This window comes from Coloeus monedula, assembly GCF_965178545.1.
Source record: "Coloeus monedula genome assembly, chromosome: 3".
Classification (NCBI taxonomy): domain Eukaryota; kingdom Metazoa; phylum Chordata; class Aves; order Passeriformes; family Corvidae; genus Coloeus; species Coloeus monedula.
Window position 1 is genome coordinate 89,833,504 of NC_138783.1, and position 72,089 is coordinate 89,905,592.

The window sequence follows — 72,089 nt, forward strand, 5'->3', positions numbered from 1 at the left end:
TGACCACAGGGCTCTCACGCCTTCTTTCCAAGGTCAGCCCAGCCAAGGCTTGCCACGAGCCCCGAGGGCAGCCTGAGGGAAAACTGCGCTGAAGTCAGCTCGCCCGCCCAGGGGATCAGAGCCTGAAGGGGAACTAAACCCAGGCGTGACGGTCAAAGGAAGTGGGCTGATGCCCGAGAAAACGGGCTTAGCCAAAGCTGCGGGGAGATGCCTCGAAGGAGGTCATACAAGAGGCCACCCTGTGCCAGCTGCTGCACGTCTCCGGGGCTCCGCGGGGCCGCCCGGCCCGCCGGCTCCCAGCTGCCATTCACCGGCCCGACCCTTCCCGCGAGCCGGGCCGGTCCGGGGGCGGTCCGAGGGCGGTCCGAGGGCGGTCCGGGGGCGGTCCGAGGGCGGTCCGGGGGCGGTCCGGGGGCGGTCCGGGGGCGGTCCGGGGGCGGTCCGGGGGCGGTCCGGGGGCGGTCCGAGGGCGGTCCGGGGGCGGTCCGGGGGCGGTCCGGGGGCGGTCCGGGGGCGGTCCGGGGGCGGTCCGGGGGCGGTCGGGGGCGGTCCGGGGGCGGTCCGGGGGCGGTCCGAGGGCGGTCCGGGGGCGGTCCGGGGGCGGTCCGGGGGCGGTCCGGGGGCGGTCCGAGGGCGGTCCGGGGGCGGTCCGGGGGCGGTCCGGGGCGGTGGCCGCGACTCCCGGGCGAGGCGGAGCGCGCTGCCCGCCCGCCCGGCTATGTGGAGCGGGCAGGGTCGGCTGGCGGGGAGCGGATGGAGGTGAGGAAGGGTGGTGGGTGTTGTGGGGACAGTGCCTCCTTCTGTCGCGGAGCTGGGCTGGGCTGGGCTGGCCTCGGCTCGGCTCGGCTCGGCTTGGCTTGGCTTGGCGTGGCTTCCAGTGCCGCCTGCGTGGCGGGAAGGAGAGGGGAGGGGGTTGGGCTGAGGCGGACAGGTGTGGGGCAGCTGCGCGTTTCCTTCCCCACGTGTCTCCTGTCGCGCTGTTCGCCTTCCTTGGCTGCGTGGGAAGCGGGGCTGGCGGGGTCCCCTGGGACGGCGCCGGTCGGGGTGCCCTGGCCAGGTAAGGCTGCGGTGCTGACAGCTTCCCCAAAACCAGCACCGAACCCCTGGGGTTGTCACTTTCAGCCGTGTTTTGCGGCCGTATATGTTTCTGCGGGGTACGTTGGCACAGTCTCCCTATCTCTGTGGCTGTTGGTTTCTCAGCTTTTGTGGCCCCAGATAGCTTCCTTGGAAGTAATTTTTTATTTTGCGTTTGTGTCTGCTTCCTGTTGTGTATCGGATTGTACGAGCCCAGGTAATGAGTACGATGTACAAATGAAAGTTGTAGGAGTGCTAACGCTGCCACATTTTTTAAAGTGCTTGTAACAGGAAGCGGGATAAGGCTTGGCGTAAATCTTCTTGACATGGTAAAACACTACAAAAGCTATTTCTGTATTTATTTATTGCATAACGATGATCAGACAAGGGCTCTTTTTTAACTGTTTGTATGGGAAGAGCAAGTTTTGCGTGAAAGAGATGCCTGTATCAAACCCAGGGAAGGAGCTGCTGCTCTGACAGTCCCAGACCTGTGCTGGTCACAGCCTTGGTGGTGCTTGGCAGCAGCCTGGGGAGCCACAGCTTGGTAGGAGTGAGCTATCCGCTAAAAGCTACCGAGCTGAATCAAGGCTCTGGTTTGCTTCCAGCAGTAGCTCTTAGGTTTGTGGAGTTTTCTTCAAGGACTCGAGCAAGCTGCTGGATGTGTTTTGTTTTTCTTCTTCAGAAATTCAGCAGCGTGCACTTATTTGACTTGGACCATTTGTATGTGCTTAGCTCCTCAAAAAACAGGCTAAAAAGTCTTGCAGAGAAGTTACTTTAGAATGCAGAATCCTTAATTCAGATATTTTTAATTCACATATTTTAAATTAATCCTTAAATGAGAAACACCTACTACTTCTTTTTGGTAGACAACATTACTGATTTCCTCTCTCCTCCTGAGATTAAGACATAATTTTTTTAATACTTTACATCATTATTTTTGATAAGTACAATTTTGTCTGCATGAGCCATTCAGGTTCTCTTAAATGCATCTTAACAGTATGTTGAAAATGATACTGGAAACTTAATAACTAATTTGGATTTAAATAAAAAATGTGCCACATTAAAATTCTTATTACTTCATATTGACAGGTATCAGGAGTTGAAATGACATAGAAAAGTATTCAAAGCATGGACTGTGAAATGAACTCCTACTTGATACTGAAAGAAGGTACTGTTTTCAATTTATTTGAATAGTGATAAGATCTGCTCTTTTCACTGTGGTTTGGATACACTCATCTCCAGTTTGATGTGGAAGAGAATGAACAGGTTGCACTTCACTCTTGTAGAGTGAACCACTGGTGGCTGATTATGTACTGCTACAGATACTGTTTTTGTTTCCTTCCTCCTGTTCTTTGGTGAAAGTGGGGGCAGTTACCTGAACTTGAAGAAAGTACACTTTCTTCAAATTCAGATTTAAGTGGTTAATACTGTCTCAAAGTTGAACTGGAATTTAGCTTGCAAAGACCTAACTGTTGCAGGCTTCTTTGTTAATACTTTTTGACTGCATTTTGATGTAGCTTCATCAGAATGTCCTGGATAATGGGCTTTTCTTCAAGATTCAACTTTTCTGTAGTTCTGCAGCTTGCAAGATTGTCTGGAAAGGAGACATAAGGGCTAAAGTTTGTGGTCATCATGTCAGTGTCAGAATACCCTTATTATAATGCTTATTATTATCTTTCCCTAAATTTAAGTATTCTTTGTTTCCTTTTAGTCATTGAACCTGTCTTACAAAGTTGCTTGACACATGTGTAACATTATGTCATTTTTGACAGAAACTTTTTTTCCCAAAGGTATTTACTAGAATTCTTGATCAGTCTCTACTGCAAATTTTGTTGCTCTTTTAAGTCATCTCTCTAATGTAGGCAGGGGGATGCTCTTGCTTTTACATTTAGGATGTCTGTAGAAAATTTAGGTTTGTATGTGTATGCTGCTGTCCAAATGATGTGTTTTGTAAAATCTTGTTTTCCTGTTCTCTGCTTTTTACAGGTAAACTGAAACTTCAAAAATGGTGACCTGCTCATTGGCAAGTTACAGTAAAAGCACACACAAGGCAACTAAATAAGGACTGTGGTGCGAGGGTTTCCTCAGATAAACTGTCCAAAAGAACTATCTTGGAGGCTGTTATATTAAATTATTGCACTATGTAACCCTCCCTAATGCAGCACTTCTGCATATGAAATGCTTCAAAAGAAGGAACTGGTGTGGCTTACTTGTGACTGAAGCGAATTACATTGGATATAAAAGTAAGTCACAGCTTACTTTTTCAGGGGATACTTCATCTTCTTCCTGCCATTTGTAGCTGGGTGGAATGCAAATATTAACTAGGACCTGTGCAATAAATGTTTTGCAATGGACTGCTACATGTGAAACGAGCTTGCTTTAGAGTGAGAGGCAGCAGCATGCAAAATAATCAAAAGCTGAGGAAAGGTAAGGCCACTAAATGCAGATCTTAGCCTACAATGAGCTGTCAGAGGGGGAAGGATTTAATTGTTGGCCAGCTGGTTGACAGTAGAAGGCTTGGGGAGATCTCTGATGACACCTTACCAAGAAAATGCTGGTCCTGAGAGGAGAGCAGGACTTGGTTAAAAGTTTAGAGTTTCATAGAAGCCACTTTTGGGCCATGAGGGCAGTGGGTGTGTGTTCAGTCATGTCTTTGTTGGAGAAAACTGAAAATAAGACCTGAGGTGTGAATTGAAACTACAATTCTTGGACACTTTCTCTGTGTCTGACCACAGCAGTTCATATTAGCTGTGATTTCCACAGACATTCGACTTTAGATGCCAATTTTAAGTGGCAGATCATACTGGAGTTACAGTATGCTTGTCCTTCTGCAAAGAACTTCAAGTTATTGCTCTTAAAAGCAATGCTGCCTCAGCTGTATAAGAACAGTTCAAAGAAGGAAACTTTATACTTCTCTGTGATTGTGTCTCTTGTAAGTATTTGGAAAGAAGAGTGTCTTAAGCTTGATTTTAAAATTATGCAGTATAGCTTAAATCACTATGCTAGCCTAATTTGTCTGTGCTTGAGGGTTGTGGGGTTTTTTTTTCGTTTAACTATGCTGGTAAAAGAATATTACACTTATGCAAGAGTTATTCCATTGGAATAGTTCTAGTTCCAGGAAAAGTTCTAGTAGACAGCTGAAAACTGAGCAGCTGTTTGTGAAGGCCAAGAGTCTGTAGCTGAAATCTACCAAAGTTGAAATTACCAAATCTGTTTTCCCCTCCCCACGATGACTAATGCTGCTTCTGATTTTTTTTTTTTTTTTTAAGGAGTAATGCAGGGTGCAGAGGGCAGTGCAGCTTGAACAATCTTACCACACCAATGGAAAAAACTTCTGGTTTGCAGCAAAATATGACATCTGTATTTTTGCTCATTGGTCATCTCATTGTACTGATACCTCTCTTCAGTGCTGGTAGGTTAAATACTTTGTTGAAATTGCCATTTTAAAAAAGAAAATCTGCAAGAGATGAGTTGTGTGTATTTAATAGGAAAGAGTTACTGAGAATAAGTAGTGGGTTTGGGATTTGCTTTTGCTTTAGCATATTGATGATAGCTGAATGCCTTTGCTGGGATTCAAATGGCACTAGGAATGTCATGGACAAATGGAGATAAGTTTTTTAAAATCTAGGCACATAAATTTAGGGCACTGAGACTTTGATTAGCCTCTCCCTGTTTCTTATGAAGAAAGCCCAAAGTGATTTGCTTCCTCGACATAAGGTTAGCTATAGAGTGCCTTCTTTATGAGACATTCTGTATGTCTGGTCCTGAAAGCAATAGGACTGAGTTTCCTTTACAGTTAAATTAGTAATATTTTTAATGATAGGTCTAGTATTTCAGTAAAGTTTAGAACTACATAAATTAATGATGCTTGTCTTGCTACTCTTGGCATAAGCAGTCTAATATTAATGTCTCTGGATTAGATTGAGCTATATGGAGACCTACTTGAAGTCTTTAAATGGGAAGGTAGTGATATTAGAAAGTTAACATACTCAATTTCAAAATAAATAAAGTCTTCAATAACCTATGCATTTGTACAGTCATTCAGCAAGATTTGTAAAATCAGTTCAACCAGATGTTTTGCAGTTTCATAAAAATTCAGTGTTGCACATAAAATCACAGAATAGTTTGGATTGGAAGGGTCCTTAAAGATCAGTCAGTCCAACCCCCCTGCCATAAGCAGGGACACCTTTCACTAGACCAGGTTGCTCAAAGGCCCATTCAACCCAGCCTTGAACACTTCCAGGAATGGGGCATCCTCACCTTCTCTGGGCAAATGTATGCAAAAGATTGAAAGTTTTATAATCTGCTTTATAGCCAAATGGCCAGCTCTGTGCTAAAGTGGTATTCTCCAATAAGTTTTTGTTTACAGTTTGGGCTCTTGATGACTTTTTGCAGTATCTCTCCTTTTTTCTCTGACTTTTTTTGGCTGATGTTGAAAGAAGTGCTAGCTAGGCTGCATGATTATGTCTTGTCAGCTTGTTACACAGGCAAAATTACAAAAGCTGTGTTTATATCGGCCTTTTTTGTGATGTTCCTAATAATGGGCCTTCTGGTTAAAGATGCAGATGTAGGGAGGAAATAATACATTATAGTCTTCTTAATCTGAATCCTATTTCTCTATGAATTTTTTTTTGTATTGTGACATATTGGTTTACAGACCCTTTGATGTATTGAGGTCTTGATCTCATTCCATGCTGTCCATGCTGTCTTGTGCTTCTGTTTTTGGCTCCACAGTCATAGTGGCAGAATACTGTCAGGAGCTCTGCACTGCTACTGTTTGCACTGTGCTTTACATAGATAGTATTTACTTTAAGAATCTGGCAATTCTGCGAAAGTACTAACATGGCTTAAGTAACAAGGACACGACAGGTAGGTTGGGAAGCTTGGAGTTGCCTGATGAATCCCATGGATCATCTTACACTCTGCTTTGCAATGAGGCTGTTTGACTTGCATGTGCTTGTTGCTGGATACCTTAACAGAAAGTTGTGGCTTAAGCTTGTAAAATATGTTTTTATGTTCTCAACCAGAAGATGGTAACAACTGAAAAATAATAGCCTTGTGATGTTTCAAATGATAAATTTTTACAGAAAGTTTTTCTAATTCTGTGTAACTTGGAATGGGTATTAATACTTCTAAAACAGAAAAGCATACAAATTAAAAGCACTTATCATTTAAAAATTTTTTCTTTTTTTGTTTTTTTTTAGCAAAAGGGTGTGTTATTTGTGATTACTTTGTGCTTGTTGGAGAGCCTACAGCTATTACTTGCCCAATAATTACATTGCCAGTGCTTCACTCTGATTACAATCTGACATGGTATAAAAATGGTAGTGCTACACCAGTGACCACAGAGAGGGATGCCAGGATCCACCAGCGAGAGGGCTTGCTTTGGTTTATTCCTGCAATGCTGGAAGATTCTGGGCTTTATGAATGCAATGTAAGGTAAGGAAGGAAACAACTGGATTGCAAGTGTGATAATTAATTTGTGGGACTTGAGTGTACAAAACTTCTTGTTTTAGGTAGAATGTTTAGATCAGTTAAAAGCACTGTTTTGACCATGCTTTTTGTTTCTGCATGATGCCTGTGTTTCTCTTCTATTCCACACATTTGGCACTGCAAAAGTGGTTCATACAGAAGACTATCTTAAAGCATGATGATACTAAAAATGGTCTGTGGGGGTGGTTGTTTGCTGTGTTTGTTTGGGATGAAGTGTAAGGTCACAGGAGAATGTCTTAACTTCTTTGGCTTTTCCTGTGTTCAAGTTGCTGTTTAATACTGACAGATCAGAAGAACACTTTGGTTTCTTTGTAGGACAAGGCTAAATGCAAGAAAGTTCTAAGAGGAGCAACTCTGCATTTTATCACCACACACAGACTTTCTGGAGAGCTTAGCTACTTTTTGGAAATCTTACTAGAAATCACAAGTTAAAAGGCAGAAAACATTTTTTATATTTTATTTTAAAATATTACCAAATGTTACTGGTCAAAAATGAGAATGCATTTAAAGAGCAAAGCAGTGTGCTAGACAGCTTTAGAGACAGTGAAAATAATGTGTCTCTAGTACTACTCAAATGATCTGAGTGCACAGAGAACTAAAAAGGAATAGATGATTTGAAAATAATCTATATCTAGCTTTTTTAGTACTTTAAGGCTCTTGCTAGATCAATAGCTAAGATTAGTGCACTGAACTTCAATACTTAGGTCATCAAATCTTTTTTTACAATGGTTGAAATTCACTGTGCGCTGAACAGGAAATTAATTTTGGGAAGATGTACACAAGATGTTCCTTTCCTCCTGGTGTTGCCACAACACGCTGAGAACAGCCAATCCAGGCTTTTCAGGTGGCCCTAAATTTGTTTTAGTAGTGTGTAGTTATGTATACTGGTGTGCATAGAGTGCACCAGTTATGCTGGAGGGGTTTGGGTTGTGAATGTAGTGACAATGATCATCAAAAACTTCCAATGTCACCCGCACACTCCTTCACTGGAGTTTACCACGAAACCAAAATTGGAAGTCAGAAGACATCCTTTCAAAGCTACCCAACTGCATAATTTTAATTTAGTCATTCCTGCTGTGGTTCTAGTTACTTGAGCTATGAGATGTGTTCCTGTGGGCACCTCACATCCCTGGCTTACATAATATCAGCAGAACAAAAAACTTGCTAGGGTTCAGTCATTTAACATCAGTCACTTAAGCCTTAACTGCAGCTCTGAGAAGTCCTGATAGTCTGGTGTGTCCAGAGCAAACTCCATTTCTGCTCACAACACAAACTCAGAGCTTATTTCCATCTCTTCATCTGGAAGCTGAGAGGCTGAAGATGATGTTTACAAGCTAAGGGAGTATAGCTGGGGTGTTATAGAGGCAAGGCTGGTGGAGATGCTGAAATACCTCTCCCTGACTTGCTGGAAATAAGGAACCTTACTGCTAATGACCTGACGTGTCTGCTGTTCTAATTACAGGAGCCTTAACCACTCTAACAAAAGAACCATAAATTTAACAGTTTTTAAGAACGATAACGGTTTGTGTTTTAATGGAAAAATGAAGTTTGAACAAAAAGTGACAAGCACTAATACTGGGAAGATTATATGTCCTGATCTAGAACTATTTAAAGATGGAGACAATAATCAGCCTGAAGTACATTGGTATAAGGTACTGAACATCTGTATTTCATATATACAAGATACAAAATGTGTTATTTAAAATGTCTTATGAAGTAACTGTGAAAAGCAGCTTTTGGAAATGAAGGTTTATTTTCTCTGCAGTTTGAGTAAGGCATGAGTGTGAGTAAGATTTGTGAAATTCTGGTTTATCCTTTGATTATCTACTTATTATGTAGATAATAAGTTTTAAAACTTGTATGTTTCTCTAAATAGAAGGCTTTGCATAATTATTTCAGTTTCTCAGAATGTTAGGCATGTCCTATCTGTTGACCATGCTGTGGTATTCCTATGCTGCTTGCTTTGGTTCTACGAAAATACTCTGTGCAAGCTTGGAAACACGTATTTTGTCTGTGTTAAGCTAAAATTCTGGAACTCCTAATTCTGATGCTGGTATTAAAAGAGCTACATGGGCCTATACATGTGAAATAACCTTGGTGCTGCACCTATACATCTTCTGAGGTGAAGAGATTCTCCACTGTTTGTAGGTCAAGGAAGAAAAGGAAGCTTTTTTCCCTGAATTTGCATTGCCACAGAAATGGTGAAACACCCAAACAGCATGAGGCACTGCTACAGCAGCTCTTTGATCACAAAGAAGTAGGGGTGCAGGCATGTATTCCCATAAACTCTGCTACATGTGTAATAACTTCTACTACACCTGACAGCCTGAGAGAAAACTGTCAAGCTATTGATGAAGGCAGTGAACTAAAGCACAGCATTTGAAAACTTAAAGGATTGGCTGCAGTGATTTTTTTAAAAAGTGCAAGTGGACCAAGATGTCACCAGACTTTGTTAGACTGTAGTGATGCTTGGAAAAGAATCCACATCGTGACTTTCAAAAAGTCAGTATTTGCAAAGTATTTTAACCATCAGTAGAGTTCAGTAACTGATTTATTTGTCATGTTTTTAGTTCCCTTAAGTCAAAGGTACTTTTGGTGTGTTTAGGAGTGTAAACCTGGATTTCTTGAAGACAAGCGACTTCTTTTGGCAGAGGGTGAAAATGCTGTCTTGATTCGTAATGTAACTGTGCAAGATAGAGGAAACTACACATGCCATATGTTATACACATATATGGGAAAACAATATAATGTTTCAAGAACCATAAGTCTAGAGGTTAAAGGTGAGTGCATGATGTTATTCTGTGTTTGGCTTTGCTGTAAATATTTGTATGCAGACATAAGATACTTGGCATGTTACTTTTCAGCTCTGTGAAATTAGAGTTGTAAATCTTCTTTAATTTATTCCTGAACATAAAATTGAAAGGCAATGAGTCATGTTGCTACCCTTGAGCATTGCTTTTGAGGATGGATGGTCATGGGGAAATGAGTAATTCAGGGTTGGTAATCAGAATTAGAAGAAAGCAATGGTTACTGGGGCGGAGGAATTGTTTTTGCCAAAACAAATAGTGCACCATAAAAGTAAATAAGCTTAAACATAGAAGCTTTTTTTTCTGAGACTAGCACAGCAAACTACCTGCTTGAAGCCCTGTTGGTGAGCTTGCTTCTCTCTTGATGGGAAAGGAGATGTGACAAGCTGTATAGGTAGTATAAAGTGAATAAATGTTCCTCTTGAAAGGATTGGCTTACTGTTGGCACTTGTTTGTGCTTTTCTGCTGTCTCACTCTGCCAGTAGTGTCATTTATTGCAGTCACCATTGTGATTATGTCTTTGTGGGCAATGTTGCTGGTTACCTGACTAGTAACATGATAATAGTCCTATCAGAATAGTTGTCTGGAGACAGCAGGTCCATCTTTTTAGGTTAAACCAAAATTCTGACTTTATATAGGTGATACAAGAACAGTGGGTTGTTGGCAGCCCATCTGTACATCATGCAGAATGATAAAATTCCAGCCCAGTTTAAGTATGGGTTTGTTTAAAATTTTACTTAAAAAAATATTCACCTTATCTAGGAGGTTATTGATACAGCCCTTTTTCTTTACCTTATTTATCTCTGAAAAAGTTAACTGCATTTTTTGGTTTTGTCTTTGTTTTCTGGTTTGGTGTTACTTTTATATCTACTGCCAATAGACATGAGGTTTTTTTTAAAGCATTTTTAAGGTTTTTTTTTTGTTAACTTGGGAGCTAAAATAGAATAGCTCGGAGAGAGTAGAGCATATATCTTATGAGATATTTCTGTTGTAAATTTGAAACTAGCAGTAAGTATGGCACTACAATAATACCAAACAATAAAACAAACCCATTGTAAAACCAAAACTATTGTCAGTTGAACTAAGTTGTGGATCTTTTCCTGCCTGAAGGTTTTATTTTTCTCTTTGTTTTGGTTAGAAAAACCACTGCAGATACAACCAGAGTTTATTTATCCAAGGAACAATACAATTGAAGTAGAACTTGGTAAGTAGTGACTATTTAAGAGATCATTAACTGAAACAAATAAGCTCCTGATCTTTGTGAAATAATATGTGAACATTTCCACGGACTTCAGCAAGACTGGGAGATAAGCATGTGGATTGAGGATATCTGGAAGACAGAGGGTAGATATTAGAACATGAGTCCCACAAGTGATTTGCAGGGAGAAGTAACTGTGCCTAAGATTGGAGTCTTTTGACCAGCAGTGTTGTGCGGGATGCATTTCTTTTATTGATTTATTTTCTGTTATTGCCATCTGTCCTTTTTACTGCTTCTCAGTGTTTGTGTCTTGACGTATCCTCAGTATCTGTGGAAATATGGTTTGTGTACATGTAGCATGTTAGGATAGTTAGCAATTGACCAGTCCAGTAGCTCTTTCTCTTCCTGTATGTTTCAGGTCTCCCTTTCTTCTCCACAACCTGGATTTTATTCCTTGTTTTAGGGTAATACAGATTTTGGATACTGATCTTTTGTGAAACAGTGAGCTGCTAGTTTATGCATATCCCAGTGATGCCTTTTCCTGGTCTTAAAATCAAGAATCAAACACGTTTAGAAGGGAAAAAGGGATTTTACCTTGGTATTTATTTTAGGACCCTTAGGTGCATTATGTCCAGGTCAAACGCACCCCAAAGCACACTGCAATGCCCACACCCACAACAGATCTGGTATAACATTATAGGTCTTATTAATTAGCATATCTATCAAAGATTCCCCAATGAGAGGCTCGAGTGAGCCCCCCTCCCCAAGGAGCCTTCCCCTGGATGGTTCTATCTTGGTTTACAGAATGTGTTCTGGAGAGGGCCTTGGGGTCTGGGGCACACTGATCCCTAACTACGAAGCTTCTAAAATGTTTAGTCTCTTACCTTGACAAGTAAGTCCAAGAATGTAGGCAAAAAGCACTAAGAATACAGAAGTTGTAAAAAAGTATAAAAGGGGTGTAAAAGAAAAGGCAAAAAATCATCATGGAATCACCAGGTACTGTTTATCTTGGAAATTTCTTAAATAAAAGATTCTGGGTATAAAGAATAAGTTCTTCACAGGGAGGATAGCTGGGCAGTGCAGCAGGCTGCCCAAAAAAGTTGTGCTGTCCGTCTTTAGAGGTTTTAGAATCTGGCTGAATAAATCTCTGAGCAGCCTGGTCTGACCTCAGAATCAGACCCTGCTTTGAGGGGGAAATTGAATTACAGACCCTTTCTTTCAACCTCAGTTATTCTGTAATTCTCTGAGCCAAGTATATGGTATTGTAGTCTTTTCCTAAGCAAAGTTATGTGTGTTTAAAGTGCACCACGTGTCAGACAGAGTTGTGTTCTACTGACAAAGTCCAGAAGAATGAGATTGGAGCTGTTTGAACTGTATTTTTTAAATCATTTTTTACCAAAGGGAACAGTTGCAAACAAAATACTTGATTTAAAAGAGCATTGACTGATTTTGGGGAAGTGTGATTGGCTATTTACTAGAATTTCCTAGTACAGGAAACTCTTTTGTAATCTTTTGAGGAATTAGATCATTAGAGAATCTCTGAGGAAAGGTTGCATTTGGACTCTGGCATGACATGGGCGGTCAGGCCAGAGCATTGTGGATTATTCTTATGTGCATCACAGTGATGGAATCTCACATAATACAGCTACTTCTGCTGCTAATTTTTCTGACATCAAGCTTGTAAATATTGTATATAACAGGTGTTGTTTTCTCATGTTAAAGCTTCATGTTTCTTTTCATATCATGTGAAACATTTTGGTCTGTCCCAAATTCTAACTTTGAATATATGGTATTAAACTGGACAGCACCGAAACACTGGTGGGTTTTGTGTGTATGTGTGTTTGGGGGTGTTTTGGGGTTTTAGTGGGTGTTTTGTTTTGTTCTTTTCTTTTTGGCCTCAATAGCTTATGAAAGGTAGCTTACTCTGAAGCTGGCAGGTTCTGGTGAGGATCAGTAGATTTTGACCAGAATTGTGAATGAGCTTTAATAGAAATTATGTTCTTCCAAAGTCCAGAAGGCTTTGCTTTGAACAGGGAGAATATTCAGGATCTGATACAAACAGTATTATTTTAAAGGCTTGCAGTCCTGTGGTCTTCAGATGGTTATTTAATTCTGTTGAAATAGTCTAGTATGGCTCAGCAGCCCCTTCTTTTCTGGTAATTACATCTTCTCTGTCTTCATTACAAACAATACATGCCTGAAAAACTTTCAGTTCTTTCACTATTAAGGAAATTTTTTCACCAGGTCTTGGATTAAAATAGGGAGACTTTCCATAATAATGTTTTACCCCATATAACCCTAATCTTTCTGTGAAATCTTCCCTTTTTCTTTGTAATTGTAACTGTGGAAGAAATGAAGCAGTGTTACAGTTGGGCTTCCCTGTAGTGTATCTCCCTCCCATTAAAGCATCATGTAAGTCTGATCCCCAGTTTTGACTGGTTATTAGTTATGACTTCCCATTCAATTCAGAAGAGTTCTTACTGATGCAGCCTCTACTCAGATGGAATCTGATCTGCAGGCTCTTAAATTTACTGAAGGCAGTGTTTAGGGTTTTTTTAAATCCTTGATAGTATTTGCTGAGCAATTTATTAGTCAAAGGGCTGCCTGTGACTCTCAGCCTAAATCATTAAGATTAGGATGTGTTATGGGACAACTTGTTTAGTCTCCTTATTGTGGAATTTGGTCCATATTTGTAAGGCTTGGACACAACATTAATTAAAAGTTGTATTGTTGGATGCCTTGGACCACCTAGGATGAGCAAACCTTGATTACCTTACAGACATTAGGGTAATAGCCACAGGTGAGACTAAAAGGAGACTCCAACCACAAAGTGGTTTTATTGTGACTGCTGAGATCTACAAATTATTCCATATTACGTGGGGGGACACTTTTTAAAGGAATTTGGTGAGATTTGTTTTTCTTTTTAAATTGGCATTGCCATTCAAACATTCAATATTCTCTGTCCAGTACCTTCGTTGGGGTACTGGGTGAAAAAAAAAAAATCCCCCTCTGGCTGTAGGGCAGAATCTCTAAGCAGCTGCATGAATGCTTGTGTGGAAACACCTGTACGATTTTTGAATGAGAAATGACAGGAGAAGTTGGTGTAGAAACTTAACATTCATGAATGTGTGAACATGGAGAGCATGGAACACTTGAGGGGTTTTGGGTTGGTTTTTTTTTTTAATAATTGTGCAATGCACTAAACCACATCTTTAAAAAAATTAATTGTTGTGGTGGAAGGATGTGAGGGAAGAGATCAGGAAGCATCTCTGATTTCTGTGTGAACTCTTGTTCAAGTAACTGCTTTGCATGTGAGCTAAGAGTTTATTCCATACTTTTGTTAGAGACCATCTCTTGGTGGAAGCATCTAGATGTGATGTGGTTCTAGGAAATGAAACACTGAGATCTTTACATAGGCCAGCTGAGAGAGCCCGCCTTCTATCAAATCGTAACTTCCATGGGTAAAATACAGAAGGAAAGGAATCCAAGAAAGCCGCTTACCTTCCTGTACATGGAGCTCTCTGAGGTACATTGGCACAATATACTTTGCAAATTGGCTTGCTTAATACTGAGGTATTCTGTAAGATCTGGACTATTGGTGGCAAAGGAGCTGAGTGGCAGGTGAGCTTGCTCGGGAAGTAGAGTGTGACAGTATTCAAAAACCATCCCAGTGGACGGTGTTGGCCAAAAGACTGATTTGAAGTAAAGATGTGTGGTCACTAAGAATGGGATTCAGCTCCCAGATGTAGTTATCTGCACACAGGAATGTGCGTATGATCTGGGGTCCTTAACTCAGGCCATGATCAACAGGGGCTCAATTCAGCTGCCTACACATAGAGTGCAGTTTTGGGTGGTCTGGATACTCTAGCAGTGCAGATTTTTTGAAGACCTGGAGTACTGTCTGACAACTCCATATGGATACCTTGGATGCTGGAGAGCATCTCTAATGTCACCACAGGTGTACATGCAACTGATTTGAGCCCTGGAGATCTTTCAGTGGAGTCTGGAGAGCCATTCAGTTAAGGTATCTGCTTTAATGTGTGTGGACTTCAGCAGAGATGAACTCTGTTGCTGTCTTAGACAGGTAGCTTACACATAGATGTGAACATTTAGACACCTACATTTTGGGTGGAGTTTATATCCAGATCATAGACACCCAAATTTGGATTACAAATGGATGAGTTTTAAGGACTTTGCTTTTTGTAAGGTAAGTAGGTTTCTTTTATATCCCTCTGTTTCCTAGCTGTTCCCTCATCACTTGATTCTGCTTGTCTTACAAGACCTTCAGTTGTTGTGTTTACATGTTTCTTTGTAGGCTCTCACGTAGTCATGGAATGTAACATATCAAGTGGCATAAATGGCTTGATTCCATTCTGGCAAGTTAATGATGAGGATGTTGATATCTTTGATAAAACCTACAGGGAACAGTTTTATGAGTAAGTATCCTTTACACTGAACTTGTAGTGCATTTGTAGGTGAAGTAATTTACAGTGAATTCCTTATAAAGTAGACTACTAGTCAAATGCCAGTAGTCATTGAAAGGCTAATTAGAAATCTGTATCAAACAGTGTATTCTTACTGCTTGGTTTTAAAAGAGCAACATTTTATTATAAATAATGTGTCTGATACAAATGAAATGAAGCAGTCATATAGACTTTTATAATGCTGTTGTGAAATATAATGTTGTAATACTTGCTTATGCATTTGTTCTTGTATGATTTTTTTTTTTTTTTTACTAATACATCAAGGCGTGCCCTCTATCATTAATATGGGAAGGATAGATTGTTCCAAAATAAAAAATCGCCCAACTTTTTTTATTTGTGATGGTGGTCCTTTTTTAAATACAGACACAGCTGCTAGTCCTCAAGAACACAAGGCAGAAGCTCTTGTTGCAGGACATTTAGGTTCCAGTGTTTGACGACCCTGAAGTAAAAAAGTGTTCAGGTGGAATTTCTGATGGGAAAGTCATTCAATTTGTTCTCATAGCCTCTTGTCCAGTCAGTGGGCACTACTGAAAGGAGCCTGGGTCCCTCTTCTCCACTCCTTCCTCCCATCAGGTATTTACAAACATTGATGAGATCCATCCCCTGCCCCTGAGCCTCCTCCAGGCTGAGCAGTTCCTTCTGTCTTGTATGACAGATACTTCAATTCCTTATCATTGTCACACCACTCTATACGACTTGCTCCAGCAAAACAATCCATCTCTTGTACTAGGGAGCCCAAAACTGGCCCCATTACTCCAGGTGTGACCTCACCAGTGCTGGACAGATGTGAAGGATCATTTCCCTTAACCTGCTGGCAATGTATTTCCTAATGCAGTCCAGGGTGCCTGGGATCTGGTTATTCCTCCTCATATGCAGGATTTGCATTTTGCTTTCTACTTCTTGAGGTGTTTTTTTATTTGTCCATCCTATCAAGGTTCCTCTGGATGGTAGCTGTTGTATCAGACATCCCTTTTTAAGTCACCTGCAAAACTGCTAATGGTGCCCTCTGTCCAGCTCAGGGAAAAAAACCAACAAACCCAACCCTAGAAAAACCTAAAACAACTAAGCCCAGTATGTTTTGAGTTCATGAAATTATTAGTTACAGGGGTATATTTACTGTGCTTCACTAGCTTCCTTGGTTTATAGAGGTAAAAAAATAAATGTTTCTGTATTTGTGGATAGATGAATCTGTCTCATGTTAAGCATAGATATTGAGATACGTACAGATGTTTCCCTTTTACCTTTTTTTAATGACAGAGAGGGGTTGCCTCATGGACTTGCTGTATCTGGAACAAAATTTAACATTTCAAAAGTGAAAGTAAAGGACTATGCTCACAAATTTTTCTGTCACTTCATATATGGTTCTCAACAATTTACAGCCTACATCAAATTGGAATACCCAGGTAAGAGATCTCCTCTTGATAAAATGGTGATCATTGACTTAACTCTCAGTTAGTTTGACAATGCCTTACTTAGAGTTAAAGCTGGGTGGTGTACTTTTATGCAAAATAGGCAATGCACCTCAGTACCTTTATCGAGAATTTTTTGTCACATTCTTAGCAAAATGAAAGAAAATAGTGCTTTTGATTTGCTTTGTCTTCTCTCATTCAGTATTTTAGGAGTGAAAGTGGATCTGAGCTCTAACTTCTTACATGACTATAATTTCTCTGTAAAGATTATCAGGGTCAGATTTAACCTCAGAAATTCTTTAATATGCATTGACTAAAAAATGCAGTTTGTGGAGGGTGTTTGTTTTAAGGACACTAAATGAGTGTCATTGAAGGGGTGGAGACCGTGGAAAGTTAGTTATCTGGGGAAAACAGCAGGTCAGGAGATCACCTCCCCACCTTTGGCTTCCTTTCTTTCTGACTGATGGAATTTTGTACAAGAATTCTCACTCTACTGCTGTGCTGGGTTATATATCAATATTTTATTTTGGTGTTTCAGCTGAAGAGTAGCCTCATTTATCACACTGTTGAGGTATTTTTTCTTTGAAAGAGAAAAGTAGGCTTGTCAGATAACAGTAATGGCAGAAAGCATACAATAAACAGTTTGTCCTGATCTTTTACTCCTTTATAAAAAAAAATATTTTAATGATTAAATGATTTTGAACAATTCTTGTCTTTCCCTGGTTCTAGTTTATTATACTTTGTTTATTTGTTTTCTTTCTTACTCTATGCTGCTGCAGCTCGAAACATTCAGGGATACTTAATTGGAGGAGGAGTTTCCTTGGTATTTTTAGTATTTTTTACTCTCTTTATCTACAAGATCTTCAAAATTGATATTGTGCTTTGGTATCGGGACTCCTGCCATCCTTTCCTGGGTAAAAAAGGTATGCTTGTGTAACAGTGCTGAGCATTGTTTTGAGCTTCCACCTTCACTTGCAAAACAGTGAGTTACTCTCATGGAGCATGATTGGTCTTCCTTGGGATTTTTGGAAGGATAATGTTTTTAGGATGTTTAGAATTAGTTCAGATGACAAAAGAATCTACAGGGGAAAAAATCAGCAACTTTCCTGGAACGCAGAACTATAATAGCTTTTCCTTAAGACCCACCCCAGTGGTTTGAATACTGTTCTGACAGCAGTTTTTCAGGTGACTTTTCATTACTATTCTTACAGAAAGCAGTAATACATTAGAATTGTTAAGGTTTTTTTTATTTTCCATAGATGAAACAGGAAAATACAACTTTATTTTGTTTCCTATTTAAAAGCACTTCTGATTATTTTACTTTCTGGAAATTTTGCTTTCCTGGCACTCAAAAAAATGGGGTGTTGTCTATGAGAGTATGCTGAAGTGTGAGTAATTTCCAAACATTTGAGAGGAGATACACGGTGAAAGAAACAGAAAGTATCTTCTAGAGGTATTGAAATTATCTTAGATTTCTTGGAAGTCTTTTAAATTTGGTCTTTCTGAAAAGTTTGATCCAAAATATCTAATACAATTTGGACCTTGAAGTTTAATACTTCGTTTGTTTTTGTTGTCATGTCCTAAGTGGTTGCTGTGGTTTGAAACTCCAGGTTGCAACACGACCTATGAGTTGTACGGCAGCTGGAATTTAAAGTATCAGTTCTACCACGGGGTCCACTGTTTTGCAAATAATTCAGCAATAACATTTTTTATTTAGCATTCAAAAAAGAATGTTACAACTTAATTTTGCGGGTCTCTTTTGCTTATTTGGATTCAGCATCCTGAATTCTAGAAGGCTTCGTCCTACAAGTATTTCAGGCTTAGTATAATTATACATGCTTAGCTGATATAGCAGGATTAGGACCTAAAACAATGGCTCAGGTAAGGGAAGACCCCCCCAGAGTTTAGAGATTTTGTTTGTTTGCTTTCTTGCTCTTGTGTCTTTGGAATTCATTTTTATGGAAGTTCTATTGCTCACTCTGTAGTTTCAGATGAGAAGCTCTATGATGCTTATGTTCTGTATCCAAAGAACAGAGAAAGCTGCTTGTATTCATCAGATATTTTTGCTCTGAAGATACTGCCAGAGGTCTTAGAAAGACAGTGTGGATATAACCTCTTCATACTTGGGAGAGATGATTTACCAGGAGAAGGTAAGTTAGCTGAAGACAAATTTGACTTGAGTTTTCTTGTTGACCTGCAAATGCAACTGAGAAACAAGCAGTCAGTCAGATGGGATTCTAAATATCTCTCACCGTCAAATGAACTGTGATTCTCTTAATCCCTTTGTTGAAGAATGAGAAATAAAGCACTGGATGTTCCCATGAAGTCTGCTTATCTCAGCCTTTGCCTTGTCATTAGTTAGCACTTCCAGGTTTTTTTCAGTGTCTGGCTAGCCTAGACATCTGGGCATGGAACGATGCTGGGGGGAAGAGGAGTCGAAATGGTGGTTGTGAATGATGACTAATGGCAGGAAATATAGAAAATTAGGTCTCATGAGCGGTATAAAAAAAGCCTGCTGCTTTAAGGGGCCATTCAACAGGATGACATCTCTACTAATTCATTTTTATTTTCTCTGAGAATTTCTGTAAAACTGACAGGATGCAATACAGGGTGTAATGAATGTTTAGATAGTGCAAGTGGAAAAAAAAAAATACAAAGTAAGACCAAGTTATCAGGAATGATCAGCTGTATCAAAGGCTACTTGTCCCTAATAGACATTCTTAGAAAGCCTTGCCTTTCTTGGAAGGCTGTAAAGTCCTTGTGGAGGTTTCCTCTGTGTACATATGTACGTCAAATTTAAATTGTAGTATCTGACACTGAAAATTGGAAAGTCTATCCCACCAGCTGCTTATGTGAGGTGAAATGATGGTGAATGGCTTTTGAATTCTTCTGGTCTTATGACCTGAAAAAGATAATACTGAGACTGAATAAATTTTCAGACTAGCCTGAAATAAAATTTTGTATTTAAAAAACAATTCATGAATAAATAAACTTACATGAGGTAGTCATGGCTCACTTTTTTTTTTTTTTGTTTTAACATTTGAAGGATTTTGGTAGTGGTTTGAGAAGGAAGGATTCCCCGGGAAGTAGAATCTAAAGTGCTTTAGCTGCTGCTTGCAGCTTGAAAAAAATGCAATAGTCTGTTCTCAGGGTTTAGCCATAGGGTTTTTGTGTATTTACCATACATTTTTTGTATTTACCATATTTCACTGTTTGAAACGTAATTGACTGGAATGCCATTGTTGGGGGGAATAATTTCTTCCACTTACATGTAACAAAACCAGTTGAGCATATCAGAACAGACTGTTTAAGCTAAAAGGTCCTGTGGTTCTGGAACTTGTGTTTTTTGCATTTGTACCTATGATGGTAATAAAACAGCATTAGCAAGGTAAGTAGTAGAAAGTTGTTAGCTCTTCTCTGTTTCCGCAAAACAAGGATATAGACATAGAACCTGATGGGGTCAGATTGTGGTGCATTGGGCAGATCTCTGTGGTTGGCTAACCCAAGGTAACTGCTTGCATGCTCATATCCCGTCCCTATTTTTGATGTAAAGTGTGTTGGCTTAAATATCAAACAGTGAATGAACCAGCTGCAGAATATTGGTAACAGAAAATAAAAATGTATAACCTTAATTTTGCACAACCTTTTTCTCTACAGCTGTGATCAGCATTGCTGATGAAAAAATCCGTCAAAGTAGGAGAGTGATAATTGTTTTAGTACCAGAGTCCTCCTGTTACAGCATTCTGGAAGATGTGTCTGAAAAGCAGCTAGCCATGCATAGTGCTCTTATCCAAGATGGCATTAAAGTAATTCTCATTGAACTTGAAAAAATACAAGATTATGCAACCATGCCAGAATCCATCAGATATATTAAGCAAAAGCACGGGGTTATCCGATGGAAAGGGGACTTCTCAGAAAGGTCCCACTCAGCAGGTACCAGATTCTGGAAGAAAGTGCGTTACCAGATGCCATCCAGAAAAAGTGGCTCTTTATCAGGATTGCATTTGTTACCAAAAGACTTGAATTTGCCTTAAATAACAAAAGAGAAATGACACTTAATGACTGATTCCGTTCACACAGCTGGTGATAGATTGACTGAAGGTCGCATGTATCTGTTTTGTGCAATCTCATCCAAATTTACTGGAGTGAAGGTACTACAGCTTCATCTACAGATGTGAATGTTTTTTACTTCTGGCTGGATCAACAGAACATCTTGAAATACCATCAGTAGCACATGTAGGAAGTACACAAGTACTTTCCCACGAATGATTCTGTGAAATTCCCTTGTATTAAAAATGGAAGAGCAAAAAACTGTCAAAAAATCCAAATCAATGAAGAAAATTTGATTTTTTTCCCCCTGCAATTAAAGTTCTAATATGAAGGAAATTATACTAATTATAATTGTGATATTACATGATGCACATGGTTGTTTCTTTTTTTTTTTTTTTAATGAAATGACACAACCCTTTTCTTTGTTACAAGTTTTATTTGCCTTGTTCAGTTTGTGGAAAGATAAATCCCCGTGTTACTGCATCAGTGTGTTATTGTCCAGGAGAAAAGGTAAGAGACAATCTCAGCCCTCCTGAAGTGCTGTCCACCTGCTGTTGACAAAGCTTAAATACTCTTCCCTGATCTTTTTTACATTTGAAAGAACAATGCCATTTTTAGTCACTTGTCACATGCAGACATTGTAAAAATACCTTTGTAATCTGTATGGAGTCAAAAAATTAATCTCCAGAGAACTTTTTCTTTCCAGTTAAATGGCTTAATATATTTATTTACCCAAGTGGAACAATTGGCTAGTGACACAGAGTTTGTCATGGGGGGTACAGGATGATTGACTTCATCTACCTTACCTTAAGGACCATGTCAAGGGGCAGAGAGAGAGAGAGAGAGAGATGCCCTGTGTTACCCCCTGCAGCTGCTTGCTTTTCTCCTTTCCCTCTGCTCTGATATGTAAGGAATCTGAGATGACTGTGTGCTGGAGGCTGCAGTCAAGGCTTTCCAAACAAAAGGGAAAGGAAGTTGTGTAAAACTAAGTTGTTAAAACTTAGTGTGTATGTTGAACCCTTTCTCTCTCATTTTGAAATATTTTTAATAGTATGTATGCCCCAACTGTTAACTCTAGAGTTACGTTTGACTTGTGTGTAGGCAGTGAAGTAGTTTGCCATGATCAATTCTATTTTGGGGCAGGGAATTGATTTGATTTATTTAAAAAAATTAATCAGGCCTCTTTAATGCTATATTTATAGCTATTAATTTTAGAGAAACAGGAGATGAGAGCCAAATTGCCCATGTAATTTCAGTCTGTACTTGAAAGTTATGCTTTTAGATTGTGAGATCTTGTTGGATAGGAAAGCCTCAGGAATTGACTGTTACTGCCTTTAGCTGCTGCTTGCAACTCTGAATTTCTGTGTGTCTATCAGCTTCTTTCTTGCAGCACCTTTTTCTCTCCCCACATTCAAACTCCAATCTATGTTTTCTCTTGCAGCTCCTTTGAAACAAGCAACTTGCTTTTGTGTCAAACTCCATCAATTTCCAAGCTCTGCTTGAAGGATGTTGCTGATACAGTATTAGGCAGAAATTTTCCCTCTGGTATCTCCACTTGTTTGTCTGAAAAAAATAATGTTCTGCAACCTTCGGAATTCATCTATTCATTTACACACTACAGTGTTGGCTTCTTTCATGGCTCAAGCAATTTTCTTATGCCTCCATCCTCAGCTAAAAAAAAGTGTTCTGGCTGATAAGCGACAAAACCAGTGGAAATAGGTTCTTCTCCCACCTAAATTGCTTTGGTTTCCTCAGTGTGTGCTGGAAACTTGAAATGGTGCTTTTGAGAGACAGTGCCTTCTGAGCTTTGTGAGTTGTGTGTATGTTTGGCCAGAATGGAATAAGAATCTCTTCATTTCAAGAGAGGAAGGGGTAGAAGTGCATTTGAAATGTCAGTCTAATTCAAACCCTCATGGTACTGAAGTGTTTTATTGATGAATGTCATTTATGTATGTACTTATGCAGATGCTCATAGTCTGTTCTCATTCTGTGTTTTAGTCACAAGAGAAGTGTCAAGGGAGGATCAGTCCTAGTCATGAAGTGCCACATTTATTTAGCTGTTGCACACAGTCTGCCTTTAAATATGGCATGTGTTCAATGGCAGCCTATTGTAGGGTAAAACAGCCTTGAGATCCATCTGAAGTTACTGAACACCATCTGAACGAGTCTAATTGTTATGGTTCCCATTGACTGAAGATTTAAATAGGACAGAAGCTGTATGGTTTGGTCACAAAACTCTTCTGCAAGAAGATCCCTGTATCAAATGTAAAGCCCAGACACTGGCATTATGTTATCTGTACTCTGAGAACTAGGGTGTAACACTGACTTTGTGCTTTCACCTTGACAGCTCACAGTATGCAGGCCAGCCAACAGAGTTCCAGTGACCTCAATCCTCCTAATTACTTCTGCTGACTGGAATAGATTGAAAGGAAAACTGTTACTTGTTATCCTTACCTTTAGGAATGGAAAGTTATTTTCTGAGCCAAAATAGTGTTCTTTAAAAAAATATTTGTTCCTTTTGGTATATTTATACAAACGATGCTAAAGTTTTCATGTGTGTTTTGTAAAGGCACTTTGAGGAAGAGTCCATTTTTAAATTTAATAAAGGCACTACATTTTTTTTTTTCATATGGTACTGCTCTTTCTTTTGCCTTCATTTCTCCACTAAAGCATGCTGAGAATGGACAATGGCAAGCAGCAGTTGTGACTCAGAGTCTTAACAAGACTGCTATAATAGATCTTCATTCAGGTTGCTGAACCATTGTCAATCTGGCTATGGTACAACGTTAGCACAAACCACCTCACCCTGCCTGGGCAAACAGAGGCTCTGAGCTTGGCTCTGCTCTCTCTGGTACTCTCCTTGCAGCAAGGTGAAGCTAGAGCAGCCCCAAGGCTGCTGCATTGCTCTCTGGGACCAGCATGGTCCTGAGCAGTGCCATAATGAGCAGCCTTCTGCTGCAGCTGCTGAGGAGCTGGGGAAATGCAGGAGACCGCAAATGTGGGAAATGTCAATTGCTTCTCAGCAGTAGTGGAGAGGCAGCCTTCTCTGCCCAGCCCCTGGGGCAAGTGCTTGCTCTCTCATCTGCTCAGGGAAAGCCAGAGCCTTGGCAGTGGTGCTGTAGGGGTTGTGTAGCCCAGAAACCAATTGTATCCTGGGCTGCATCAAAAGCAACGTGGCCAGCAGGGTGAGAGAGGTGATTCTGTCCCTCTCCTCTGGTGAGACCTGACCTGGAGTGCTGCATCCAGCTCTGGGGTCTCCAACACTGACCTGAAGCGAGTCCAGAGGGGGCCACCAAGTTGGTCAGAGGTGGAGCACTTCTATAAGGAAAGGTTGAGAGAGTTGGGATTGTTCAGCCTGGAAAAGAGAAAGCTTTGGCATGACCTAATTGTGGCCTTCCAGGGCCTGAAAGAGAACTTACACAAAAGATGGTGCAAGACTTTAGAAGAGCATGTAGTGACAGGACAAGGGGCAATGGCTTCAAATTGAAAGAGTGTAGGTTTAGATCAGATATTAGAAAAAATTCTTTACTGTGAGGGTGGTGAGCTGTCGCTGTTGGGGGGGTCATGACTGTCTGTACAGTGCCTCTTTCAAGGGCCAAAAAGCCGTTTATTGTTTATTGAACAAAGCAGCCTCTTTCATACACCTTTTGTATGTTATCATTCGTGCTACAGAATCATTGGCTGCTAAACTACTACAATAGACTCATTGGCTATTACTAACTACAACATACTACCATTGGCTACCTATAGCCTAAGCATTCAAGCATTCAGAAAAATAACAGGTGCAGATATGTTGCTGTTTTCTCCTTCTGCTGTTTAACTTTCTTGCTTCTGTTGATACTACATTCTCATGGGTAAAAACTGTTTTTCTTCTCACAGACTTTTCTCACAGTCCTTCTCTAGCCAAAGTACCAGGCCTGAACCATAATTTTACAAAGGCAACGAGGCCTTCATTTTATAAGGTTTTACTTAAATGCCATAGTGAGCCACTGGAATAGATTTCCCAGCGAAGTTGTGAGTGCTCCATCCCTGGAGTTGTTCAAGGCCAGATTAGATGGAGCTTTGAGCAACCTGGTGTAGTTGAAGGTATCCGTGCCTGTGGCACAGGGTTTGGAACTAGGTGATCTTCAAGATCCCCTTCCAACCCAAACCATTTCTATGATTCTGTGAGTCTAAGTAACCTGGCTGACTTGTCCTTGCCTCCCACCAGCTCGAGTCTTGGACAGGCTCGTGCTGATTGCACGGTGGCTCCGGTGCCTAGGTATGGAGCAGTGCAAAGGGGAGTGCTGTGCTCTGTCTGCACCTGCCTCTTATGCAGAGTGGTTTCACTGCAGGATTCAGGTTTTCAGAGGGTAAGAGTGGTTTGTCCCAAGTTATACCTGATTTTTTTTCCCTTTTGTCTGAAGTTTCTTACATGATAGAAAAAAAATGTAGTGAAACCAGAAAAATGAAAATGTGAGAGCGAGGGGAGGATGGAGGCAATGGTAATTATTCTTTTTTATAAGATTCCTTGTTTTGTGTTAGTACAACAGACAGCAGGGAATTTGATTTTAAATGCAATTCTACTTCCCTAACCTTGTGCACTGATTTCACTAAAAGTTAATGGTGAAACAGTATTTAGGAAATAAAGATGAAATAATAAAAATGTGACACACCAAAATGCTTACTTGATGGTTTTGTTTTCATTATGTGACAAGCTGTAACAAAATATATTTAAATGTCTTAGAAATACTGCTGGCTTTTGTCATCATAATATTTTTTATTATGATCAAGTGATACCAATACTGACAAGCCTGAATATTGTGTGTCCTTACCAGTAGTGTTTCAGAGATGAAAAAGAATGCATTTCCCGTTCACTGATACAGGGTGTGACACAGTAATCTGACTGCCTCTACCTAATTTTTAATTATGGGATTTATTTTATAATGTTTAGACAGAAGGAGAAATGAATAGTAATATGATTTTTTTATGAACAGTAGTGTAACTAAAATATTTTTAATCATTTAAATGCATTGTGATTAAATTGAAACTATATCCATTTTATTTTCAGCTTCTTCTTAAATTGTAAATGCATCCTACTGTAAAAAAAGCAAAGGTCTTACTTAAGTAAGAGTGACTTCTTATATCAAGCTTTTGCACTTCATGGTGGTTTACACATGCTCGGTTATCTTCTTTGCCCTTCTTCACTTTCTGAATTACATTTAAAAAGGACATCTTATTTTTTTTGCCATATAAACACACAAATATAGGTGATAAAGTGATCATTCCCTTGGCTAGAATGGCTCTAGAAGGAAAGTAGCTCAGTGTATCTGAAGAGCATCACTGAGCCCCAGGAAGTTTCCCATACACCTTGTCTTGATGGACTGCCTCAGCTCTGCAGGGTTTGTAGCAGGCTTCTCAGCACATTGTAGGCAAAACCAGCAGTTAGCTACGATATGCAAAGTAGGAAAAAAAAAGGTTTTTAGACATGTTTTAATGGGGAAAGGATTGCTATTGTTACCAGCAAAATTATTTTCTGTATTCCTGAAGGAATATTACAGATTTTGAATTAAGTTATTTGTATTGTCTATGTTTTAATAATTAATTGTTATTGTATTTAGAAATTTAATCTGCCTAAAGACAAAGGGTTTCTTAGATTGAGAGAGGATCTTGTTCTGACTGATTGTGGGTCCCTAGAGGGCAGTCCTGGGCCATCTACTCTGAGGTAGCTGATGCCTGGGATACCCTTGGGCTAAATTATGGTGAAAGAAAGGCAATCAGTTAGCCTTCTTTGTACAGGCAGCAACAATTTAAACTTTATGATAGACTGGATGGTCTGTAGCAGCAACTTCAACATTTCTGAACAACATGTGGCAACAGCAATTTTTGAACAGCCTGTGGATTAAGCTTTTCTGGACAACATGTGGCAACAAAGAATTAAACTTTTAAGAAGAGGAAGAAAGGAAGAAGGAAAGATAGTGAAATAGAGAAAAAAGATCTGGGTCACCACCCAGAGTTCCAGTGCTGTCTCTGGTCTGGTTCCTGCAGGTGGTGGGTGCAGGGATGATGGGTGTACACCCTGCCCCTCTCTGTTTTGCTGTTTATAAACCAGTCCTTGCCCATGTGCATTTTATTATTTTTGAACTTTTCAGAAGGAGGTTGGGGGGAGTCTCATGGTTTCAAATCCCCTCCCCTGACAGATGCAAGTGCACTGCTGTCTCAAACTTGTTTTTAGAAATAGTTACCCAAGATAAGCAAGTTGATCCCAGAAAAGCACTATCCTGCTGCCACAAGACCCTCTTTTTTTAACTGCACCTAATCTAGTTGGCATGGAAACATTCCTTTTCTCTTCTGCCAAATGTTTGAAACATTAACTTTTTCAGGTTTTCAGTTTCTGACACTGATATGACTGAAAATGGAGTGGAGGGAATTGCTTAATGAAAATCACATATAGTTGCTTGGGAAAACGATATAACATTACATAAAAGTTATTAGTCAGTCTTCAGTCTTTGTGTAAAAAAGTGATACAATTCCATGGATTTTCTATAATTTCTTTATCTAAATCCAAATGTTTGATGTGATGATTCTCTGTATTCATGAGGAGATGAATTGAAACACCCAAGAAAATGGTTTTCTTCAATTATAGCAATCCTTTCTAAAATACCAAGTTTTAATAGAATTACTAACACTTCGTTAATAGTTTTGTGTGTTTAGAAGCACATTCACTTTCAAATTCAGAGCCCAGGAATCCAGATATTACCCAGCTGCTCTTTAGCTGATGCTTGTTGCAAACATGTAACTATGGGCCCTATCCCGAGTTCACAAATAGTCTATGAACTGTCGGTCCAGTCGCGTTCAGAAGAGACAGCTGGATTCATCAATAACACAATTTATTGACTGCAACATCTATGGTTCTTTTGGATTGCCAGTGATAAATGCATTGACTGCAGAATAGCTGTATATAGCACTAACAATATGATTGCAATCACAAGCTTAATGTCCCTGGTCAACACTCAGCGTAGCTGAGGACACAAGACTTACCAAAAGATATGGCTTCTGGGGATGGCAAGGAGGACAAACCTGTCAACCCATCCCTGCAATTTCATGTCAGATTCTCATCCCCCCACTTAGATATGAAATTGGGGTACATTTTATACCTTATTAACCAGTATTTTGCAAAGTGCTGTGAGTGGGGCTGCAGTCAAACCTTACATTCTCTGTTGTCGCATTGTACAGAATATTTCTCCACAGGAGGTGTACTTGGTTTGTACAAAATATCCCTGGGTATCAGGTAGAAGAATGAGCCCCTGTGACTTCTACTCACTCCACATGCCTCCCCAATGACATGGCAACACAAATCACAAGATCTCCATCTGGTTTCCATGATTACACTGTGGGTCCTCTGACATACTGAGCTTTGCATTATCCAACAGTGCTCTTGCCACCAGTTACTCTTTCCTAGTCAAGTGATGTTGGTTAGGAGTGGAAAATGAAAATCTGAGGTGAAAATCACTATCCTGGGACTTATATCAACATTTAAAAGTTCTCGGATGGCAAGTGTGGTGAGTAGTAAGCAGGTTGCAGTACGTGGTGGTTCATAAGGCTATGAATGTGGGCAGTTTGGATGCCCTCCTAGTACTGCACAGCACCTTCGTTGCCTCAGGGATGGAAGGAAAGCAAATTCAGGCAGGTAAGTTTTGTGGGGATGAGCAGTAGTGTAAATAAAACTTCTGTGAGCTGTTTGTGACTCCAGTATTACAGGATGTGTGAATTCTTCAGTGCAGTTGAGTCTAGCAGCACAGCACAGCTGTATCCTGACCCACACTGGGATGTCAGGTGGATTCAAATCTCTTTTTTGGCTTTCCATGGAAGAAAACCCAGTCTGCAGCCAGGAGGGGGTCATGAGCATGCACTGTAGCAGAGCCCCAGCATGCAAATGCTCAATGCTTTGAGAGGGTGAAATATTAAGAGAAGTTCCAGTGCAAACCCTTGACTGACACTGAGTTAAAGTTACCAGCCTTCATTTCCCATTCCACAAAGACCTGTTCTGTCAGAGGCTGCTACTTCATTTCTCAGTCCATCTTGCTTTATTCACCCAGGAGCCCTCGATGTTGCTCCTTCCCTGAGCAATCTCTGTTCTGCCTAGATTACCAGTGTAAATATAAATATTTTTACAGTTTCAGTGTTACAGATTTTTTCCAACAAACCTCTGCTATGACTACAAACTTTGAACAATTAATAACAGAAACCAGCTGTTTGTAAATGTCTTCCTTGATGTTACAGGAATATTTTCAGTTGGATTATTTACATGCAACTGAAAAAGGCACCAGGAGTTACAGAAGCCTTGAAGCCATATCAGTACCATGTTGCTCCTAAGAACAGATAATTATTCAAACATTGAAGGCTGATGGTATTGGTGCTTGCTTGTTTCTGGCTTAAAAAGGAAATAATGGAAAGTTAGTAGCTGGATTGAGATGATAAACTAATCAGCAGATGAGGTACTAACCGGTCAAAAGACTACTTTTCTTTTTTTCCTTTTTCAGTAATGGAATAATTTGAATGTTCATCTACTACACAGGTAAGGTATTTCACAAGAAAACTTTATCTTAATATAAAATAATACTGTTCAGGTGTTTCTAGTCACAACAATGCTTCCTCCTTCTCTGCCCTTGTGCATAATAATTTTGTCAGATCTCTTAGGGATCTTTTTTGTTCAATGCTATATTCAAACTTAACAGCCAAAACAAATAGAATGATATTTTTTAAATAGTTATACCAGGCACAAATAACAACAAATCATCTGCAGACCTGCCTTTTTTTTTTTTTTTTTCTGTTCATTAGCAAAACAGAATGTCACTCTATTATCTGCTGCTGAAATTTCTAGCCTAGTGCTGTCTCCCACTTATTTTGGTAGATATTTTTAGGCTAGTGCTTTTTTCTCAGATAACATTTTGTATTTGCATCTTCAGGAGGCAAATGATCTTATTTTTCCAAGAAATCATATTATTGAAATTAAATTTTGTAACTACAGTGGACCATAAGGGGGAAATGCCAGAGAGGAGACATGTCTGATGGGGAGAATGCAAAAAGATTTCTGTTAGAGGAAATTTAGTAGATGCTGGCATCTGGTAGAAACTTGTTTTAATGACCTACAGTGAAGTCCTTACGAAGATGGTCGAGTAATTTCTTGACTGGTTTTAAATAATAAAAAAACCCACTACAAGTAGAGATTTGACTGTCTCTGAATTGCCCAAAGAAGTCCTTTCAGGAAGTTAGAGACCTACATTTCTCCGTTCTGCATTTGCTTGAAAGTTGCAGTGATTGGTGCAATACTTTCACTATGTCTTGCTTTTCCTTTTCTCGTTTAGCTCAAAGTTCCTGTGGTTAGTTGGTTGTAGGACTCCTTGCATTTTTAACTGTTGCAAGATGGCATTGGACCCTATCATCTGCCTGCCGAAAGGGGCTATGCTTGTGTAACTGCACAGATAAAGTGCAGTATGCAATCCTAGGACTGCTAAGAACATTTTAACACAGTAATTGTGAAGACTTGCAGGAGACAACCTCACAGAGGATTTTGTTAGGTAATTTCCATGTAATCTTTTTACCATCTAAATTGTAAGGCAACACGCTACCTTCCAGTTTTTAGAGGACTTCATCTCAAACCTGATAGGCACAATTTTCTGACAGTGAGTGTCACATGTATTTGATTATGAATGCATTTTTTTTCCTTGTCTGTGACCAAAAACTTGGCTGTAGATACCTGTGCAATGTGTATATGTAGCACCTAGAAGGCCCGAGCTTGGAAAACACAGGATAACAACGGGCTTCCTCTGCCTTTTGGCTAGTTCATTCCTATCTCAGATATCCAGTTATATTGATCTCTCTGTGAGTTGCCGTGCTTCATCCTAACAAAGGAGTATATACTGGATGTATTGTTTACAGGCAGAAGTTGTAATCTGTCTTCAATTTAACCTAGACAAGCCAAATTAACTTAAAACTTTCCTGAAATGTAAGCATCTCATTTTTCCCTAGTATGCCCACAGTTCAGTGAAGTCTCTTGGGATTTGTGAATATATTAACAGGACAGTGCACAACATTTCAGCTGAAGGTGGGCCAGTACCTTGAAGATTGTTGTCAAGGTCCTAAACAGAAGATGTGTGGGCATGCAGAAGTTACTGATCCATGGGAGAGCTGATGCAAGTGGGTGCAGGCCTGAGCTGTGCTGGATGTGCCACGTGCTGCAGGTACAGCTGGAGCCAGCTCACGTGTGGAGAAGCTTTAGGCAGCTCCCACCTGACACCTGGCAACAGTTCCACCCGCATGTCTCAGCTTGACTCGAAGAGAAACAGCCTGTTTTCATACTCCATCTTTTTGTGTGGCAGTAAAGATGATGAACAGAATTTTCTACTTCTGAGGACACCTTGTAAAAACCCTAAAGCCCTCAGTGCTGGCAAACGTCCCCACAGATGGGATTTGCATGGTGTGGCAAGCCCTGACTAGAGGTCTGTCTGAGACAGCGCAGCTCTGGGTTCCCAGCATCAGAAGAGACATAAGGTTATCTGTGCTATCTCCTTTTACCTTCTTAGGTTATCTCAAATAACCCAAATTTAAATCAATATCCCATGGAGTCTGAGCACCTTTCTCACTGGAATCTATAGTGAAGACTTGCATCAGTGCATTGCAGGTGCCTTTGTTTCTTCTCAGTTCATCTGATTTAAGGCAGCATTTGCTATTCCCTTTTTTTTTTATTTAAAAGATATACTTGTGAGTCATAGGAATCTTGACCCACAATTCTCCTTAGTCTGTGATTCTGGATGGCAAATGATTATTTTTATGTTTACAATTAAAGAAAATAAAATGGTGTGATTTCTGAGTGCAGGATGAGTAAATGGGTAAAAATCACTATGAGCCAAGCTGCAGGGTCACATAGTTCTAACTATTGTGCCATTGGTAAATTACATAGGAAAACTTCAATTTTTTTTGTACCAGGGCTAATGAAAACATCAATATGAAGGCCATGGCTAATCCCCTGGCAAGTTCTCTCCACGGCAGTAACTACTGCCACACCTTGGCTTCTCCCTTTCCAAGCATCTGCTGTCATCTTTTGCTAGATGGCTTCCCAGTTAGCCCTGCAGCTCTGGCTTTGCAGTGTAGCTCAACTTTCTCTGCTCACCATGACAACTGGTTACCACAATGAAGGCAATAAGGATATTGGAACAAAACAACAGACTAACGTGATGCAACCAAACACTGCAACGTTACTTTCATATTTTCAATTTCCAGTTTTCCTCCCCTACCTTAACCTTTCTAAATCAAAATTTTTGATTACAGTGTTTTTGAATACTTCTTCCTCAATAGAAGATTCTTCTGTTCTCAAATCATGTAATACATACATGTTTTATGCAGCTTTAACTGTATCTAAAAAATTACCTGCAATTACATTTCTTAATAATTTTATTCTTGTAGCTTTAAAAGATTTGTACATACAATGATAATGTCTTCATCAAAGTTACCCTGTGCAACGAAACTTAAAGTAGAAATGGTATAAAAACATACAAAAAGTGCTTTAAAACTCTGTTTAATTTGCCCTGCTCAGTTTCAGATGAGAAAGCTATATGATGAATACCTACTGCAGCCAAACCCAAAAAATATGATTGTGGCTAAAAACCACAGTTTTGCCCTAAATATACTTCTGTCTGTCTTAGAGATGTGGTATGACTATAGTCTCTTCTCATGGAGAAGGGATGATTTACTAGGCACAGGTAAAACATGAGATTACTGAATTATATAATTGCTTTAAAAACCCCTAACAACTCTGTTTGCTTGCCACTGGCACTTTTCCAAAAAAAATCAGGGCAAGTATTGTTCTGATTTTTGCAGTTCAAGTCAGTTGGTGTGGAAGACCTGGTGACCACACAAGGCATGTTTGAAAAGACATAATTTCAGACTAACTGCTGTCAGGCACTGCTGATAGGTTGCCCAGCTAGCTGGAGTTTATGTTCAAGTTTTGCCTCATCTGAAAGGAACTCATTTGACGGGCTCCAGGATTATTTTGTGACACAAGTGCTCTCTTGATCCAAACAAATAAACCAATGCAGCCACATGCCCCAAGGAGATGATATACGTGAAAAAGGAAAGTTGTCAATTCTGTAAATCGAGAAAGACAAGTGATCTTGAAAGCTGGTACAAAACTACTGGATGATGTAGGAAAATAAGAGGTTTGTGGTAATGAAAGACAGTGTTCTAAATTCATCCCAGGCAACTTCCATCCCATCCCTCCCTAAGAGAAGGTTCTCTGATTTTCTTCTAAGCATAACTCAAAGGGATTGAATTATTTATTGCAGACACTGTGCTCCCTTCATTGGCTATAAAACGTTTATCAAATAAAGAAGGCAGGTGCCACCACCTGATGGAAAAAGGACTTCTCAGTGATACCTTATTTAGCATACACACTTTGTAGAAATGCTATACACCAAATGCTATCCTCAAGTCCAGTCTCTTAATTTGCACAGAAATCGCCTTATCTGAACTTTTCCTCAGCTGCAGAAAGATAAGGTACACCATGGTCATCGCTCTGCTGCAATCAATTTTAAAAGATGGCACTGATGAACTTTATTAGAGCCCTCCTTGCATGAATTATGACTGCTTATTCTGTTTTAGAGATTTATGAGGCAAAACACTGCTGAATGTTCTCAGAGATTAAAAAAAAAAGTAAATTTCACTGCATAGATGCATAGATCTGATAAGGAGGATGTTTGGATAATGTTTTGCTTAGCATCATCTTCGGTGAATTTGCTAATTCTTGGTCTGCTTTGAACTGTCCCTGGTGACCACACCAAATGTTCATGCAGACTAGTATTAATGTCCACTTTCCTCAGACAACCCACTTCTTTTTTTTCTTCTGCAATTTTTGTCTTGTGGGTTCCATGGTCTATGAATTTTTGCTGTTTCATGAAATGCAGCTGTTTCATTTCAGCTTTACTACACTTTTTTTTTCTGAATTCTGGTTCACATTCAATGAATAGTTGAATGATTGAATAGCTCTCATTTTACCTGCTTATTTTTATAATATTTTAACAAAGTGTTTTATACCAGAAACATTTTTTCTAGAGATATTTTTTCCCTGTTAGTAGTATTACAAGAATATAGGAGAAAAAACCCATCACAACTGCATACAGCAGAACCTCTACCACGTGTAACTCAAAAAGAATTCTTAAAAAAATCATTATTTTTTAAAAATCAGCGCTTCTAGAGCAATGAAGTAGACACCTCTCTTGCCTTTATGATAATCAGATTCAGCTCACAGATTTTTTTGGCGATGCAAAATACAGAAACTAAAAATCTTGTAAAATCTTGCATAATCTTGCATTGTTTGACCTAATACTAGGAGTTAATGAGAAACATTTCCAAAATTAAATACGGATATAAGTCGTGACCAAAGAGAGACAAACTGACTGCATAAATCCTGCTGTGTTCGCCAAATCAGGAATGAATTAATTTTCTGTGTACCTCCCAACAGTTTCGTGCCTGGAAGTGTTGCAATGTGCCTCCAGATAGCACTACATACCTTGTTTTGATGGAAGACAGTATATGCAGGCATAGCAGGGCATAATCTTTCATCTTTACTTATCTGCAGCTACCAAGCAGTGGGCAGCATGTTTGAACATGTTTCCATTTGGTAAATATAATAGTACCAGAACATGCAATGAAAGAAGTACCAGAAGCAGAATGAAAAAACAGACAGAGACAGGACATGCCTGGATTATTCTCCACAGTTTTTGCAGAATACTTGTAATTTGCTTAGCAAATGTTATGATTTTTTATTTTATATTTTATATTTTTATATTTTGTATTTTTAACCATAATGAGAACATCTACCTTGATAGTTCTAAAGGGCATGATTGTTACCTGCTTTGTGAGGAAGGTTAGAAAGAGCTTTCCTCTGCCTTAATATCTAGTTTAGTAGTTAGTCAACAAGTAAGTGGCAGTGCAGCATTAAAATTGCCCATATTTGATTATGTGTTTAACAAAATAGTTTGAGGAACTTCTGCTTTGAGAAACTCTGGCTCCAGCTGTGGTGTGAGAGTGAAGCAGAGAACTAAGAATCACTAGAATCTAGAGAACATACTGTTCCCACAACAGCCACGAATTAAGCAATCTCTATAAAATGTCAGGACTGCTTAGTAAGATTTGTAGATAAAAGCTTAGTGACTAAATGAGACTAAACCTGTACGTTCAAGCTTCCAAATATCTCAGTGACAGTCTGGTTAACTCAAACCAAGCAGACAAAGCAGCCTACTGAAGAAGCAAATAAATCGGCTGATGTCCCCGAGATGGTGCTGCCAACAGCGTCCGTAGAGTCTTGAAGGGCTCCTTCTCTTCCAGTGGCACAGTCTCTTCAACTAGGGTGGTTTGCAGCTGTTCATACTTAAAAACAAACAAGCAAGCAAACAAACAAACCTCAGTCACCTCCGATCTCGCAGTCTTTACTTGGATGATTTCCTGGGGCGGAGGGTGAGCCCAGCCCGCAGCAGCGAGGGGCTGGGGTGGCTGGCTGAGCTCAGTCTTTTTTCAACAGTGACTTTTGCTCAAACGCTTTGTTTTTCGGAACCTGCGTTTAATCAGCACCTCTTACCTGCGCCGGGGCGGGGAGGGGACGGGGGATGGCCCTGCCCTGCCCCGGGGCCACCTCACCGTCCTGGGGACACCCAGGTTTGCAGGCGGCAGGCGAGGGAAGGAGAGGCGTCGCCGGGAGGAGCCGTCCGCGCCGGGGCAGCGGCGCCGCCGTCCCGCGGCTGCCGGGGCTGTCGGGGAGGCGGCAGCGGGGCTCCCCCGCCCCCGCGGAGCAGGTAGGCAGCACCGGGCATTCCCCGGGCCCTGGCCCGGCCCCGGCACTCGGCGTGCAGCGGCGGGGGCAGCCGAGAGCCGGGGTGGCCGGGGCGGCAGCGGGTACGGGCGGCGGGGGCCGGGCAGGTGCGGAGCGCTGCTCTCCGTGGGCCCGGTGACAGGCGGACGGCGTCAGGCAGGCGGCACAGTCCGGGAGGAGATCCGTAGGGCTGCGCCGATGGTCGCGCTTGCTCCGACGCCCCTCTTCTGGGGCTGGGAGGTGGCTCGGACCGAGGTAGTGTCTGCTGGGGAAACTGGGGCCTCGGGACAGTTTAGGAGTAGGAGTGAAACCTCTTATAAAAGGTCAGCTCGGCTCCTGACAGAAAGCCAGCGAGCCCCTGTTCTTCGCAGCTGCCCCTCGGCGCTGAGCCTGGCGGGTCACCCTGCCCGGGCCGGCGGTCCCTGCACCGCCCAGGAGCCACAGCCCCTTCCAAGGGAATCATTCCAGGAATACGTCGCAATTTAAATGAAAAGTATTGGAAAATGATTTCTGCCGTGCCCGCTGAGGGATGCCAGCGTTTCACAGAAACACGGCTATCGTGAGAGTCGCAGTACTGTCACTACAACCTGACGGGGCTAACCCAGCTCTTCCACACTGACTAGGTATGTCCAGCGAAGGAATATATGTATTTGTTGTCATCATTTTTTTCTAGATCAAAAGTGAGACACTTGATTAATCTCTCTAGAAGAGGCATGGCATACCTTGCAGTTAATAGAAGCATTTATGGGAATATGAATATATATATATTTTTATGCATTTTTTATGATTTGAAATGTTCCTAGGCTTATGTACCAGAAATAGTGTGATCCTCTGATTTCCTGTTGGTTCTCTCAGTTCTCAGGACTGTTGCATGTTTGAATAAGTTTGTGCTTTTGAATAAGTGATTCAAAGAAGCCTGCCACAAGTTTGCCAAAATCAGTGAAACCTGTGATCCTTTGAAGTGCTGAGGAGGCTTTTTTTTTATTGAGTAGATCAGCTTTGAAAGGACTAAAAAGCAGATGAAAAGGTGTTTAATGAGAATTCAATTTAATGAGAAATTTTCATGAAAATTATGCCTACATGCCATCACAGATGCTGTAATTGTAATTTAGATGTGTGTATCATTGAAGACCTCTTTCAGACAGTTAATGGGGTTTTTTAGGGGAGTTGGTTGTAATAATTTTTTTTTAACTGCAATTGATAAAAATATTTCCTTTCAGGGTGAAACTTTATGGACATGGCTTCCCATACCTGGAATTTTTTTTCCCCTCTGGAAAATCTGGGCAAAGATCACTAGAGCTGGTCTGTCCTGAATGATAAAGCTCCACAGGTCGATTGAGTGCTCAAGATGTGGACAGAATGGCTGGGAAAAGGGAGAAATTTAGCTGTTTATCATGGCAGAATGTGGTAGGAAAAACATTTGCAATTGATTCTGCAGTCATATGTATGTTATGTTAATCATTATTTATGTGAATGCATGCACAGAGAAGAGCCTAATTTTGCTATCGTGTCTACCTTCCATAGAAATGTAAATTTTTCATTGTGAGAAGTGAGAGACAAGGAAGTGTCCTCAAAGTAGTCTGTGTGTATGGTTTTACACAAGGCTGTATATATGTTTGCAAGTCTTCTATGTTGACAAAAGGGTAAATTATAAATTTAAATAGAAAGCAAAAACATTGAAATTATAGCAGGATTCTGGAAGACTTTCTTTTAGGATGTGTTAAAATACTACTTCTGCATCTGCTGAATCTATTGGTGGGACAAAAAACTTCTTGAGAGAGCTTGTGTGAGACAGAACACTAGAGCAAGGTAGTGTTTTAATAGAACAAAGTTTGTGAAAAAACAGTGATTCAGAGAAGTCATAAAGAAAATACCTGCTCATAAGTGGAGTCTATTCAATCCTGTTTTATCTTTAAATTATTTCCATTACAATATTTCCATTGTTTTTAAAATTAAAAATTATAGATTTTTAGGATTTACCGTGCATCACAACTAATGGAAAAATATTACTGTATCCCACAGCTGTAGGGAGGAGGAGAGAGATCCAACAGGCAGGAATTGTGCAGCAAGATTGATTTATTTAATTATTTTACAAACTCTTGTATAGACTTTTTCTTCATAGTCTAATTGGACAAAGGATCAGCCACCCCCTGGGTGGATTGGCTAGAAATCTTAAACATCCATTGTCAAAATATTTTTCTACTGTACCATAAACATAGTTCTACAAGGTCACAGGTGTTCATAGTTTATAGAACTTCTGCTAATCTCCTCGTGAGAGAGAAAAGTATCCCACGGGCTTAGAAAGAAGCAAGAAAATTTTTGCTAGCAGCAATATTGTATCCACAGAAAAAGTTGTAGCTTTTGTACAAACACGCATAACCTACCTCCAGAGATTTTAATGTTTTGTGTATTTCTATGCTCAAGATTCTTTCATGGACTCATCCCATCTTAGAGCTAGGAAAGAAAATACCTGCCTGGTAATTTAAATAGAAATTTGCAAGGAGGAAAGAGAAAGGGAAGAAGGGAAGCAGGCTGTGCAAGAAGCAGTGTGGATGACTCAATGCATGGCACGCTTCTGAGTCAGTCTGGTGGAGCAAGACACGGCAGCCGGAAGTGTCATCTTTGACTCTAGTAGAAAATTGTGATCAGCTAAATGTATGTCACAACAGGGTGGGGGTTCTCCTGCTCATCCTTCAGTTGGAATAGTTGCACTTGTCCTCTCACTGTGCTGTAAAACACTGTGGTAGGCTGAATAGAAAGGAAAAGCCAGTAAGGCAGGTCAGGTTAAGGATCAACTTGTCCGAGACATGCCACTAATAGATCCTTCTCCAAACACATTAGGGATCAGAGGACTACTAAAGAGTCCTGACAGTCATTCTCAAGTATATAAGTAGGCATGTAAAGGATAAATGCCTAGATTTTAGGTGAAGAAACATCACTACTAGAGTCCCAAACAACTCTTCTGCTCAGCGTGTATTTTGATGATAGAGACAGAGGGAATCTGTTTCAGTGGCAGAATTTGCCAATGATACAAAGCTATTCAGGCTAGAATATGGAGGTGTAAATTGCAAAGAATGGCAGAAAGATGTTATGATAGTAAATGACTGGGTAATAATGGCAGAAGAAGATTGTTGTGGAGAAATGTAAAGAAAATTTAAAATGAAAACATATGGCCAAAATCCTAACAACATGTGCTCAACAGCTGGCTGAGTTTGCCTCATTCTTGGCACTCAATGATGAGATCTTGAAACTTTACTACGTAGGCCCATGGGAATATCAGGTCAATACTCAGTAGTACTCAAAGAACAAAGATATGGTTAGAAATCACTAGGGAAAAATTCCATAAAAAACCAGTAACTGTCTTAGTTTATAAATCCATAGTGCCTTATGTTTTTAAGACTGTATGCTACAGCCTGTCCTCCCCATCTCAGACAGGCTGTAGCATAACTGGATGCAGTACAGAAGTGGGTAGCAAAAAAAGTCAGAATTATGAAATCAGATTCCATCCAAGGGAGGGTTAGACAATCTAAGACTGTAGCTTGGGAAAGGAAGGGGCAGGAAGGAGTGTGCTAGAGATGTAAAAAATCAAGTGCTTAACAAGCTGAACTAGGAAATGTTCACTCTTTTTTTTTCTTCTGGTGTAATAATTAGGAGCTGTCAGGTAAAACAAGCAGGTAACAGGCTCAAAACAAGTCAAAGGCAATTCCTGTATTTCATGGGTCCTCTATTAACTGCGTAACTCCTGTATTAATTGTGTAATATGTTAATTGTGTAATGCAAATGTTTACTTTAAATTGTGGAAATTCATATTGAGAATCACTATTTGAAAATTCTCTTTCCATTTCTGCAGGGAAACATGACAGCAAAAACACTGTTTTCATGTAACATTGCAACAGCATTTCTGTCTTTAATTATTGCAAGTAAGTTTATTGGTGGCTATGGAAAATTTTGTTCTGGAACTTTTTTTTTTTTTTCACACAAGTAGTACTAACTTTCTGTGAATATGGCAGTAATAGTAAAATGTACATGCATGCCAATGAGTTTTTTTGCATAGTCCCAAGAGCAGGAACCTCTCTTATAAAACATAATACGTGGTATTTTATGTACTAATGTATCACAGAATAATTTAGGTTGGAAAGGAACTCTTGGCATTATCTAGTCTAAGCTCATAGGGTGAGGGTTTTGAATATCTCTGCAGATGGAGACTCCACAACTTCTTTGGGCATCTTGTTCCAGTGTTTGATCACCCTTACAGTAAAAAATAGTCTTTTCTTGTGTTCAGATAGAATGTTTTATGCTTTGGTTTGTGCTCATTGCCTCTTGTCCTGTCAGTGGGTAAAGCTGGCAAAAGTCTGTATATTTGTTCTTCATTCCCTCCCATCAGGTATTTACACACATTGATAAGATCCACCCACACACTCCTCAGACTTTCTCTTCTCTAGGCTGAGCAGTTCCTGCTCTTTCATCCTCTAATGAAGTGAGAGGTGCTTTACTCCCTTAATCATTTTTGTGGCCATGTGCTGGACTCTCTCCAGTAAATTCAAATCTGGAAGGTCCTAATGCATCCCAGGACACTTTTTTTGCCATGAGGGAGCATTGGTGGCTCATTATGCTACCCTTTAACCCCATAGTGAATATGTGCCAGTTGAACTCTGCAGTTCTGATGTCTCCATCTCAGAAATATGGTATCAGAAGAGGTGGAGTGACAGTGTTGTCTGATTCAGGATGGCTTCCATATGGGAAGTCTCTAAATGAAGGAGGACTCTGAGTTAGAGACAGAAGCAAGATGGGATGACAGTCTATAAAAATGTAAATACTGCAGAATAGGCAGATGAGAGGAATTTTACCATTCCTTATAACAAGAAATGCATGATACTCAGAGAATTTATAAAATCCAGTGAATGTTTTTTCATGCAGAAAGTAAGAGGAAAGAAAGGGGCCGAAATCAAAGTAGTATAGTATTTGTTGTGACCTCTCTTCTGCACATTTGGCACTGGTTGCTATCAGAGACAGGATATTGGGCTAAACAGACACTTGCATGACTGCCTGTGGCAGTTCTTATATAATAACAAAGCAAGGAAGTTTAGATAAATATATTGCTGACTTGGGAATGTGACCATGGTATCCAGAGTTGGTGCCTTTTTAGTCATACTACAGGAAAAAAAAAAAAGCCCAAACAGAACTCTTGGTGTTGCTCTTTCCTGCATGAGTCTGTGTCAGGAGTAAAGAAAATGAGCTCATTGGTGATTGTAATGATTCCTCTCTAAATGTTCATAAAATAAAGGGTGAGTTGAAATTCCCACAGCAAACTTAATATTTGTACAACACAATCTTTAACTTCAGTGTTCTCTTAGGATGTTTAGGTATCAAAAGCATAGTGTGTCTTAAAGGATTACTCTGACCACAGTTAAGTGAAGTTAAAAAATAAAGACATTAAATGTGAAATTTGTGTGCATGTGTGTGTTTGTGTACATGCCCATGAAACAGAAGCACAAGTACTTTAGTAGTTTGCGTCTGAAAAAAAATCCAAGTGACAAGTCTGCTGCAAACAAAGACAATCTACTGAGTGCATTCAAATACTAATGCATTCAAAAAACAGCATTTCATTTTAGTGGCATAACTATATCTGTATGCCACTGAGTAGTACTCTGAGCTGTAACAATAAGGGATTAAAATTGTATTTTTAGTAGCTGACTTGAGAATGGAGGTGAAAACTCCAATGAATTTTATAAATATAATCAGGAAATGAGTTTAGTAAATTCGTGTGGAGTGTCTGAGTTTTTCTTTAATGTTTATCTCTTTCCTTTAGAGAAATGTGAAGCTTATGATGTGATGTTGAGGCAAAGTCTTGTGCTTGATGGGCAGCCTCTTGCTATTAAATGTTCACTGGAAAAGAGCTTGAAAAGTGGAGACTACAACTTAACATGGTATAAAGTTGGAAACCAGACAGCTGTGACTAGAGACAAACTGTCTAGAATTCATCAGGAGAAGAATTTAATTTGGTTTCTTCCTGCAATGTTAGAAGATTCTGGAGATTATGAATGTGTCATAAGGTGAAAATTAAAAAAAAAATATTTTTCCAGAAATGAGTTGCAAAGTGAGTAACTTTTAGAAAGCAAGTAAAATTCTGAGGGTAAGAGAAATACTAATGAAGAAGAGGGAGTGCATCTACAAAAACTAACTTAGTTTGGGGAAATTAAGTCTAGTTTTGGGTTTTTTTTCCTTGTAGGCAAAAGTAAATGTCTTAAAGAAACTGTAAACCCTTTTTCTTCTCTTCTACAAAAGAATGCCATACATTTTTGACCTGCAAAATATGCGAAATAGGTTAATTTAATTATGTTCTATTAATTGCAGAAATTTGACAAGCTGCAGGAAAATGTGTACAAAAGTAACAGTTTTCAAGAGGATTGATGGTTTATGCTTAAATGAAAAATTTGCTGTAGAGGAGGTGATATTCACATCATCATCTGCAAAGGTTGTGTGTCCTCACTTGGATTATTTCAGGAATGAGAAGATTATTCAGCCTGTTCGTTGGTATAAGGTGAGAACATGGTGTTTTGTACTGTCTTATAGCTGGCCATTATTTAAAATAAAAATCACTGATATTTGAGAAGTGGACCAGAAGAACTAAAGATTTTCTGTAAATTGGAGAAAAATGCTTTTAAAACAAATTAGAAGAGGATTAAGACTTTCTATCTTTTAAAGGTTTTTTTGATTATCAGGGCAGAAATTCAGCTGAGATGTAGGAGTGATGATGAACCACGTACCTCCCAGGTGACATCTGTTTACCTGCCAGGGAAAGCCTGCCTTGTGTGGAAACAGATTTACTATGGCACATCCATTAGGTGCTCAATACCGTTCTACTAAATTATTCTATTTAGTGTTCACTCTCTCTTAAAGGCTCTTTCTGTTACAAGAATGTAGTGCCTTCTGCCAAATTCCTGCCTCAGGCCCATGCAGTCCGTATCGTACCAGTAGTACTGAGGTTCCTTAAAAAATGAAGTCTAATTATTGGGTGATTCTTCATTGATGAATACTTTTGCAAATACTGACAACCCACGTTTTACTTTCTTTTTTCTCTAATGTTGAAAGTTGTTTTCCAAAGGGAATGAACCTGGATATCTTTAAATTTAAATCTCAGCTGAAGTGAAGAGTGCATTTCTTTATATTCCACTGCCCTCACTCTTCGTCAGCCTCTGCAGGCCATCCATCCTTATGCTGCGGTCCATTGAAACTTCAGATTGTATTAAAGAGAGAAAAACCATGGAAATATACAGTGATATGAATTAACAGAGTTCTCTACACGCTTTTAGGACTGCCAGCTGCTGGAAGGAAAAAGGTTTGCCCTCTCAAACCGTGACCTTATAATTTTTAATGTGACTGTACATGATCGAGGAAACTATACGTGTGAAACAGCATATACCTACAATGGGAAACAATATAACATTTCACGAGACATCAGTCTGATTGTAGAAGGTGAGTAAATAATTTCACTGTGTGCTCTTAACAACTCCAAACTTTTGTCGCTTATTTCTAAAGTGGAATGACCTAATCTGTGGATTGGAATGCCTAGGGCTACTGTTTTTCACCTAAATGTAAAGGAAATAAATGCTGACTGAGGGTATTTATATTCTGTCTGTTGTTGAAGATCTGTTCCCTTTTTCAAAGTTGCAGTATTGTCAAAGATCTGCTATCCAGACCAGCTGCCAAAGTCCCTGAACAGATGCCCTGTAAGGCTTGGTGGCACAATACTTTCTACTGTGCCCTCTATCCTGCCCATCTTATTTTCTCTTTCACATCATCCTCCTAATGCAAGGGCCTTGCCTGTTTTTTCTGTGTGCATATATATGCATACATATGTATGTATATAGGTGTGTGTGTATGAATATATATGAGCATGTATCATTCATATATATAATTTCATATGTATATGATATGGATAAACAAAATTGAGGAACATAAGGTTGGATCAGATGAAATGATCATTCTGGTCTCAAAATTTGTCCCTAGAACTTCGCTGTTAATGAAATTTCAGCGTCTACCTCTCAGTAGAGACAAAATCATGTCACTCCTTTGCTGCAAGTGACTGGAGGTAGCTCAGTGGTTTTTGAAAACTCCAGCTGAACAAGTTTATACTAATTCGAGGTCCAAATAATAACGAAGACCCATTTTTCAGAAGGAAAGGGGAAGAATACATTCGGGATAATCCTGTGTACTTTGCTAGGGGGCTCAAATGAGATGCTTTATGATTTATATGTTTGCTTGGAGGGTGTCGTATATGTACTCTTAATTGTAAACATCTAAAAGTAGTCACTGGTATTATAGTTCCTTATAGATAGCACTGTGGGAAGAACTTTAAGGTACTTAACTAGAGTATAGAAATGAAATTTCCCCTTATGAATAGCAGAAGTCTAAAACAGATGAACTGTACTCTAAAAGTACTTGGCTGCAGTTTGTATCTGTGGGACGCTTGGTGACAGGCTATCCAGACTGTAGACAGTTAATACTCTAGATATTTAACCATACCCTTCTCAGCAGCTGTGTATGCAATATTACAGAGTTTTTATGCCATGGAACAGCCAGACCACCACAAGTGTGTGAAGATTTGTGGCATTACATTTTGGAAGAGATGGAGTGAAGGATAGTTTAGCTTCAAGTCAGAAATAATAACTACCTGAGATGTGATACTTTCAGTATTGAGTGATATTTTGTTATAAAATGGCTGACAACCTTGTCTTTAGTAAGGGGTTGTTTTTAGGTTGTACTTGGGTCATAGAACATAGAACAGACTCAACTGCCCCTGGTTTTCTGAAAAGCACTTTCTTTCTTTTGCTTAGTGACCCCACCAAAAAAGCCTCCAGAAATATTTTACCCAAGAAACAACTCCATTGAAGTGGAACTCGGTAAGTAGTTTTATCTATCAGAAAATATGAATTTGTATCCTAGTGAAAATGTATTCTTAAGGAGTGTCCTATTCTGTGCTTTCTTGGCTTTATTTTCAGAAAAAACTAGTTCAGTGACCAGCTCAGTTTCCCCATGTTGTTCTCCCAAAGGAGGAATGAGGGGTGAGAGGGAAAGAAATGATGCATGTTGCTTACAAAGTCCTAAAGAAATTTCTCAGATGCAAGGAAAGCTGTAGGGAACCCAAGTGATTATCTGTCACATCTGTTGCTTTTCATCACTGTGAAAGAGATTCTAAGAACAGGTCCGTCTCAAATCTGCAGGCAAAGTGATGCCCCAGGGGAAGCATCTTCTTCCTGGATTCAGCTTCTTCCATCCTACCATTCTCTTTCTGGAGCTGCTGATCACTGAGAATATAGACCCTGTGTCAGAGTAACTTTTCTGAAGGGGTTTAGTACCATCCTTAGCTGGTGTGTGTGTGAATCTGTGGACAGAAATGTATAGACTTTAATTAGGTTATGGAAATTAACTGTTTACTTTGTAACACAATTTTATAGGCTCACAGGTTACTGTGGATTGCAATACAACAGGTGCTGATGGGTATGAGGTGTACTGGACAGGCAACGGTGTGTATATTGATGTATTTTATATGAGCAGAATTTTTGCAAGTCCCTATGAGTAAGTATATTTTCAGATAAGAAAATACTGTGTTGGCAACCAAAGTCGAACTTCCTCCCTCTGACATTAAGACGTTTAGCAGCATTCCTCCCTTGATTTAAATAGCATTCTTCTTAAAAACTCCTAATGATTGCCTTCTCCGACTTGCTTCCTGCTTTGAAATAGAAACTTGAAGCATAGTAGGCACATGGGCTTCACATGGGATTGTGCTTTTCTTGCTCATTGTAAAAAATCTGTCTTAATTTCCAGTGTTGGGAAAAGGTGTTTTGTTACAGTCCCATAATTGTAATACAGTCTCTTTTGAGCAGGCCCTGGCCTGGCAGAGACCTCTTTTGGTCGGATCAGGCGTGTTCAGGTGCATGATCTTCAGACTGTCTCTTTCTTCTGTGTTCCACATCCGCCTCTCTGAAAGGTTGCAAGAGAACAAATCTGTGCTATACAGGAAAAATTGAGATTTCTAGGTTTAAGAGCGTTAATTTAACTGAGATGAGCTGAAGAGCTAATGGAAGACTTAATTGAAGGCATTTGTATTGAAGCTTAGGGGTCAGAAGAGAAAAGGGAGACAGATTTCTGGTGACGAGCTGCGTTTTGGGGGACTTAGACTGAGTAAAGTATGTGAAGGGCAAGTGAGAGATAAGGTGATGGTGAAAAGCAGGTTAAATGGAATTAGAAGAAGAGAAATTTTACCTGACTGGAAAAAAAACCCCAAATTGGAGCAAGAGGGAATCTGAAATTTTCTTAGACATTACAGGCTTTGATCTAAAAATTTCAGGTTTTATTGCCAGCCGTTACGGTGGCATTGTGAATAAAAAAATGTGATAATTTTTGTAAATTCTGGAGCACTATCTGTTACCAAAAAAACAATTAAGGAAAGAGAATAATGTCTTCAAAGTAAGAATACAGTGGCAAGAAATAAGTTTTCATCATAAAAAAAGGGAGAAATAAAATGTTGAATTATTTGGGTGCTCACCAAAAGAAAACACTATACGAAAGTATTATATTATACATCATAAAGAATTGTAATGCCATAAACTATTGGGCCATAATGCACAGATACATGGTCACTGAATTGATATTGTAAAAGCAATGTTATTTTTTGTACTTCCTAGCACTTACACGGTCATCTTTGCAACCATTAGTCATTTGCACTGGTGATGTTGGTTCATTCATTCCCTGTTACAGTGTTCAAATTACTGCAACTCTTTGCTTAGAAAGTGATTCACGTGGGCCTATGTATGCCCTTTGTGATAGGTTTCAAGCTTTTATTTTGTGTTTTAAGTGGTAACTAGACTATGCTTTCAGGAAAGAATAGTGCTTGACAAAGTAGACTAGTTAGTTAATTTTGCATTTGAGGTCTGCTGTTAACAAGGTAATGGTGTCCCTTATTTTGCTGGTGGTTAAAAAGTTTAGTTCTCACACTAGTCACATGTCATGGTACACAGCTAACTGAATGTGCTGTATGAGCTTTTTTACATCCTTGAACAATGCGTGGGGGATAATCTGTGTCTCTTAATGGTGCGGCCTGAGACAACCAGCGTTATGAGTCTGTTCTGACCCATGGGGGTGAAGCACGCTCTAAACTCCACTCCCTGTGGCTGGAATCACGTTGTGAATTGGTGTTGTCTGCCGCATGTCACCGGTTTTGATGTCCTCCCTGTCCCAGAGCTGCTGAACACAAGATGATGCCTTGTCCAGGGCCTCTTTCAGTGTTGTATTCTATTGTGAAGTATCTCTTTCCATCTACTCTCACAGAGATTGGGAAGCCCATAACAAGAGTTTATTTAGGTTTTTAAGGCATATTTTTTAACTTCAAAATATAGAAACACAGGGGAAACGCAGCTGCAGATAAGATAACATCTTGATATCTTGATGCTTTCTAAAGCTTATGCTAAATGTCAGTATGAGGAGAGGTCTGACTGTTTGGGTTTCTTTCATATTATGTGATTTTTCGTCTGTTGTGAAGTGCTGTTGACATTTGCAGAAGGAAATAACCATTGTTGTGCTGCAGATGTCAGAGATGAAGCCATTCCAGAAAGGGCTGTGGTTTTATGGTTTTATTTGTCACCTTTTGGACAGGGGAGAAACTACTTACGATGGGCGCCCCATGCATTCTGTGAAGCTAATAATTTCAGAAGTGAGCAGTGAAGATTATGAGCAGCCATTTGTCTGTCAAGCTTCAAATGCCTTTGGGCAAGTTGCATCCTATATTATAATAAAACACAAAGGTAAGAAATACTGTTATTTTTGAGGCCTGTGACTATCTTTACTTCCCCAGAAGGTGTTTTGATACCAAATTGTGGTGTATCACGTTAAAAGAGAACAGAGGTGTTACAGTTTGCAGTATGCATGTACCTGTGTGTAGGGAAGGAATCACTATAATATTGTATTTATCACTCTTTTAAAAAAAGGTAAATAGAATGAAAAGTGTAATATTCAAATTTGTATTGAATTTATGTGAAAGATCAGATTTGGACAAATTCAACATTTAAAAAAAAATTTCTTCTATTTTTATGCAGTTCCCGATATACAAAGATGGCTGACTGGAGGGCTTGTGTCTTTGTTAATTTTAACATTTATTACTTTAATAATCTACAAGATGTTCAAGATTGATTTGGTGCTTTGGTACCGTAATTCTGTCTGTGCCCTTACGAGTAAGGAAGGTATGTGAGTGTGACCAGGTAAGTAAGTGTAATTAGCTTATTGATTTTTTTTCACCTGCTATTACTTCTGAGAAATAATTATTTAGTACAATGTACGTGGAACTTCCATAAGGAATTTTCAGATATGCACAAAGAAATTTTGTGCAGGATTTTTTTCCAGTCATATAGGTAAAATAGACAATTATGCTTGAGGTAATAAAAACTGTATAATATTGAAGGCAATCATAGTGAGATAGGTGAAAAACAACTATAGGTTATTCCAAAATGAGCATGTTGCTTTTTGTGTTTGTGTAGTTTCTTTACATGTAGATTTATGGTCACTCTGATGATGAACAATAGGTGTCAGCAGAGCTACATCCTGTAAACTGGATGTTTAAAGATGTGTATTAAGTATTTATTTTGAAAATCAGACTCATTTGTCAGAGATTAATTTTGTTGGGTTTTTTTTCATTTTGCAGTTTCTCTCTGTTACCCTCACTTTCCTTCTAAATCCTGTCAGTTATGATGTTGACATATCAAAGAGAAAATATACTGCTAATTCCATGTTCTGGGATTCTTCTAATGTGTTGTAGTTTAATGTACTGTAGACAAATACATTGGACAGGTGTGAAAAATTTGAAATAAGCGCAACATCATAGATATATTTCATACCGGTCCTCAGAATTAGACTGTCTGAAGTTCCCTATGTCTTGAAAGTGAATGGATTACATACATTAAGATAGTTAATGTTTACTCATGGCTGTCCTAAAAGTTTTCATGGAAAAGTAGTTTCAACTCCTGGTCAAAAGTTCAGTTGTACTGTAATACTGTATTAGAGTTCTAATTAAAAGGAAAAAAAAAATCAAAGTTTTTAACTTGTTGAGTTAAATCTGACTTTGGCTTGGTTCTTTCAGTCCTGCTTGCTATGCAGCCTTAACTCTCAAAACCTCAGAAGCCTTCTGGCCTTTTTCTCCACCTGAGAAAAGCCCCTACAGGACTATTACAAGAAAGAATTGCCTTTTTTCCACCTTCTCTTGTGGTTAGTCAGAAGTGGAGATAACTACTGTTGAGTTTCTTTCAGGAGAACTGGTGAAGACAGTCCTGTAAGAGGGTATTTCTTAAATGTCCTGGCACATCTGGGGTTGGGAGCTCCTTCCTGCAGGTCCCAGGTCCTGCATCCAGTTCACATGGGGACTCCTCCATCCCCATGATGGGAAAGGAAGTCAGATTCTGTGGCTGATCATCTTTATTTTGATTCGTAGAGCATTTTACTTCTGTGAAGTTATTCTGTCAGATGGGTGAAATCATCCCACATTGCTATTTCTAAACAGTCCAAAATGAAACTTTGCAATGAAGGCATTTTTCTGAGTTTTAGTTTTTTGATAGAAATGTTTATGTTTGTTTTAGATGGTAAAATCTATGATGCATATGTCCTGTACACAAAAAGCAGCGAAGGCAGAAGTGTCTGTTGTCTGGAAACCTTTGTTCGTGGAATACTCCCAGATGTTTTAGAAAAACAGTGTGGATATAACCTTTTCATATTAGGAAGGGATGATTTACCAGGAGAAGGTATGCTTTAATTTGCAGAGTAAACAGGTTGCCTTTTGACACATTGTTCTCAGGTTATAAGTTTATCTATGCAATTTAAAACCACATTTTTGGAAAAGAAAGCTGTATTTGTTTAGTTTTAATGGATAATTTACTCAATGCAAATTTTTTTTTTCTTTTTTTTTCTTACTGAAAATTCTGTTCTGGTGTTATGAGGGTCTGTGCTTTCTTCTTAGTGATGAATGAATGAAGACTTAATAGCATTAATAATGTTGTTGAGTTTTTTTGAATGATATCTTCTGCTGAGGGCAGGAGGAACCAATTTTTTAGTAAGTTTTATGTAATGTAATCGATCACGAATCATGTATCATGAATGGCAGTGTGAAGATCTTGAAGCAGCCACTGCTCTGATCTAGCCACAGCTTCACATGTGTGTAATTTTAAAATTAAGAACTATTTTCCACAATTGTAAAGTTTCTTTGCAAACTTTGATTGTTCCTTCATCCCTTACAGCTGTGGTCAGTGTTGCTGATGAAACCCTTAAGCAAAGCAGAAGACTGATGATTATTTTGGGATCAGAAACATCTAGCTGCTGCCTGTTAGAAGACACCTCTGAGCAACAACTAGCTATGTATAATGCTCTCATCCGTGATGGGATTCAAGTGATTCTTATAGAAATGGGTGAAATACAGGACTACACAATCATGCCAGAATCAATCAGATACATTAAGCAAAAGCATGGAGCTATCCAATGGAAAGGGGACTTCTCAGAGAAATCTTGTTCAGCAAATACAAGATTCTGGAAAAATGTGCGCTATCAAATGCCATCCAGGAAAAGGGTACCTTATTCTGAAGTGTATTTGTTGCCCCTAACTTCAAACAGTTCTGCAGCAAAAGGAAATTAAGAAGCACTTATTTAAATAATAATGAGAAAGTAGTTCTGTATTGGGATGTTTCTTGCACAGTCTTTTTATTACAAAGTAAATGTTTTCTTTGAGGAGTAAAAACTTCTCATCCCTTCCATAAATTACACCCTAATAAAAACCTCTGTGCAACTTTATTTCTGTTATGGATTTTGGATAGTGACACAATTTGTTGTGTTAGTCTCCATCAGATATTAGAAGTAAACATGATGATGTTTTAGGCTATTAAGTAGTTGTGGTCCACATAAATGTTGTATGAAGAAACAGCTATGAAGTCCCTTTTTTAAAAATTAAAAATGCAGTTGATAAATTAAAAGTCTATTTCTGTCATCAGCATTTTCCTAGTCATTCTGTTCCATTTCTTGTTGCCTTTCCATAATTGTCTGACTTCCTTATTGCTGCAAGAATCTGCACTGTGCAAGTTTTTCTCCCGACCTTACCCTTGCTTCTTGAAGGGGTTGGGGAAAATACATGACATAGCAGGTATATTTAAAACTCATCACAACACTAAATGTGTTTCTGCTGAACAGTTGGTACCAAATGTGTTCAGCAAATGGAAGGGAATGAAATCCATGGATTTTTAGACATTTGTTGAACAATTCTGTGATATCTGGTATATGTTTTCTTTTTAAATTTAGTCTCTTGTAATGCTTAGGAAATGAAAATAGTTCAGATTTCTTGAGAATGGGAAGCTTTCTAGACTGTGCTGCTACTCTGGAAACCATGTTCTCATGCTGTGTCTCAACTTTGCTAACTGCATGCACAGAAACTCACTGAGAGTCTATCAAAGGACTGTGCTTGGGCTGGGTATCCTGGAGAGTGGAAAGTGGCCAGTTCTGAAACTTGACCAGATGCTAATGGCAAGAAATTATATCATGTCTACATGTGAAAAAATAAGTTAGAGGCATGTGGCTATATCAAACTGCTTGGGAATATCTTGGTATTTCTGGACCCCAATCTACTTTCTGTGTGCATCACTGTGAGAAACTGACATGCTGCTTCCTTTTCAAGGTGGTCTAATGCAGCAGGAGTTTTCATGCTCCAGCTTTGAAGAACATTATCTGAATGCAGATAAGAATTTTGTTTGCTTTTTAAAAATTGTTTTCTGAAGTCAAGTAGGTTCTTACATCATGTTTATTGCCAGGATAGCATCTGTCACTGAATTCCTTTCAGCTGGGTCCCAGAGGTATGTATATCTAGAATATTCTTCATTGGGCTGTATTGATGGGAGAGAAAGCAAAATCTAGGAGTGGGAGTATATAATCAAAGGGAAAGATTTCCAATAGCATTTCATGGTACTTTTTTCTTTGTAAAGGGGTAGTAAATACTCCTTACTTCTCATTCTCCTGGCTGTGGGGTTCACAACTGTGTAATTTTCCAGAGCCTTCACTGACTAGAGGCTTGTTCTGAGGTGTCACCAGGAAAACTGGGAACAGGATAGATCCATCAGATGAAACACTATTGTCCTAGTAAGGATTGAATCAGTCTTTTTTGGAAATGTGTAATATTTAGGCTGGAACTTTTAAAAATAAATTTAGGGACTTAGAGAATTCAGATAATCATAATTTTCAAATGTTTAGACTTAGCAGGCTCAGAAAAAGTATTTAAAATTAGTTTCCTTCTTTTTTTAGATTTGTGTTTAAAAACAGGACCCTCTTATTTTCAAGGTAGAAGGAGAAAAATAATAAGGAAAAGATGTTGAAAGTGTGGTAGTTTTTTTCAGCTTACTTATTTCATATGCTTTGAAATAAAAAAACTAAACAAACTAATGACTAGGATTTGCAGTACTACATAAAAGTAAATTGATTTGCAATTTGTGCTGGTATTTTTCCTTTTTTCTTTCTGTGAATGTGCTGTTATGATTTCTGGCTGCTTTTTTTCATAGTTCTTTTCAGAGGTTGGCCACAGTATTTAAGATAAGAATTTTCCCATTTCTCCACTAAATGAGACTCCTAAAGACTCTTAAGAGAAGACAGATGATTGTGAGTCACCATTGATTTACCTGATACTTTCTTTCAAACAACCACATTTAGTATGGTTATGTAGACATTTTGAGTCCTTGTGTGAAAGTGAGTGTGAGAGAAAGGTTTTGGTTATCATGGTTGATTGTTAGCTAGCTACTTCAATGTAGCAAGTCATGAGCTGGCTTATCCTTTTATCAGGGGGCTTAATTTTGAAGCTGAATTTTGTCTCTATTTTCTCTCCTTGGAAACTGTTTTTTTGCAAGTCACATAGGAAAACACACGATTTTTTTTTTGGTGGTACAATAAAAGACATCCCATAGAGACAGATGTGCTGGTTGCTCTTTATTAAAAAAAACCCAACAAATCCCAACGACTCCACAAATGATTAGTTGGCTAGAGGTTTGCTTCTGAAAACTTGGCAGCTTCAGAAGGAAAAGGCAAATGCAGTGTAATCAATGGAAGAGTATTTGTTCACCACTTTGTAGTAGATATATTTCAGTTTGTTTATGCTGACAGAGAGCAAAGTCTAAATGGTATGTGGCATAAGATACACTGAAAGCATTCTCTGCACCGTTTTTAGTTTTACAGCCATAACTATATATTCATTCTGTTGGCTTGCTCCTGTCAATTTATTTGGTACTTCAGATTGCACTGTCCTTTCTTTGCCTTGTGATTAACTTGTTTCATATTTGCTAATTCCACTGCATCTTTCCATCCATACTGTGAGGCTGGTGCTTTCTGCGATACTTTTCCTCTGTCATGATTTTTTCATGATCATATCCTGCTTTCTTACCTCTGTGGTAACTCATGCTGAGATGTGGCCTGTTTCACGTTCTAATGTACACATCTGTTGTGGTTTAACCTGAGCCAGCAGCCAAGCCCCACACAGCCACACGCTTACTCCGCCACCAGTGGGATCGGAGAGAGAATCAGAAGGGTAAAAGCTAAAAAACTTGTGGGTTGAAATAAAGACAGTTTAATAGGTAAAGAAAAAGCCACACACACAAGCAGAGAAAAACAAAGAATTAATTAATTAATTGTTTCCCATGGGCAGGCAGGTGTTCAGCCATCTCCCAGGAGAGCAGGGCCCCAACATATGCAGTGGTTACTTGGGAAGACAAACACCATCACTCCAAACATCCCCTTCTTCCTTCTTCCCTCCCACTTTATACACTGAGCATGATGTCATATGACCTGGAATATCCATTTGGTTGGCTTGGGTCACCTGTCCCAGCTGTGTCTCCTCCCAGCTCCCCATGCACATCATCTATGACCGTATTAATTAATGGATAGCGGTTTATGTGATCGGGAGGAAGATGTGCTCTGAGCTCAGAACAAGTTGTTAGGACATAGTAGAGTTGATGCAATAGCCCCAAAAGAGGACAGCCCTGACTAGCTTTGCTTTTTTGTTTTTTTCTTTTATCTCTGTATTGCATCTTAGGAAGTAGAACAGTGCATGAACAAATTTACATTTTCCCTCTATCTTGGTGGCTTGAACTTCTGCTTGAGGGGTAAGCCCATCCTGCCTCTTGTTCAGACACTACGGTAGCTCAGCGACTCTACTTCCTTTCATAGCTGCAGTTAGCTTGAAGCAGGCAGCATACAGTTAATATTTATGGCATCTCAGCTAAGGAGAGACCGTTTTTTCCTAGAAGTACCAAGGATGTATTATGTTGTAGAGCTTCAGAATACATGTAAGTAAAAACAGTGGCTAGCAGCTTTCCTTCAGGGTATTTCCAGGTCTCAGGTTTACTCAGAGATGCTACAACTCATGAACACAGGAGCAATAGCATTTCCTCCTCTCATCTTTACAGTCATTATTCTCAAGAGTAAGGGTAAAGCATGCCACTTGATGTGCATGTTTATTTTCTTTTAATTTAGGATAATATTAACCAGTGCTTGATGCATTTGTTGAGACAAACTGAACATTAGTCTTTAAAAGTGAGCTAGAAAGTAGTAGTAGTAGAAACATTTGCTTCCTCGGCCCACTCTGAGATTGCTTCCCATGTTGAAATCAATTGAAAACAAGGAGTCTGATTTCTGCTGGGCATCAGGGGGCACAGTTAAAATGTACAGCTTATGTGGCCCCTCTGACAGACCACCTGGGTCCGTGTGGCATTACAGCTGGAGCTAGAGCTCTGCTTGGCCCTGACAGTGTTTATCAGAGGTTCCTATTTCACCCTGAAGAAAGATAAAAAGGTCACCAGGTCATTAAGGTGATTTTTTTTCTCCACAAAGGTTGATTTTGAATTGCTGCTCCAAATCAGGTGACTTAGATGTGTAAATATTTCTGGTTCATTTCTGTTGCCAGCCACTCATTTGATCTTGCCCTAGTTTGTTGTTTTGGTTTTTTTTTTTTTTTCCTGGAGCACAGCAGTGGCTGTAGTAGGAGGGGAATTTTGAACACTGTCTCATAATTTTTTTTCTTTCTTTTTGATTAAATACTTTCCCTGATGGGCTTTATTTCTGCTAGCAATTATTAAAGTCCATGATCTTTCTTTCCCTTATCTCACTGGCTATATGCATCAGGGGAGTGCTTCCTTTTCCTGCATTGCCTATGGTAACACACCCCAGTGCTGCTTCATCTTGCCTTGAGATTCGCTCTTTTGCACATTCTTTCTCTTTTTATCTAGTGTCCCCTGGAAGATGTGAAGAGAACAAGTCCTTAAGAAGGCATTTTCTTTCTTTGAACACATTGTTTCTAATATCCACATGGTTTGTTTGTTTTCTGGTGTTTTTTCTTTCCTAATATGCATAGCATAACTATTTCTTCTGTGCCGTGGAATTGGGGGACTTGGACAAGCATTGAATTTGGAAAGAAATTCAAGCTATCTACCCTTATCTAACCTCTCACTCCTATGGAAGCACACTAAGACTGTACCAGCCGGATCTGTACTTTCTAGGTAAGGTGTGAAACAACTACATAATTTCAAGTGGAGCATAGCAGAAATGGCAGGACAAATGCATCTTTAGGACCCTGAGGTCAGCTCAGTTGGTCAGAGCATGGCACTAATAAAGCCAAGGTTGCATGTTTTATCCCCATATGGGCCATTCACTTTAGAGCTGGACTTGATGATCCTTGTGGGTCTCTTTCAACTCCGAATATTCCATGATTCTGTTTAAAAACACTACTGAGAGGTAAAGGAGTTTATAAATTCTTTTTCTTCTGAAATGGCAACTAAGCAGAGTATTTGGGAGTTACAAAAAATAACATTCATCTGTCTCTTTAAAACAGAAAAAACACTTGGCAGTTAACTCCCCCACATATTGCCTACAGGAGCAAACAGGGAAAAAGCTAAAGAGCTGTCTGGACAGGGACACTCACAGTGGGAAAGAACTAATGTGCCATATGTCCTCCTTCCATCTGTGTATGCTCTCTTCTGGGTCGTGACATCTGGTTCTGCTTGATATCTGGCTCTGATTCCTGTATTTTTAAAGTAAACGGGACTTAATTCTCCTCAGAGACTGAAGAGAATAGACCACATGCTGACTTTTAAAAGAAAAGCCAAGTTTTTCATAAAAATGTGTCTCCTCATCCTAGATCTGAATGGCTTGGTACACGTATACATTTAAATGAGCCAAGGATGTGCCAGCACCGTCTGCTGTCACTTTTTAAAAAACTGCTAACTTTGGCATATTTGACATTTTCGGAGGGTTGGGCCATAAAGTTAGTTGGGTACCTAAATTAGAAGATGAATTGGCTTATTATTAAGGAAAGGATCACGTCCAAGAGAGCAGACAGCTGAGGATGGGAAAAGAGTGGGTGTTCCAGGGTGAGGGTTGGTGAGGGATTAATAACATCTGCCATAGAAGCTGGCTGTGGGGAGCCTGAAACCCCTGGAGCCATGAGCCACACCGGCTTGTGCCGTGCAATGCCTCCACCTAGTGATGCCTGAGACTGAAGCTCTCCCCTTCTGGAAAAAGCCCCACTGTTTACCTAAAATCATAAGGAGATTCTGCTGCTAATAATGCCAAGCCACAGCATTAAAGAAAAATAAGCACACCAAGAGGGAGTAAAAAAAAAGAAGATGCTTTGACAACTGCCGTTCTGAATTATACTGTAATTATTATTTTTAGTGCTTTTCCTGTCCTTTTAAAGGAATTTAGTGGAAAATGAGATTTTTGGCCTTTGAGTCTGGCCTTAGAGCTGATTGGGCAATGGGGAGTAGTAGAGCTCTGTAGAGCTGTGTTTCTTTTACAGCCTCCAGCGTATGTCAATTAGATCTAATTGAGCAACACTTACTGTTAGTTATTCCAAGAAGAAGACTATGATTGGAGACCATCTGGGGTCTGCATTCCAGCAGATCTGCTGTGCATAATGGCTGGAGGATCATTGCCTGCCATATGCTACCCAGGCAGCTGAGAGTTCTACAATTTACTTGACATAGTGATGTATGAGGATTTAGTAATTTAATTTAGTGATCTAGTCCCCTGAGCTGGGGACAAGTGGATCCAATGGTCACATGATGAGAAAATCTTGGAGTCTTGGATGCTGAATTGTTTATAGGGACCCAAATGGACAGTAGGCCCCTGGAATCCTTGAAGAAGAATTGCCTCAAAGCTGCCATCAGAGAGGAGCAGTCAGTGCGTAATGATCATCTGAAATGGAACATCACAGCATTCTCTGGAGCAGAAAGCACTGGCTGCCTGAAGTGACCAATCCCCAGTTTCTTTGCCTTGGACCGTGTACTCAGATCCCAAGGGACCTTGCAAACTCTTTTTTCCTTAATGATATTTAGGGATTTTTTTTTAACCCCCTAGTTAATAATCTACAGCCACAGGGTTTGTAAGTTGAAGAGAATTTGCAAAATGGAAGTGATTGGGAGGTTTCAAAGTCTATCTAGGACCTTTGTCTGTTGAAGTATTATTATTATTGTTGTTGTTAATTTTGACATTAGTAATTAGTGCAGCCAAATCAAAAATCCTGCCATGGTTATGGCTCAGGCAAAATGATTCTGAGTACCAGAACTAATGGTGAAGATGAGACTGCAGAAAGTGATAAAGCAATTAGCACAAGAAGGCTGGGGCAGTGTGATTCATAATTCAATAGCTCTCAATAGTACTTGATTTTGTAGTGAGCACTCAGATGGTAATTCTTAAAGCTTTGTAGTAGCATACGCCTTAAGGTACATGAAGGTCCCGTGATGACTGAAGGGTCCCAGAGCCACCCATATGCTCCATGTGTAGACCCTCAAAAATGCAGTACTGCCAAGACTGACGTTTTCTGCCCCAGCTGTGGGAGGCTATGAGCAGTCACTGGTATCCTGGGGTAGGCTAAGAGTTATGGAAGAGAAGGCCTTAGTGGGTTTGGTGAGGCTTCAGGAATCTGTGAGTCAGGCCATGCATTTGTTTCTCTTCTTCATTCTATCTCTCTTCCTTGAAACCTACCAGAAAACATGGCCTCTAGCTGGCCTCATACTCAGCATCACACAGCTGTGTCTCAAAAAAGAACCACCTTACTCATATGTCTGCACTTGTAAATTACAACAGCCCCTAGCTGGAATTGGGCTAGAGCACTTGAGACATTTCTCTCAAGGATGTGAATAATACAGGGTGGTGGCTATTTCCACTTCTAGAGTAGGTGGGTAGTATGAGATGGTCTTCCATAGGAAAGGAAATGAGAATTGTTGGCCACATCATAATGGGAGTTAAATCAAAGTACGCACTTTGCTAAAGAAAACATATCATTTTGGAAAATAGCCATATGACTTCTTTCGTAGCTAAATACCATGTCAACTAAGTAAGATGCTAATTGGAAAAAAAAAATAAAATTTTTGTCATGCTTTGAAAAATTTGACCTGGACCTGGAAGCATTATGAAGTTTTTGTGGCCTGGCCTGGTGAAGAAGGGAGGAGATGAGGAGGAATCAAGACAGCAGCACTATACATAATTACTGATTAAGATCATATGTTGAACTTTGAGCTACTTGTGGGACATGTGAAGCAGGAAAGTGCCATTTTATCTTTGTACCTACCCCTCTCTAACCACAAATGTACTTAATATGGACGTATTCATTACTCTTGGCTTTTTTCTTTGACGATAACTCAAATCAGCCTGATGATCTTTAGATTTCCTGAGTGGGGCCACCTCCTGGATCACCATGTTCCTTTTACAAGCCCCAGTGTCGTGGAAATTCCCTTTCCTTAGATGCAGAATGGAATTTTTTTCTTTGGCTAAGAGCTCCTGGTTTGGTGTCAGCAAAGTATTTTCAAGCAGTGAGTACAGAGCCCTTTTGAGGTGAGCCGTGGCAGAAGTTATTTATGACCTACACTGAAGAGCTGCACCTGTATTTCATAAAGGAGTGCAGGATATACCCACCTGCAGGTGATCATAAAAGCCTCAGCAAGGAAACCAAGGCTCAGCTGCTGCGAGTCCCTGCGTTCCTCCAGCTGGGGGTTTGTAAGGGCTGGAGGGAGATGTGACAGCTGCAATAGCTCCAGCTGACCTGTTCCCTGGGCCAAGAGCTGTTTCATGGCCAAAGGATGCAGCTTGCTTGCAAGGGCTGATGGGGAAGACAGAGGAACAACAAACACTGGAGAGAAGTATGAGAAACGCTCTGCAGTGTCAGGTCAGCAGCTAACCCAGTGTCTCGATTTTGAAAGACAGGTGTCTGCTAAGGAAGGCAAAAGCCTCCCTTGAAGTGGCAGATGTAACCCCTTTCCCTCCAAGTTATTATAATTTTGAAATCAAGGGCCTTTAGGCAAAGATGTGGGAAAATAGGAATAACAGTTCTTTACTATTGTATATATAACCAGTCAAACAAACAGCAATAACCATGGCAGTAACAGCAAACAATCCCAAACCCAGTGCCAGCCTTCTCGGCTGTCGGGCCCTTTCCCCTCGGGTGCAGTTCCGCTCGCAGCCGGCAGGGGCGCTGGCGGCTCCCGGTGAGCAGGGCAGGTGCGATGGTTCCCCCGCGGCTGCAGGGGGCGCTCCGGAGCGAGCTCGGGAAACACGCGGCACTGGCGGCCTGGGATCCCGGGAAGGGATGGGACAAAGGCTTCACAAACCCCTGGGCAGCCGATCCCGGTGTCCAGCCGGACCCTCGGGAACAGCAGGCTGGAGCAGCAGGGACGAGCACAAATCCTGGAGGCCAGATGAGATGTATCCAAATGGAGAACCCTCCCGGAGGTCGGGCAGGCAGGGCAAGCACGGCTACAACGCAGCGAAAGCTCGAAGCAGCAGCGGGGCAGGGCTGCCACAGCCTGGCCTCCAGCAGGGCAGGGAAAGCAGCTTTGGGATCCCGGCGTTGTTCCCAGCAGAAAGAAAAACGGCCAAAAAAAAAAGAACCAGCAGCTCCTTTCTCTGCAGCTTCTCTCTCCGAACGCTGAGAGCAAACTGACCCCACACCCAGGTGAAACAAAGGAGTAGCCAGGCCCACCCCAGCCCCAATGGGCAGCTCTTTTGTCTTTCTTAAGTACAGCCATTTGTCCCCTAGCAACATACATATGGGAAAAAATTCCTTTAACAGGAAAAAAAAACTAGGACTAAACTAAAACCCCAACACTCAGCCAGGCATTCTGTCTCCCAACAGTGGTGAAAGGAGTTGCTGAAAATCAGACTGTTATCTCAACAGCTGCCCCAAGCTGCTGGGCTGGCTGTCATATCTTGAACTCCACTGAAACCCAGGGATCAGGATAGCATTCTGGTATCTGAACCCTGAAGTTTCTTTACTATTTTGCTTATTCTTCCCCTCTGTAGCACTAACAGAACACCACATGAAATCTGCAGGGTTTTGTGTAGCTTTTTTGGCCTGTGTTGCTCCAGTCTTTCATGGCCTTTTGCTACTGCCTGTAGCAATAGGTATTGAATGACATTGCATATTTACATGAGATGCTTTTATCATGCTTACCCAGCAAATATTTAGACTTGGGCATGCTGTTGACTTTCTTTCTGGAGAGTGAAAAAGAGGTTTTTGTGCTTCCTGCAATGTCTATTGCTATTGGTGGGAAAGAAGGTCCCTGGGGTGAAATATCAGAACCTAAACACTGTTCTGTTAGCCTTGAAAACCACACAGAGCAGAATTTGTTTCCATTCAGATGTAATAATGAACTGGTTTCTTGTTATTGCATAACACAATTAACCACATCCCCAGAAAAACAGTAGAGCTGTCTTTCCTTATTAAGGTTACTTGCAACCTTGGGGGTTATTAAAACAGTCAGCTTTCTCTTGAAGAAAACATAATTCTTCGTTGTTTCTTGGTTGGCAAACACTAATGCAACAGGAGTTACCATGCAGGCATCATGCTGGTGTGGTCATCCAGTGCAGCCAGACATCAGGAAATTGTAACACTATTTTGCTATTGTTCTGGTATGGTTTGACAGGTGCTTATTCCCCACCCTCACTAGTTTGGACTGTCCTTCTCCCTCTGTCTGCCACACCCACTCAAGACTGTCCTGTTGGGGTCCCTTCCCCCATGCCGTGTGGTCCTGGGAGAGGGGCCCTGGGGGGACACACGGGGTTTCCCAGCCCCTGGTCAGCCTCATTCCCCATTGGTTGTTTTGTGTTCCCCTGCACGCGCAAGGACCCTCGGGTCCCACAATTGCCACAGTTTCCTTGGCATCCTCAGCCATGCGGCTGGAGAAATAAACATCTCTGAAAATATCTACCAAGAATTGGTCCATATATATTCTTTTCCATGGGCCTCGTTGTCTGATACACATGTTGCAACAATCCCCATTGCAACATTTGGTCAGAGAATGCGAGCAGAACGATCCCTTGGAGGACAGTGACTGTGATTTGTGAGTAAACTCCGGATTTCTCTTCTTGTTTTTGTTTTGCTATTCCATCTCTAAACTATGGAGGAACCATGGAAAAACGCGTGGCTCTCCAAGCTGCATATGGACATTTATCTTAATCTTGAAAAGATTCTTGAACAAAAATTTGTAAATTTTAGCTTAATTTAGGCTCAAAAGGAACTGAAACACTTCCTGGCATGGTTGTTTAAAATCTTCTTCTATGTTTCTTGGGACTTGATTCTTACCAAAGACTTTTGGAAGACTGTTTGGACCCAGTTAATTTCTGAGCCAAAATATATGCCAATGGAAGAATATTTTTGTGAATATTATTTAATTACCGAGACTGTTGAACAATATCAGCTGTGTCCTGGTGAAGGGAAGCCTGCCTCAGGGACCGTGCTACCCAGGCCACATGGACCGAGTGCTCTGCGAGCAGCAGCGAGGCAGTTCCCGCGGGCAGAGCGACGCGAGCCGCAGTGTCGGCAGCAGAGCGAGGCGCGGCGGGAGTGGCACGACCTGGTGGTGCCCGCCCGCCCCACACAGCATGTGGTGGAGCGAGCCCCGGGAACACCCGACTGAAAGGGGCGGTGTGCGGGTGGCGGCTGGCGGTGGTGGCGGTGGAGCAGAGTCGCGCCCAGCTGAAACGCGTGCTGGAGCACGGCGTGGGGGGGTCATCACTCGGGGGCCTGGCTGAGATGGGGGTGCAGCACCAGGCAGCGGCAGCGCAGCTGAGAGCAGAGGCAGCAGAGGCGGTGGCGCGCGGGGAGCTGAGCAGCACGGCCTGGCCTGGCCTGCGTGGCCCCGAATACGACCCTGGGAAGCTGAAACCCCGCAGCAAGAGCACGCAGGCACGAGCAGCTCTGATGGCCCTGGCAGCCCTGGCAGCTCTGGCAGTTCCAACACAAGAGTGAGCGAAAGCAAAAACACAGCGAGACAGAAAACAGCAGCTACTCGGAAAAAGGAAAAGATCATTGTAGCTAAGGTTTTAGGAATAGTAAAATGGTATAATGTTAAACAAAATTATGGTTTTATAACAAGATGTGACAACCAAGAAGACGTATTCATTCATAGAACTGCTATTAAAAAGAATAACCCTGAAAAATATATCCTATGCTTAGGAAATGGAGAAATAGTAGAGTTTAAAATAATCCAAGGAAAGGTTTACAAGCAGCAGATGTCACTGGGCCTGGTGGTGCTTCTGTGAAAGGCAGTATATATGCTGCAAATCATAGTCATGTCAACCAATATCCCCATTATAAGCCCTCCTTACAGTCTCCCTTTCCTAATCCCACCTTTCCCTTTTACCCTATGTCCTATTACCCCCAGTGTATACCCAATCCGTTTTTCCACCCATGGTTTCCCTCACAAAACCATGCCTTTACCAACTGTTTCCCCAAAAATCCCTTTCCAGTGCCGAGTGGGGGATGACAAGGGAGAGAGAAAGAAATTAACTATTTTTGTTTAGTGTTCCAACAGGTACATATGGAAGAAACCCTCTCCTGCCTCAGTTTCCCCGCAAAGCATGCTCAGAGAGTCCTGTCTCCCTTCTGTCAGCCTTAAGATGTTCCAGAGAAAAATTCCATTTGGACATTTAAAGACTCAGGAGGGTGGCTTGTTTTGTTTTGAAACTCTTTTTGTTATCTCATGTTTATCCAGTTATTTTCAATGTTAAGTTTTAAATCTCTTTTGTTAAAAATAAACGGGTGAAATGTTGGGGTCCCTTCCCCCATGCCGTGTGGTCCTGGGAGAGGGGCCCTGGGGGGGAGACACGGGGTTTCCCAGCCCCTGGTCAGCCTCATTCCCCATTGGTTGTTTTGTGTTCCCCTGCGCAGGCAAGGACCCTCGGGTCCCACAATTGCCACAGTTTCCTTGGCATCCTCAGCCATGCGGCTGGAGAAATAAACATCTCTGAAAATATCTACCAAGAATTGGTCCATATATATTCTTTTCCATGGGCCTCGTTGTCTGATACACATGTTGCAACAATCCCCATTGCAACACTGTCCCTTCTATTGTGCCAGCACAGCTGCCTGTCCAAGAAACCTGCCCAAGAACAAAAACAGCTGAAAAATTACTGTGCTTTTGTTGCTCCTCTTGGCCAGTTAGTTCTCAGGCAGATCTGCTTTCTGAACTCTCTGCCATCTAAAAGCACACAGTAATTTTTTTTCCGGCACAGGAGAGTCGGGGAAGGCAAGGGTGGGTGTTTAGGATGGCATGGGATGCACTGTTCCTAAACCACAGGCTTGGCTGGGCTGAGCAGCTGTTTGATGGTCTGTGTTCTTGTAGCTACACATTCCCAGCACTCAAGTGTGATCCTTTGGAGACCCTTCTGTAGATTGCAATACCACGCCAGGAACACGCTGAGATAACATCTCTCTTCTATGGCCACACGTTTGGGTTTTAAGGATTTTTCTCTATGCATTGCATCTGATAGAGTTTCAGTTGCTCTGGTCAAGGGGTTGTACAAAAAAAAGGTTGTATCCCACAGGAAGCAGCATAGTCTGACACAGCAGCTTCTCAGGGAGGGTATTTTATGCAACCAACACAACTTTTTTCATGATTATTTGCCCATTCCTTTCTCATGCTTCAGCACTCAGTTCTGGCTATCCAGGACATTAGACAGAAAAATATGATGGATCTTTAGGAAAGAGATGACAACACTGTGTAACTCCTTGACAGAGGACACTGCACAAGTAGGAAGTCCACATGGTTCCTGCAGGGACCAGCCTTTGAATGGGAAAAAACACACAAACCATAACAGGACATTCCTGGTGCTGAGAGCATTTGAAGGCTAGAACAGTACTGAGGTGGGGTTATAGTGTATTTTGGATATGATTTTACTCTTTGTTTTTTGTAAGAGTCGTTACCTCAGAAGAAGTACTGAGTTAGATGGTCTGAAGCAGCACAGCTGTTTTCATATTCCTATGGGTTTGAACTATAAAAACAATACAAGGATGGAGCTATTCCATCGAAGTTTGCTGCCACCATTCTTTCTCTTTTTTTGTTTTTTTTTGTGTCATTTATTGATAGCTTAATTTATAAGTGGCAAGTCTTGGAAGGAATAATCTTGTCTGAATTGTAGACTCATCAAAATTCAGCATTGTTTACTTTTGTCTATCACTGCTTGTTTCTTTGTGTCAACAACATTTGTTGTCATTGTCCATTATGTTGCCCCAATAAACTCCACAGTTGCTTTTTATCCTCCTGTAAATTTGACATTTTGCCATGATTTCAGTAATTCCAACTAGATATTTGTTGTTTCAAGATCTAGTATTTCCGTTGTTTATTGCAGTAAATTTATTTGTCTTTTCAAGATTTAATGGACCATCTGAAGAGACTCAGTGAAAATCACCTGAAACATTTTGCAAGCACAAGTTCTATTTTTGTCATCACTATTCTATTGTCTTAGTCTTTGGAACATAAATATTTATTTTGTCTTCATGCAGGTGATACTTTTACTGCTTCCCATTGGGCATTACATCTAGGCTTAAACTTCTGGGTTCTTCATCCATCTCATTAATTTACCCAGAATTTCAGTCAGTAGAAGTTAACTCCTTCTTTCCAGACATTGTTTGACTCAAATGATCAAACCAGAAGAAATAGGAGGTAGAATATTTTTAATAAGAAGATTAACTCAAAGACTTCAGTATCTCCCACCTTTTTTTTTTTTTTAAGATTATATAATGTAGCAATTGCTTTATAGATATGTTTTCTTCATTGGTTTGTGAGCCAGAGGGTTGCTGTTCTACCTAGGACTACATTTAAACTGTGTCTTTCCAGTCTAGCATACGAATTCATAGAAAAAGGATGCTTTTGCTAGTGATGTAGAGAGAGATTAAATCAATTTTCTGTTTTTATTTTTATGATAGACTGCCATTTCTGCTGAGCTCTTAAAACTCAGACTGTGGCTATCCAAAGGTCAGATCTGATGCCTGAGGTTTTGCTGGGGCAGAGAACCAGCTTGACAGAAACTTTAAGCTGATTTACCAGTATTGATAATCTTTGTGATAACACAGCAGGAAGAGAGTCTGTGGAAAGATTGTCCACACACGCACTCTCCTTCAGAAAATTTCTGGTTGTCTGAAAAAACTAGTATAAATTAATTTGCATGAACATAGTATTGCTTCTGTGATATCCTGCAGTTAGAAGAGTCAGTGCCTATGGACAATGTCTTTGCATGAATTTAGGCACACTCACAACCCCCAAAGGGAAAGGGATGGTCCAGTCTGGTTAATGGCAGAAGGTGAGGACCTCTAAGACATTCAGAGAGACTTCTACTTTCTAGTTTGGCTACTCTTGATTAATCCTTACTGCTGAATTTAGAGGTAACTAATGGGAAATGCTTAATTCCACCCCCAGTCATGATGTGAGCTGGTCATCTGTCTTCTGAGAATAGGGGTTAACAGAGCAGAAACAGCTCTGATAATACAAAAACATGAATGCATGCTGCGCCCCCGCTCAGTTCTTCATTCTCATCCTGGCCTTGTGGTTAGAGCAGTCATTATGAAACTGGTGACCTCTCTTGCCCTGAAGAAGAATGTGCTCCCTCAGCTTCTCCTACGACACTTTCTGCTTCTTCTGAGGTACCTGGGCCAACTCGTACCAGTTTTGCTTGTTGAAAGTAAATGTGTGAGAGCCCAGCACACTTAAAAGGAGTCAGAGCCTCAGAATATAAATTTCTTGTTAATGTCCATCCCCTAAATGGCTAGAGCCAAATTCACTCTTGGCCATTCTCTGTTTTCCTCATGACTTATAATCTCCAACAAGTAGCATCCCAGTTTGAGGATACAGGATGGAGTGTTCCTCCTGAGTTGTAGAAGCCCTTACAGACCTTAGAAGTTGGGTCCTCTGGTTAACTATTATGACTGAAAGCCTTGTCTGGGCATTGTGGATTCTCAGTCTGAGCTGTAAATCACTTTACTTTTATGAATCTTGTTACTGTCTGGGTGTGCAGTGTCTGACCCAATCAACTCCCTGTCACTCATCTATCCTGCCATATCCATAGCAGTGTGGGATTGTCTGCACTGGGGCTGCTGAGGCAGTATGGACCACCCTCAGCTTGGCCTAGCCTATGATGAATGTGTTACCTAGTGTGCAACTCCGTAATGTCACCTGAAGATGTCAGAAAATTTATTTAAGATACAAGAACCTCAAGATCCTCACTGAGCTAATCAGTGCTCTGGACATAGGGTGTGGCCCTCACCTGAGCAATTATCTGAATGAAACATTCAGGTTTGGTGGCACTTGCTTGGGAGTCCAGTACACAGTGCACACTTACTCTGTGGAATCAAGAGTATGTGAGGGCCTGCATGCTGTGATTTGTCTGTCTTTGCAGGATGAGTATTCACTGAAATCATATGCATTTTTTATATTTCTTTCATAATTTCTATTACTTATTTCTGCATTAGGGATGTTTATATAACCCTGAGAGATACCAACATGTCCACATTAGGTAGAAAAAGAAAGTTTACTTGAATTTTCCTTCTTTTAGACTTACTTGTTTCAGCTGCTCTTTTGTAAAGATGAAGGAGGTGAAAAACGGTTTGTCTTTCACCCTGAGGTATAGTTTCCACAGCAGCAGAGGGACCCAGAAGTGCCCAAATCCACTCCTTTTGCATTCATGTTTGTTCCCCAAATTCTCCACTTTAATGCAAACAGAGTCTGCAGTTGAGATGGTAGCCCTGTCAAGCTGTGTAATGTGTCTGCAGTCTAGACCTTGCCTCTGTGAAACAATGCTCCCTTCATATGTCACTGGCAATTTGAGCACAAAGCAGGTTTCATTTCCTTTTGCACTTGCATGGTGCTGTGTGACCAGTCAGCAAAACCCAGAAGGGGAAATGACGATCAGTGGCGCAATGCCTGTGATGGAAGGCCTGTGATGGAATGCCTGTGATGGAATGCCTAGAGATGATGGCTTGTCTGATTTCTGATGGCTCTAGAGAAGTGCTGCTGAGCAGGACCTAATGTCCCACAGGTGAGTGAACTGAGGTTTCAACAGAGCTTGTGTGGTGCTGTGGTACTTAAGTGGCTAGTAAGAAACACCAAGGAAGAGACTGCCAGAAAATTCTCTTCCCCAAAAAGCCTTTGACACAGCGCTAAAGCTGGAATTTGGAATGGGAAACCATCTGTTGGTACAAAATATTAGGTTTCTTTTCTTAGAAATGCAAAATCTTTCCATTTTACATTTATTCTCAGTGCTCAAAATCCATCAATTTAATTGTCCCCTCTCTGGAGAAGCATTTTTCCTTATATCTTCATTACTACATGTTTCTGAGCCACAAAGAATGGAAATTTGTGGTTGTGAGCTTTTTTTTCCCCTAGAAGGTTTTTCTGCTCCAAAGTAAGAACAAAGGGGAGGAAAGGAGCAAACCTTTTCCAAAAGCACAACTTGAGATCTTACAGGAACAGATCTCCAGCCTCTGCGGGAACTCCTGGTTTCATGGAAAAAAAATTATCTTTTGGCTCTTAACAGAATTATTAAACACAGTACTTGTGAGATGAAATGAAATAACTGACAAAACAAACAAAAAAAGTAAGTTCAAGTGAGAGTTACCTACACTTTTGCATTTCTTCTGTTTCTCCATTAATGTAAGAAAATAAAAACTATCAGACTAGCTTGCACATGCTATCCACAGATCTTTATCCTACTGCTAACCAAAAGCACAAGCCATCAATAATGGGTGAAGGAGAGGATGGTAAACTGCCAGTTTCAACCACAGGGGTGGACATCCTCAGTTTAAAGCAGCTTTTCCAACAGCATCTTAAATGGTGATCAGTGTGCCTCTCCTTGAGTCATGCCTCTTGAAACCAATTGTGCATTTACTTTACGAACAACTTCACATGGCTATTAGTTTTAGGTTTTACTTAGGTGAAAGAATAGTGTTTTCTTCTTTAACTGTATGTCTGATCATTTCCCTGTTTCTTTTTTTGTGAGAGGTACTGAAAAATAGTTTCCAGTGTAATTTTTCCTAGTGCAGAAAGTCCTCTCCTTTCTCAGCCGCAGAGTGACAGACAATGGTTTTGGTTTATTCTTGTAGCAAAAGCCCTCTTTACCTCTGATATCCTCACTGCTCTTTTCAGTAACTTCTTTTCATACTACAGTATCCTTTTTGTCAGTGGAGTTGAGAATCACACCCAGTGCTCAAGATAAACATGTATTGCATCAGTATAATAACACTTCCTGTTTTGTTCTCTGTTCTTTTGCTAGTAACTCTTCACAAACTCTTTGCCCTCCTGGCAGCTTCTGAACATCAGGCTTTTTTCAGAGAAAATTCAAAATTACCTCAAGGTGTCCTTTCCATGGAGCGAAAGATGATCACTTTGTATGTGTTGGTAGGATTATTTCTCTGAGAATAGGGCTTTGTGTAGCTCAGTGGCTAAAGAAACAAAATAAAGCTAGAGGACACCTGATCTCATGGCATTTCCCATGAAAATGTATCTACTGTCCCAAAGCAATCATTCTGGCACAAAACTGACTGGCATTTGAGTTTCACAGGATCTAGGAAACTTCCAGTGTTTGGGCCCCATCCTGGAGCCTCAGTCCTGGACTAGTGTGTCTGGAAGACACAGGTAGATAATATGGCTGTCAGGTTCTGGCTGTGAGGTTGAGATGTGGTGGAGGAGGACCGAGAGAGGCACTTGCTCGTGTCTCACAGTGCAGAGCACACTCTTCATTGCTGATGCGGGAGGTCTCGGACAAGCTTGTTTCTGCAGGCTGTCAGCTGCAGAGGATAACTTCAGGAAGTTTGGCCTGTGGTCATGGGCTCTGAGAGCAATCAGGCAGGAGTGCTTGAAACCTTCAGCTCTGAAAACACTGAGGTCCTCAGAAGCTGCTAGCAGCCTGCAAGCCCTGATGCTGGCTATGGAGACAAGGTGGAACAGAGAAGCTTCCAACTGACATTTTTGGATATAAAACAGACAAGAACTGACCTCCATGTCTGGCTGAATGCACACTGGGGACTTGTATTTCTAGGGTAAACATCGATTAGCTGTGGGCTAACCTCTTTATAGAGGAGGCAGGAGCTTGGGCTCCATTACCTCAGAGGGCTCATTACCTCAGAGCCTCACAGAAGTCATGGACCCAAAATATGAAGAATAAATGACTTTAAAAAATGTTTGTCTTATGTTGAGTGACTCCATCATTCAGCATTGTTTATCCTGTATGACTGTGGATTGCCTATATTATAATGCTTACATCCTATGAGGAAGCAAATGGGGTAGAGTTTCTACTGTGTCTTTCCTGCAATGTCTGCTTCTTAGTGACACCTTGCAGGTCAAATTTTTGTATACAAGGACTCACAGATCTGCGAAGTAGCCCTGGTGAAGACCTGCCTGTGTTTGCAACAGGCCATAGTTACATACAGGCACCCATGACAGCTGCTCGCTCACCCTCCCCTGCCACAGCTGGGCAGAGGAGGGAAAAGGAAAAAAAATTAACAAATGCTTTATGAGTGAGATAAGGACCGAGAGAAATGCTTCAAGGGCAAAACAGGCTCAACTTAAGTTGTGAATTTATTACTAACAGAATCAGAGGAGGATAATGAAGTAAAATAAGCCCTTAGAACACTTTCCACCCCCTAACCCTTCCTTCCTTTCTTCCCACCGACAGCGCAGGGAGACAGGGCATGGGGGTTTGGTCAGTCCATCACCACGATTTTCTTCTACTGCTCTGGGTGAGGAGTCCTTCCCCTGTGAGGCTGTGGGGTCCTTCCCATGGGAGACAGATGTCCATGAACTTCCCCAGCATGGGTCCACCCTCACAAGCAGCAGCCACACCGCCCCTGCTGCAGTGTGAGCCCCTCCCACGGACACACAGCCCTCCCAAACTGCTGCGCCGGGGCTCTCTCTTTCCACGGGGTGCAGCCCTCCAAGGACAGGCTGCTCCCGCCTGGAAGCAGGGCCCTCTCTCTCCACCAGGTCCCTCACTGGATCACAGCCTCCTCCAGGCATCCACCTGCTCTGGCGTGGGCACCTCTCCCATGGGCTGCAGGTGGATCTCTGCATCCCCCGTGGATTCCCATGGGCTGCAGGGGGACAACCTGCTTCACCATGGTCTGCACCACGGCCTGCAAAGGAATCTCGGCTCTGGCGCCTGGAGCACCTCCTGCCCCTCCTTCTTCACTGACCTTGGTGTTGCCATGTTGTTTTCCCTCAGGTGTCCTCACCTCCTCCTCTTCTCTGACTAGAATCCAAAATCTTGTGACTTTGTTTTGATTTTCTTCTTAAATATGTCATCACAGAGGCGTTAGCAACCTCTCTCATTGGCCCAGTTTTGGCCAGCAGCATGTCCATCTTCAGAGCCATCAGCCGTTGGCTCTGCCGGACATGGTGGGAAGCTTCCAGCTGCTTTCTCACAGGAGCCACCTCTGTGCCTAAGACCAGGCCATGCCAAACCAATACATCTATGTAGAATCCTACAGAAATTAGGATTTTGGCCTCGGGGACAATGGAAAAGTGAGCAGTTGATACACGAAGACCAAGTTGTTCAGTGGTAGTAGGCATGAGAACTATGGATAAAAATAAATAGCTAATTTTATATTGATGGGAAAAGAAGATTGGCTCCTGGAACAGCTCATCTCCCAAGAAGACTTGCAAGAAATCATGTGGAAAGCTGAAGGAAGGCTTTTGATAAAGAAAGGATTCTCGGTTAGTGAGGGAAGGAAAACAGATTTTGAGTTTCTATTTTCATGGTGGGGAAACAAGCCTGAAATCTGAGGTAATAGGTGCTAAAAGGCACTCTGCATGCCATTTGGTATCTACAGTCTACAGAGGTAGGCAATGGTCTGTATTCCCAGTGTTTCTTGAAGCTGGCCAAACTGGGAACATACAGTACAATAAACAGCCCGTTTTCTGACACAGTCTATCCTAACTTCCATGTGACTAGCTGCTGAGAGCCAGGCCCAGAGAAAGTTTTCAAGTTCATAGCCCTCCCTGTTTTGACAGGTGATCTAAGAATTAAGTGCTCTAAGGATTTCTGAACTCTAGCAGAGGAGTCCTTGGGGTTTGGATGCCTGGCTGCTTCAATTCTAGAAAAACTAACAAATACATTGATTTTTTTTTATTATAAAAAAAAAAATAATGGGTGATGTTTCATTTTCGTGAGAAGTCTTGTTTTTCTTTCCAAAATACTTTGAACTTTCAGGGAATGCAAGCTCCAAGTTGCAACCAGATCTGATAATAAAGACAGTTAGATAATTATGAAGAAAAAAAGCTCTTCTAAAACCCCACTGCATAACCTAGAGAAAAAAAATACATTTTCCTAAATAGCGGTATCATAAAAAAATTATAACTAAGGCTCTGCTTTTGCATGCCGTCAGTATGCCATGACCCTCTTCTATCAGTAAGATATTAACTTCCAATAATTCATATACATTAAGGAACAAACAAGACTACTTAGTAAGAAGTCATTATAAACAATATCATTTGTCAACAAATTATCTTCAGTAACTTTCCAGAGAATCCAAATTAATTTTAGTTGTGTAAATTAATAAGAATTGTGTCTTATGCATCTGAGTTATGATTTCCAGAATGCCATGTAGGACTTCGTAAGAAATTGTGTAGAAAAAAACCTCTTTGTTCTCAGGGAAGAGGTCAGATAGGAACAACAATGAGGTGCTAAATAATTGTTTCCACAGTAATGAAAAATGGAGTCGGTGCTGTGTGGGAGGAGGCCAGCTTTCCACGTACTCCGAGCGAAGTGTTGGCCATAAGGACCTGAGACTTCTGGAATTAGCCTATGATGCTGCACCAAGAAATGGCCTCTAACTTAAAATTTGGAAGATTTGACTTATGCACATCTTGTTTCTGCCCTGAAGTTATTTGGACACAAGAGTGATGGTTAGTTCAGTGTTTCTTTTGTGTGCAAACTTAGGATAGGTTTCTTGCCCAAAGATAACTGCCTGTTCAGACTCATCCTCACCTCTGTAAGGCATTCTGGCATATAAGGACAGGACCCTCTATGGGAATGGAAGATTCTGGGGGCTCAGCAAAGTGTTTTAATTTCTGTAAGAGCAAAAGATGTGCTGCACAGATCCTCTCTCTGGTGGGCTTTGTGGTCTCCCCATGGGGATCCTGCTGGTGACCTGGTGACATTCAGAACAGCTGCTGTTATTTTCATTCTGGATGGCTGTATCCAGAACCTGCAGGATGGCAGTGCAGCTGCTTTCCTTTTGGGGTAAGGCAGGGAGCAGTGAAATGTAGAACTTCTTTAGAAAGGGAAACTGTTTTTAAGACACAAAGGCTTTGTTAGTGATGTTATGATTTTTGTTTGAATGTTGTCCTTGGCCTGACAAGCATAATTATCATAGTTTCATCTTTTATAAACTGCTGATGGTCAAAT

The 72,089-nt window shown here is 40.6% G+C and overlaps 1 protein-coding gene across 1 annotated transcript; it reads left to right on the forward strand.

The window, feature by feature from the left end:
• Positions 1–672: 672 nt before the first annotated feature.
• LOC309570829 (uncharacterized protein) lies at positions 673–50,264 on the forward strand. Its single transcript, XM_082277841.1, has 25 exons — positions 673–759; positions 2,164–2,242; positions 3,061–3,317; positions 4,344–4,486; positions 6,279–6,513; positions 8,030–8,219; positions 9,173–9,347; positions 10,513–10,578; positions 14,888–15,008; positions 16,314–16,459; positions 17,245–17,388; positions 18,451–18,615; positions 20,123–20,492; positions 35,120–35,683; positions 36,683–36,767; positions 39,211–39,280; positions 41,170–41,413; positions 41,715–41,901; positions 42,674–42,836; positions 44,198–44,263; positions 44,819–44,939; positions 47,016–47,164; positions 47,456–47,599; positions 48,986–49,147; positions 49,640–50,264. The coding sequence occupies exons 4-25, from the start codon at positions 4,396–4,398 to the stop codon at positions 50,029–50,031; spliced, it is 4,050 nt and encodes a 1,349-aa protein (XP_082133967.1). The 5' UTR covers positions 673–759; positions 2,164–2,242; positions 3,061–3,317; positions 4,344–4,395; the 3' UTR covers positions 50,032–50,264.
• The last annotated feature ends 21,825 nt before the right edge of the window (positions 50,265–72,089 follow it).

Coding starts and splice junctions, on each gene's coding strand:
- LOC309570829 (XM_082277841.1), top strand. CDS start 4,396: ATGGAAAAAACTTCTGGTTTGCAGCAAAATATGACATCTGTATTTTTG. Junction 6,514..8,029: donor CTTTATGAATGCAATGTAAG/GTAAGGAAGGAA, acceptor TTCTAATTACAG/GAGCCTTAACCACTCTAACA. Junction 42,837..44,197: donor CATCAGTCTGATTGTAGAAG/GTGAGTAAATAA, acceptor TCTTTTGCTTAG/TGACCCCACCAAAAAAGCCT.